The 60,168-nt window shown below is 48.8% G+C and overlaps 3 protein-coding genes across 6 annotated transcripts; 1 reads left to right on the top strand and 2 right to left on the bottom strand.

The window, feature by feature from the left end:
- Nucleotides 1–812: 812 nt before the first annotated feature.
- Rfc5 (replication factor C subunit 5) lies at nucleotides 813–14,217 on the top strand. Its single transcript, XM_048340706.1, has 11 exons — nucleotides 813–1,216; nucleotides 3,571–3,635; nucleotides 4,736–4,872; nucleotides 5,973–6,052; nucleotides 8,101–8,174; nucleotides 9,407–9,566; nucleotides 10,062–10,143; nucleotides 10,950–11,079; nucleotides 11,599–11,676; nucleotides 12,858–12,912; nucleotides 13,764–14,217. Exons 1-11 carry the CDS (start codon nucleotides 813–815, stop codon nucleotides 13,858–13,860), a joined length of 1,362 nt encoding a protein of 453 aa, XP_048196663.1. The 3' UTR covers nucleotides 13,861–14,217.
- Nucleotides 14,218–15,606: 1,389 nt separating this feature from the next.
- Nucleotides 15,607–32,893, bottom strand: Wsb2 (WD repeat and SOCS box containing 2). Of its 3 annotated transcripts, none has more exons than XM_048342875.1 (9): nucleotides 32,771–32,893; nucleotides 26,355–26,523; nucleotides 23,292–23,536; nucleotides 23,014–23,145; nucleotides 19,881–19,981; nucleotides 18,563–18,735; nucleotides 17,965–18,075; nucleotides 17,754–17,861; nucleotides 15,607–16,840 (listed from the first exon to the last, which is right to left on the bottom strand). In XM_048342875.1, the coding sequence occupies exons 1-9, from the start codon at nucleotides 32,781–32,783 to the stop codon at nucleotides 16,678–16,680; spliced, it is 1,215 nt and encodes a 404-aa protein (XP_048198832.1). In that variant the 5' UTR covers nucleotides 32,784–32,893; the 3' UTR covers nucleotides 15,607–16,677. The 3 variants fall into 3 exon arrangements, with proteins under 3 accessions (XP_048198832.1, XP_048198831.1, XP_048198830.1); XM_048342874.1 differs by lacking the exon at nucleotides 32,771–32,893 and having other exon boundaries at nucleotides 15,607–16,053; nucleotides 16,642–16,840; nucleotides 26,355–26,557; XM_048342873.1 differs by lacking the exon at nucleotides 32,771–32,893 and having other exon boundaries at nucleotides 26,355–26,557.
- Nucleotides 32,894–37,800: 4,907 nt separating this feature from the next.
- Nucleotides 37,801–59,946, bottom strand: Vsig10 (V-set and immunoglobulin domain containing 10). Of its 2 annotated transcripts, XM_048342870.1 has the most exons (9): nucleotides 59,617–59,943; nucleotides 54,765–55,046; nucleotides 50,238–50,540; nucleotides 48,270–48,530; nucleotides 47,567–47,860; nucleotides 42,813–42,923; nucleotides 40,638–40,650; nucleotides 39,332–39,543; nucleotides 37,801–38,003 (listed from the first exon to the last, which is right to left on the bottom strand). In XM_048342870.1, the coding sequence occupies exons 1-9, from the start codon at nucleotides 59,693–59,695 to the stop codon at nucleotides 37,951–37,953; spliced, it is 1,608 nt and encodes a 535-aa protein (XP_048198827.1). In that variant the 5' UTR covers nucleotides 59,696–59,943; the 3' UTR covers nucleotides 37,801–37,950. The 2 variants fall into 2 exon arrangements, with proteins under 2 accessions (XP_048198827.1, XP_048198828.1); XM_048342871.1 differs by lacking the exons at nucleotides 37,801–38,003; nucleotides 39,332–39,543; nucleotides 40,638–40,650 and adding an exon at nucleotides 42,411–42,535 and having other exon boundaries at nucleotides 42,771–42,923; nucleotides 59,617–59,946.
- Between the last annotated feature and the right edge of the window lie 222 nt (nucleotides 59,947–60,168).

Below are 60,168 nucleotides of genomic sequence, written 5' to 3'. Positions count from 1 at the left end.
AACAAACCCTGACTTAACTATGTGATATAATATCATTGCTGGAAAATACAGACTAGACCCTGCTAGAAAAATCCCCGCAGCTCAGGAAAACAACATTAAAACTGAATCCCAATTCTCAGTATCTCAGATTGTGGAGATCCTGTCATACCTATGAATTTTTGCCTTTCCAGTGTGCATATATTAACTCCATTGGAAGTTTAATTTTTTTTCTTCTAGTTTGTCTGGACATTAGTCTTGTAAGTTGTGTTGAGTAAGGGACAGTCAGTCAGGAAATAGGCAGGTGGGAGCTGTGTTTGGGCTTTTCACCTTCTTTAGAGCAAAAAGGCAATGAGGGATTCTTTCTGTTGGACATTCAAGAATTCTGTCTTCACATGAATTTTTTTAGTTGTTTTGTTTTTCCTGGAAGTATTGAGTTTGTACTCATGGGCTTTTAAACTTGCTAGGATGGCACTCCACCACTCCAGCAAGACCTCCAACCCTTTACGCTTTGGTTATTTTTTCATATAGGCTATCCCTTTGTTTTTCCCCAGGCCTGCCAGGATCCTTCCATCTAGCGGTGCAGGGTAGGAGAAGATCAAGTGCACCACCGTGCCCAGCCTTTCCTGTTGAGATGTGGGGGTGGCGGGGGTCTTGTGGACATTTGAGGTCAGTTTGATCCTCCTGCACGCCGACTTCACAGGCATGAACCACCAGGCGACCTGGGCCTTTCCCACCCCAGGCCCACACTGCACAGCTCAGCCACATCCCCCAGCGCTTCCTTTGCACGCGAGTGTCTGAAACTTGGAGATGGCTGGCGTTGGCCTTAATTTGTCATGCTGACTGGCGGCGGTCAGGCCTGCAGGTTCGGCTTGGACTCTGGAAGCTTCTCAGCATCCGAGAGAGCTACAGAGCAGGCCGTAGAGGCGGAGCTAGAGGAAGGATGGCGGCTGGCCGCTTCCGGTAACTTAGCAACCGGCGCCTTGGCAACGGACAGGGGGCGGGACCAAGGGAGGAAGTCGGAAGCAGGTCACCAAGTCTCGCGAAGGTCGGATCTACGCGCACGGAAGCTAAGTACTGGGGAGACGAAGTCTCGCGAGATCCGGGTTTGCGCGCGGACTCCGAGTGCCGCGGGGGTCGGTTCGCGGCCGGTGCTAGTGGCGGTGTTCCCGGCCCTCCTTGGTCTTCGCGCTATGGAGCAGCAGCCGCCCGCAGTGGCCAAGATCAGGAACCTGCCCTGGTAGGAAGAAGCATGGCGGCCGCGGCACGAGGATGGGCCCGTGGCCGGTCCCCCGCCCGGCCTCTCCGTCTCCCCGGGTTGGGGACGGAGGGGAACTGCGAGCCACCGAGATGGGTGCCTCGACACCCCCAGGATCCCCTCTTTCCTATTTGTTTTTAATGTGGGGCGTTGAAGTCTGGGGCTTGTGTAAGCTGAGCATGTGCTCTACCACTGAGCTACCCCTCCATTCCCTTCTTGCCTGGACGCCTCCATCCGTGGCCGCGGGAAAGGCGCAGCCCTCCAAATGCCCTTCTTCCTTCCCTCCTCCCTTCTGTGAAACTGCTGGTCAAATGCGGGACGGAAGCCCAAGCTAATTTATCTTCAGTCTTTGTTGCTCAGCTTTCCAAGTAGCAGGCCTTTTTGTTTCCATGTTAGATTCTTACAAAATGACCCTGGGAAGCACTCTTAGTATTTGGATTTTACACAAGAAGAAACTGCATCTTGGAGATGAAATGACTGGTGCAGCCTTAACACGGGCTTGGATTTGAGCCCAGATAACTTCAGAGTTTGTGTCCCACCTACAAATGTGTCATAGTGATGAGACTGATGGGATTCGGCTTGGTGTTAGAGTAACTGCCGAGTTCCTACCTGATACTGTTAATTGTGTTTTGTTTTGTTTTGTTTTGCCAGTCCTGGGGCTTGAACTCAGGGCCTGAGCACTGCCCCATGGCTTCTTTTTTTTTTTTTTTGGCCAGTCCTGGGCCTTGGACTGAGCACTATCCCTGGCTTCCTTTTGCTCAAGGCTAGCACTATGCCACTTGAGCCACAGCGCCACTTCTGGCCGTTTTCTGTATATGTGGTGCTGGGGAATCGAACCCAGGGCCTCATGTATACAAGGCAAGCTCTCTTGCCACTAGGCCATATCCCCAGCCCGTTGTTTTTTTTTTTTTTTTGGCCGGTCCTGGGCCTTGGACTCAGGGCCTGAGCACTGTCCCTGGCTTCTTTTTGCTCAAGGCTAGCACTCTGCCACTTGAGCCACAGCGCCACTTCTGGCCATTTTCTGTATACGTAGTGCTGGGGAATCGAACCTAGGGCTTCATGTATGGGAGGCAAGCACTCTTGCCACTAGGCCATATCCATCCCCCCCCCCCCCCCCCCCCCCCCCGCTTCTTTTTGCTCAAGGCTAGCACTGTGCTACTTGAGCCACAGCACTCAGTCTGGCTTTTTCTGTGTATGTGGTGCTGAGGAATTGAACCCAAGGCTTCATGTATGGGAGGCAAGCACTCTACCACTAGGCCCCAAATTTGTTGTTGTTTTTTGTTATAAGATGCCATTCAGTAGCATTAAGGACATTCAGAATGTTGTGCAGTCATTCCACTGTTTAGTTCCAAAATTCTTCATCATCCCATATGGAAAGCCCATTGTCACTGGCTCATCCCTTCCCAGCAGTATCTAATTTCTATGTATGGATTTGCCTGCTTGGGACATATATAAGCAGAGTCATGCAAAATGTGGCTCTGTGTGTGTGGGTGGGGTGGGCTTTTGCTAAGCATCCTGTTTTCATGGTTCATATACATTATAGCTTGGAGCAGACCTTTGTTCTCTTTTGGTTTTGAGACAATCATTCTGTGTAACCCAGGCTAACCTCAAACTCCTGATCCTCCTGAGGCCTCATCCTCCCATGTGCTGTGTTTATAGACATGTGTCACTGTGCCTATTTTCTTCATCCCTTTTATGGTCAAACCACACTGCATTACATTCATAGATGCTATTTTACTTACTCCATTCCTTTTCCATGGGCATTTGAGTTTGAGTTCACTTTTTTTTTTGGCCAGTTCTGGGGCTTGGACTCAGGGCCTGAGCACTGTCCCTGGCTTCTTTTTGATCAAGGCTAGCACTCTACCACTTGAGCCACAGCGCCACTTCCGGCTTTTTCTGTTTATGTGGTGCTGAGGAATTGAACCCATGGCTTCATGCATGCAAGGCAAGCACTCTACCACCAAGCCATATTTCTAGCCCTTGAGTTCACTTTTAAATTCAGGATGGTAGACAACTAGAGAGGTGAGGTTAGGGCTGGCTTTGTTGCTGTTGACATTTAGAGCCAGATAGTAGGGGGATGCAGGGCACAAGGGAACTGGCCTGTGTAGTGTAGGATGCACCTATCCACGAGATACCTGTAGCATCTTCCCAGCTACCCAGTTTAACAACAATGTCTCCAGATTGTGCCAGGTGTTCCGGATGGGGGACCACTGGTCCAGGTTCAGACTTGAAGGCTTTGTTTCTCTTCCTCTTTTAAATAGGATGTGAAATGACTCTTTATAACTAACTAACATTTTTGTATTTATTTGTGTAACATATCCTAAACTGTGTTTCAGGGTTGAGAAATACAGGCCACAGACACTGAATGATCTCATTTCTCATCAGGACATTTTGAGTACCAGTAAGTGTCATTGGCATCTCTTTTGATCTGTCTCTGCTGAGTAACAACTTGAAAGAATCGGATCGGGAGTTGTAGAAGGCAGCTTTAAGAGGTTTCATTCCACAATAGCTCAAAATCTATGTATGTACGTTCATATAAGACTACTGTCGACATATTGTCTAATATCGACATTGCATTTAAAGCCCTAGGCGAATTTTCTTGGGCACAGCCACGTGGCTACTGTATATGTTCTTGATACATTGTATATTGTATATATGTCTACCTGACCTAGAGAAGGGAAAGAAAAACAGGGCGTAAGATATCACAAGAAATGTACACACTCCCCTACTATGTAACTGTACCCTTTTTGCACAACACCCTCAATTAATAAATAAATTAAAAAAAAAAGACCCTAAACAAAGAAAACAAAAAAAAAAGAGGTTTCATTCCTGACTGGGCATGGTGGTGCATGCCTGTCATCGCAGCTGCATAAGGAGGCAGAGGTAGAAGTATCAGAGCATAATCTAAAACAAAAGCATAATCTAAAACAAAAATAAACAAAAACTGAGGCCATGGCTCAAGTGATACAGCACCTGTCTACTAAACAGGAAGGCCTGAGATCAAATCCCAGTACTACAAAACAAAGGAAGTTGTGTTTTGTAGGGTTTTCTTTTCCAGTCCTGGGGCTTGAATATGCTCAAGGCTAGTACTCTACCACTTGAGCCACAGCGCCACTTCCGGTTTTCTGGTGGTTAATTGGAGAGCAGAGTCTCCTGCCTGGTCTGGCTTTGAACCTCAATCCTCAGATCTCAGGCTTTTGAGTAGCTAGGATTACAGGCGTGAGCCACCAGTGCTGGCTACATTTTTAAAGTAGTTTATTAGAGAAAAAAGTCTCACAGACTTTCCTGCCTGGGCTGGCTTTGAACCACGATCCTCAGATTTCAGCCTCCTGAGTAGCTAGGATTATAGGCGTGAGCACCCAGCCACAAAGGAAGTTTTTATTCTGGCGGTGTGTGTGGTTGGAACTAGGTAGGGCTGAAGTACATTCAGCCCAGTTCAAGGACACACTGTGCGGGTGGCTCCTCAAGACTGGTGCTGTTGTCTTTCTTCCCTGTCTTCAGTTCAGAAGTTTATCAGTGAGGATCGCTTGCCACACCTACTTCTTTACGGCCCTCCGGGGACAGGAAAAACATCCACCATCCTGGCCTGTGCTAAACAGCTGTACAAAGATAAAGAATTCAACTCCATGGTCTTGGAGGTGAGTAGGATTATTCTTGCTCTTCAAATAACTAAGGAAGACTGTTGTGGAAGAAAAAAAAAAAGCCTGGACATAGTGGCATCTCAGATACTTAGAAAATGCAAGCAGAAGAATCACAGTTCAGGCTAGCTCAGGGAACAATTGAGAACCTATCCAGTAAAGCCTATACCTTCCTAGCAAGTGCCAGTCCCTGAGTTCAAACCCCACCACTGCAAAACAGTACAAACAATTCCCATTATCTATATATATTCCCATAATCTAAATATTGTCTAGTACAAGAAAAATATTTGAGTTACTCTTTTTTTTTTCTCATTTCTTCATTGTCAAAGTGATGTACAGAGGGGTTACAGTTTCATATGTAAGGCAGTGAGTACATTTCTTATCCATCTTGTTACCTCCTCCCCTCATTTTTCTCCAGCCTCCCTCCTGTTGAGTTACTCTTTAAATATGGTTGTCAGAACCTTGCCACTACCATCTTGGGTGAATTCAGAATGTAATAAACCTCTTGAGGCTCTGGATTTTAATAGCTAATTAAACACAGCATTGTCTTAGCCAGGCACGGTGAACCATGTCTTTAATCCTGGCTATTCAGAGGCTGAGATCTGAGGATCATGGTTCAAAGTCAGCCTGAGTAGGAAAATCTGTGAGACTCTTATATCCATTAAACTACCAAAAAAGCCAGAAATGGAGCTATGGTTCAAGTGGTAGAGCGCTAGCCTTGAGCACAAAGAAGCTCAAGGACAGCACTTAGGCCCCGAGTTCAAGCCCCAGAGGCAGCACAAAAACAAACGAACAACACAAAACTCCATAGCATTGTCTTGCTCAGGACAGAGGTCTGTTCAAAGGGACCATTATTAAACTTCCAAGTTTGTGTGGAGACATTGTCCTCAAGGAGAAGGGAAGCAGCCATTTGCTTTGCAGATGTAACAGGATGTTTTGGGAGCTTTGAATACTTGTTTTTCTAATGATTATCTCTTAGCTGCCGGTAGTCCTGGAGAAATAGTTGGCAGAGCTGCATTGGTGTGAAGATATGCTGACACTAGAATTCATAGGTAGCAAAGAGCGTGGTTTTCATTATGGCCTCTTCCTCCTGTTTGTAGCTGAATGCTTCAGATGACCGAGGCATAGACATCGTGCGGGGCCCAATCCTGAGCTTTGCCAGCACAAGGACGATATTTAAGTAAGAATGATTTGTGCCATTTTTTTCTCTCAGAGCCCTGATCAGTGAGGCGGTACAGCTTTTGAATCCTCACCATTGGTAAAACATGGCTTTGCATAAAGCAAGCCATGGAAAGATAAAATTCAAGGAGGGTGGTAAGAAATGTTACAATTATCTGGGCTTCAGCCTGTAATTCCAGCTACTTGGGAGGCAGAGATCAGGGGACTTTGCTTCTATTGTGGCCTGGGAATGCAAGTTAGTGAGAGTCCTCTCACTCAGTAGCTGCCCACTACAGGGTAAGCACAATGGCTGGGTACAGAAGCTCATACCACCGCTCTCCAGTGACACAGGGAGGCTCGAGTAGGAGGACTGCAACCCAGGCAGGCCTGGGCATAGAGTGAGACCCTCCCTCAAAAATAACCAAGGCAAGACAGGTGCCAGTGGCTCCTCTATCATCCTAGCTGCTCAGGAGGCTGAGATCTGAGGATCATGGTTTGAAGCCAGCCTGGGCAGGAAAGTCCATGAGACTCTTATCTCTGTGTAAGCACCAGAAAACTGGAAGTGGCACTGTGTGGCTCAAAGTGGTATAGCACTAGCCTTGAGCAAAAGAGCTTAGAGACAGAGCCCAGGCCCTGAGTTCAAGAGCCCCGACCCCCCCCCCCCAAAAAAAAAATTAGAAGCTGGGGACCACTGGCTCATGCCTGTAATCCTAGCTGCTCAGGAGGCTGAGATCTGAGGATCACAGTACAAAGTAGCCAGTCCAGGCAGGAAGTCTATGAAACTCTCCATTTAACCACTTAAGAGGGGGAGGGGGAGAGAACAGAAGTGGAGCTGTGGCTCAAATGGCAGAATGCTAGCCCTGAGCACAGACGCTCAGGAGACAGCACATAGACCCTGAGTTCAAGCCCAAGGACTGGCACCAGAAAAATAAAAAAAGAAAAAGAGGATAATCTATAGCAAAGTTCATTAAAAAAAAATTGGCTGTATTAACCTTTAAAAAAACAATCTCAGGGCTGGGAATATGGCCTAGTGGCAAGAGTGCTTGCCTTGTATACATGAAGCCCTGGGTTCGATTCCCCAGCACCACATATATCGAAAATGGCCAGAAGTGGCGCTGTGGCCCAAGTTGGCAGAGTACTAGCCTTGAGCAAAAAAAGAAGCCAGGGATAGTGCTCAGGCCCTGAGTCCAAGCCCAGGACTGGCAAAAATAAATAAATAAATAAATAAACAAACAAACAATCTCAGAGGCTGGGAATGTGGCTTAGCGGTAGAGTGCTTGCATAGCATATATGAAGCTCTCGGTTTGATTCCTCAGCACCACATAAACAGAAAAAGCTGGAAATGGTGCTGTGGCTCAAGTGGTAGAGTGCTTTGTTTGAGCAAAAAGAAGCCAGGAACAGTGCTCAGGCCCTGAGTTCAAGCCCCAGGACTGGCCCAAAAGAAAAAAAAATTAACTCGGGAAGGATAGCAAAGATGGTGGTTTAAGTAAAAAAGTAAAAAAAAAAAAAAATGGTCAGGTGCTGGTGGCTCATGCCTGTAATCACTTAGGAGACTGAGATCTGAGGATTGTGGTTCAAAACCAGCCTGAACAGGAAAGTTCATGAGACTACTTAAGAGCTGTGGCTCAAGTAGTAGAGGACTAGCCTTGAGCAAAAAGGCTAAGGGACAGTGTCCAGGCCTGAGTTCAAGCCCCAGTATTAGCACTAGAAGAACACCGAAGATCTGAGCATATGGAGGCATGGCATAACAAGTGGTGGAGCTCAAGCTTAGCATTCACGAATGCTGTCCAGCACCGCAGACAGAGCAGGTGGTGGTGGGGTCCTGTGAGAAAGGAAGATGGACACTAGGATGGCATGGGGAGGCACAGAAGACAGGCCTGGCCCTCACTGCCTTAGAGGTGTGATGTGCACTTCCTGTCTGAGACTGCACATGTCAGCTTCTTCCCCCGTCCAGGAAAGATGCCTTTAGGACATGAGCTAGTGGCACAAATGTGAAGGCGTAGCTTGGGCTGCTATTGGCATGAGATGTAAGATATCCTGAGATGGGTCATTTGTCATTTGCTTTCCCAGGAAAGGGTTTAAACTTGTGATCCTGGACGAAGCTGACGCCATGACTCAGGACGCCCAGAATGCCTTGCGCCGAGGTAAAGAAGAGCGGCTGAGCTCAGTGTGTGAGATCGCAGCGTGGCTGGTCCCCCATAGTCATCCTTGGGACACGAGGACTCTAGCCCGGGCTGGTCTCCTATGAGCAGACACTGGCATTCCACGGAGCTATGGGGACATTTTCCTTCCTAAACTGTTGGACATAGGCCCTGTCGCTGGTGCCTTTAGGTACTGAACAGCAGGGAAAAGACTGTGTATGCGGCTCCACTCTGGCACGACCCCACCATATGCTAAGTGAGTGGCTGGTAGGGAGAGATGAGAGCCCTGTGGTCTGCCTGTGACCTGGGGGTAAGGACATTTCCCGTCTGCTTTTAAAGGGCCTGGCCTCTCTCACAGGACTCTGCAAACCGCCTTCAGGAACTTGGGGCGGGGGCAGGAGTGGATCCCTCGAAGCTCTAGTTGCAGAGGACTTGGGGGTGGGAGGAGGACGTTAGACTGTCATCTGGTCCTGGAGGTATTGGCTGCCTGTCAACACCACGTCTGTCTGGGCAGATTGCCCTGTGGGGACACTGTGTCCCAAGGATATTAGCTCTTTGGTGCTCCCCTAAGTGCTCCAAAGCAACTGGACTGAACAATAGAATCTGCTCACCCCCCCCCACCCCCCCACCCCAGGGGTAGAGCCTTGTCACCTGCCTGCTGGGCAGAGGATGAGGGGTGGTAGGCAGGGACTCAGATCTACAGGGGTGAGGTGTCAGTTCTGCCAGAATTACCGAGCACACAGCAGCAACACACTTATGAGCTTTGAAAGCAGAGTAGCCGGGTCAGGGGTGGTGGTGTGTGCCTATAATCCTGGCTACTCTGGAGACAGAGGCCAGTTCTGGCAGAAATTAACAAGACACCCATAAACAAGCCAGGTGTGGTTACGCACACTTGTAATCCCCACTACTTGGAGGCAGAGGTAGGAGTATCCTAGAGGCCAGCCTGGGCAAAAACAGGACACCCAGCCTGAAAAATAAAAGTAAAAAGGCTAGAGTGTGTGTGTCTAGTGATTCAGTATTAGCCTAGCAAGCAGAAGGACCTGTGTTGACTCCCCAGTCCTAGCAAAAGGAGAAAGAGTGGCTGATCTCAGGTCCTGAACACACCGTCGACAGCCCATTTGTGTGCATTTAAACATGTTCCTGAGCCCTCCGGGGGCCTGCGGAGCTCAGGGTGCTGGGTCCTCCGGGGATGGGGCTGGTCTTTGATGGGACATGGTTTTATTATTTTCCTCCAGTGATTGAGAAGTTCACAGAAAATACCAGATTTTGTCTCATCTGCAACTATCTGTCCAAGATCATCCCTGCCCTGCAGTCCCGCTGCACCAGGTTCCGGTTCGGGCCCCTGACGCCGGAACTCATGGTTCCCCGCCTGGAGCACGTGGTCCAAGAGGAGAAGTGAGTGCGTGGTGAGGCACAAGGAGTGGGGGTGGGGGGCTGGGCAGGGGGCTCCCAGGGGTCTTGGCTGCTGTCACTTCCTCTCCCATCTCACAGAACCTCTCCTTGAAGCCATTGATTTTCTCCCAGTCCCTCCTTGGGCGTTGTCTCGTTTCCTCCTGCTCCATCCTTGCCAAGTGCACGCTGCTGAGTCTCCTCGGCAGATGCTGCCGGCCTCTAAAAGGGAAGCTGTATTCTGGGCCGTGAGATGCCAGGCAAGTAGCTCCTCCTAAACATCACGCCCAGGCTCCGTCTCCGTCCTCCCCAGACTGTTGCTTGCAGCCAGAGCTGCTTTGTAGGACTGCCTGTAAATCAGGACAGCATTGTTCTGTTCTTATTCTCTGTGAGTATTTTAGAGCCATGATCTTGAAGGCCACCCCGTTTCCTGTGGCAATTCTTGTGCTCTGGAGGCGGGGGTGGGGGTGGGCTGACTCCCTCGTGCCCATTCCCTTGCAGAGTTGACATAAGTGAAGATGGAATGAAAGCACTTGTGACTCTGTCCACTGGAGATATGCGCAGGGCTCTGAACATTCTGCAGGTGAGTTCCATCATCACTCTGAAATCACTTCCCAAGAATGATGAGCTGCAAGTGGTTCACAGTGGTAGAATGCTAGCCTTAAGCACAAAAGCTCAGGGAGAGTGCTCAGGCCCTGAGTTCAAGCCCCAGGACCAAGCAAGAACAAATCCCCAAAGTGGAGCTGTGGCTCAAACACCTAGGGACCTGAGTTCAAGACCCTGTACCAACACACACACACACACACACACACACACACACACACGCGCGCGCGCGATGGGCTGAGAGCACAGCTCAAGTGGTAGAGCTCCTGCCTAGCAAACATGGGAGCCTGAATGCAAACCCCACTAACTACAAAACAAAAGATAGACTGATGGCAAGACAACCAATGCAAAGTTAGAAAGCTAGAACATGCTCTGTTTTTTTTTTTTTTTTTTTTTTGCCAGTCCTGGGCCTTGGACTCAGGGCCTGAGCACTGTCCCTGGCTTCTCTTTGCTCAAGGCTAGCACTCTACCACTTGAGCCACAGTGCCACTTCTGACCGTTTTCTGTATATGTGGTGCTGGGGAATTGAACCCAGGGCTTCATGTATATGAGGCAAGCACTCTTGCCACTAGGCCATATTCCCAGCCCAACATGCTCTGTTTTGATTAAGCAAAAGGCTCTTTGTGAGACAGGCCAGGTTAGGGAAGGATTGTGCGGTTTAGCAGCCAGGCAACTTCCTGTGTGGAAAACAGGTCATAGTGTCCTGGCCCGCCATGTCACTGATGTGGCAGCCACCTTCAATTCATTGGCAGCTGACACACACTGCGTCTCCCCTTGTGTGCACAGAGCACCAACATGGCCTTTGGGAAGGTGACAGAGGAGACTGTGTATACCTGCACAGGACACCCGCTGAAGTCAGACATTGCTAACATTTTGGACTGGATGTTGAACCTGGACTTCACCACTGCCTACAGAAGTATCCTTTCTCATGAGTGCTGCCTTGTGGATGGGGGCTGTAGGGCAGGTGGGAGCTCAGGCTGCAGCCTGCATCTCCCCTTACTGTTGGGACCTGCATCTGTGGCAGAGCTGAGCCCTTCCTGAATGGCCCTAGCCCATGTGAAGCTTAAGGCAACTTTGCCCTTGGATGGGAGGAAATAGCTAGGCCTCAGGGTGGAAGATGTACTAATTATAAAGTGGTTAGTGTTAATTCTCTTGGCTTTGCTGTGAAAGTCAAAGCTACGAGTAATGATAAGCCCTTTGAGAATCTCTTTTGCTTTGTTTTGCAATATAGGGAGATTTACCTGTGGTTTCTAGAAAGCTCTGTGTTTTGGGTGTAGCCTTAGGTAGAGGTGTGAGATCATTATTGAAGGTAAAGAGCGGGAAAAGTTAGAACTGGGACCAGATGTGTACAGATTGAGACTGGAAGAGCTGCTGGAATGGAGTCTGTGGCATGTGCGTTCTAGAACCTCCTTCTATCTCCTTAGCTCCTCCCCAGATATAATGGAGCTGAAAACACTGAAGGGCTTGGCATTACACGACATCCTGACAGAGATTCACCTGTTTGTGCACAGAGGTAGCCTGCTACTCCCCAGCTGAAAGCTGTGGAGGATGTTTGAGAGCATGCCCATTCATTCATTCATCATGGTACTAGGGATGGAGCCCTAGCCCTCAAGCATGCTAGGCAAGCAAGCACTCTACCACTTTAGCCATGGCCGCAACCCAGGCTTTTTTCTACAAGTACAGAAATGGGTATGAGATATCTCATCTTTTATTTTTTAGCACTTCTGTCTTGCTGCTTAAAACTTTGTTCCAAAACCTTTTTAATAATCTGGAACTGAGGGTAAGTAGAAATTGCTGAAAATATCTCCAGGAGTTTGTTTTATTTCATATGGTTTTTATTTTGGTGCTGGGGATCAAACCCAGGGCAAAGTGCATTCTATACATACTGCCATGGAGCTGACACCCACCCCCACTCCCTAATTCTCGGAGAAGGGAGGGAGGGGCAGGCATAGGAAGCCCTGCCTCTAAGTCTCACCCTAGCTTCTGCAACACAGCCTGGGTAGCACCTGTCCCCGGGACCACCCTGTCAGCCCTGGGCAGGGGGCCTGGCATCAACAGCCTGCAACTGAGAGGCTTCATCAGCCAGTAGTGAACCCATTCCTTGGGTTTGTTTTCAAAAGTGGCCAGGCGCCAGTGGCTACTCAGGAGGCTGAGATCTAAGGATCGGGGTTCAAAGCCAGCCCAGGCAGAAAAGCTCTGTGAAACTCTTTATCTCCAAATATCACTCAAACTGGAAGAGGCACTGTGGCTCAAAGTGGTAGAGTGCTAGCCTTGAGCAAAAAATCTCAGGGATAGCGACCAGGCCAAGTTCAAGCCCCACAACTGACAAAAATCAATTAAAAATAAAATAGATAGGAAGAATCTAGCTTTCAAGTTGTATAGTTGCCCATGAGCCTTTACTCCTGACTGTTCTGGGTTCTTAGGGCCATTGTGGGATCAGTGGAACGACACACGTGTGTGTGTGTGTGTGTGAACTACACTGCCAAGGGCAGCCTCCATTTGTATTTCCTCAAGAGATCTGCAGCTTGTGATCGGTGAGGACTGAGCTTAGACACCAGCTAGTCACTCACTTCTGTCGCAAGAAGTTCAGTGTATCTATTTGATGTGTAAACTCTTTCATTTTTCCTGTTTTTTGTTGTTTGTAGTGTGACAGACCTTCAGTAGTGTGATACTGTGATTTTGCTTTTTCCCCAGTTGACTTTCCATCTTCAGTTCGAATACATTTACTGACCAAAATGGCAGACATTGAGTGAGTATTTTCCCAATGTGAAGCCCCCTTCCTCCCCAGTGATGAGTGTACTGGCTTGGTTTGGGCTATGTGGTTACAGTGTGAGGTGCAGGTGGAGAGGGTGAAGGCAGGGTTGCTTGTTGGGCAGGAGTAAGGGCAGTGAGAGGTTTTCTCCTCTCCCGGGCCCAGCCCCTGACTATGCAGATGCTCTTGTAATTCCCCAGGTCTGCTTCAGTTCAGACCCAAGGTCATCTTGGGACGGCTAGCCACCCAGCTGTTATTAAGGCATTTTGGCATCCAGGGGCATACGAGGGGAAAGGCAAACACAAACTCAAGTTTCCACTTTGCCTGGCTCAGTCAACACTGCATTAGCCCCCAGTGAGGCTGGCAGCTGTTTGAAGCACAGGGTGCTGGGTTTGGAGCAGACGTCAGCAAGGGCTGGCTCCAGTTGGCCTTTGATGTACATAAATTAGGCCACTCTGCCCACCCTTTGTGAGGGCGATTTCACTTTCCATGGCTGGGCGAGTGAACTGCCAGTGCTCTCACTGACCACAGACCCCCAGATACTCAGCCCTGCTCCCCAGTGCGATGTCTTCATGAGGAGGCGCTTGTCTATGTTAGTCCTGTCTCCCAACATGAGCCCGTCACTTGTCTGTCCAGTTAAACTCTGCTGTTGGTAAGCTCTTAAAAGATGTCAACAGTTTGAAATTTGAAATCCACGTATAGCACAAGAGAACATTGGGGACACACAGGAGACTGCTTTCCAGAATGGGCTTTGAGTAACTCCCCCAGGTCATCAGCCCCCCCTTGTGTTCCTACCCAAAGGCAAGGCCAGGATAGTCTGTCCTGACCTTGGCTTTGGTTTCTTTTAGGTACAGACTCTCTGTTGGCACCAACGAGAAGATTCAGCTGAGTTCCCTCATTGCTGCCTTTCAAGTCACCCGAGACCTGATTGTCGCAGAGGCGTAGGTGCCCGGGGCCACTGTAACTGCAGGGCGAGGGTACGCCCAGGGAGAGAGACGGAGCTGTGATGATGCCCCACGGCTCGGACAACCATCCGGCCTGCTTGGCAGTTACTGGGACAGTACCGTCTGGCCCTGTAGAGCAGGGATTCCGCTGTCATCCCACTGCCCATCTCCCTTTTATTGGGAGAAAACTTTTCTGGCCCTAAGGCCTTGACCCTTCAGTTTCTTGAGTAACAGGAAGTTGACCTGCCCCATTCTGGGGAACAAAATGTTTTTAAGTATAGTATGGTTGGTCTCCCAACCCAGAGTAAGATCTCCAGAGTTAAGCTTAGGAGTCTTTTTTTTTTCTTTCTTTCTTCCTGTTTTTGGTGCTGGTCCTGGGGCTTGAACTTGGGGCCTGAGTGCCTGACCTTTTTCGCTCAAGGCTAGTTAGTGCTCTACCACTTGAGTCACAGCTCCACTTCTGGCTTTTTGTGGTTAATTGGAGGTAAGAGTCTCATCTTGCCATCCTGAGCTCAGACTCCTGAATAGCTAGGATTACAGGTTTGAGCCACCGGCGCCTTTCAGTCTGTATCTACTTCAAATGACTGCTAATAGACTTCCAACCAAAGCTATTATATTCTTATAAAATGAATTTTCTTTGCTAGCATGGTGTTACGTGCCTATAAATCCCAGCACTCAGGACATAGAGGTAAGATCTCTAGTTCAAGACCAGCCTGGGCTGTACAGCGAGTCCAGGTTAGCCTAGTTGACATAGCAAGACATTCCCCTCCCCCCCAAAGCCTCCAAAGCAGAAACCACCCTTGTCTCTCTTTTGCCTTAGGGAGTACAAGTTAGTGTGTGTGGATACTAGGAAAAACTCATATAGCTGGGTTAGCTTTTAAACGTTGCCACCGTGGGCCAGTGTCTGCAGGTCTCACTTCCTCAGAACAGACCAGAATGGACAGGGTGGGTACAAGCACCCTGGACAAGTCAGTCTGAAAGCATCTTGCCATTTAGCTCCTCACAGGAAGAATGTGGCAGCCTGTCTGCTGGCCAACTTGCATTTGCATGAATGCCTCTTTCCACCACAGAAGAAATCTGAGGCTGTTTCTGATAAAGGTGTCCAATTCTTACAGCACGGGCTTCACCTTGCCACTGGCCTGATTACAACTTTTGGTGGTGTGTGGTAAGAAGGCAACACGCATTCAGCAGGGTAATTTGTGATAGGGTAGGGTTGTCTGCCACACAGTTGTGATGGAAAGCCCATGGCTCTACTGCTGCCGCACCATGGTGCTCAGTGGGGCCTGTGTGCTTGGGCCAGACCTGAATTCTCAGCTGGAGAAGCAGCTCCATTGTAAGGCTGAGGTACTGGAATTTGAACTGGCTTCACCCAGGCTAGGCAGGTGCTTGACTGCTTGAGCCACACTTCCACTACCGTGTATAACAATGCACCCGAATCCCCATCCATGAACTAGCTCCCACCTAATTTTATTTTATTTTTTGTTTGTTTGTTTTTTTGCCAGTCCTGGGCCTTAGACTCAGGGTCTGAGCACTGTCCCTGGCTTCTTTTTGCTCAAGGCTAGCACTCTGCCACTTGAGCCACAGCGCCACTTCTGGCCTTCTCTATATATGTGGTGCTGGGGAATCAAACCCAGGGATTCATGTATAGGAGGCAAGCACTCTTGCCACTAGGCCATATTCCCAGCCCCCACCTAATTTTATAAGATGTTTTTTTCCCTAATAGAAGAAAATGAACCAAGCCATAAACTTCTTTCAATAAAAGCTTCATTCTGAAATGTTTTTCTTCAAGCAACAAAGGAGGTGGATTCCTGTATTCCCCACAAGTTGTACAATGTTGATACTGCCTCCATAGAAAGTATCAATTAAGAAAGCCAAAGAATAAGATGGTACGTTTCTCTTAAAATAATTTAAAATATATTACATTTCCTAAGGCAGATTTCTGTCTGAGGTGTTTGGTCAGGGAACTACAGGCCACTGGCTGGAGAGCAGGACTTGGAGAGTTGTGTTTCCAGGTGGTAGAGCTTGGCTGATGAGTCAGATGAGGTCAAGCAGCAAAGACGTCGTACACACGAAGATGGGCAGGAGAGGTGACCGACCACATAACTCGTCACAGTTAAACATGTCCTCACAAGTGGTCCCTTAAGTATCTGGATTTTTAGATGCCAGTGGGAAAAATGCAGTTGTACCTTAACATCTGTTGAGAAATACAAATAAATACAATGCTCACAAGTGGCCAGCAGCTGACAACTCAGTAGCTGTTTCAATAGTCATGCAGTTTAGAAACACATCCCTTTATAATCCAACGCACAAATGTGTCATCTGCACGTGCATATCACTGCTTAAAAAAAAAAAATAGTGTCAACATCAGTCGGGACAGGCCTCTGGTCTCTAGCTCAGTTAACATCTTAGACCAAATGGCTCCATGGGAAGTTGGTCATACTGGCTGGAGGCACAGCTGGAGCTCAAACCTTGTTAATAACCATGTGACAGGTGCTCTGCCATGACAGGCAGCTACCGTCTCCAGCCGAGGATGAGTATGGCCATCAATCTCTGGGGATCTGTTTGCTTTTATTACCAAAACACCAAGAACTGCACTTTAAACAAAATGGCTAGGACTGATATTGCCGTTGGTGAGTGGACTGTGTCGCGGCAGGAGTGGTGCGTCCACCAGACCTGTGTGAGCCTTGGGTAGAAGCTCGCTGGTTCACTGGGATCTGGCAAGACCCTGTTCATAATCCCAGAGAAGTTCTACTCCAACCAGACCCAGCGTCTGGCCCCTTACACCAGCGGGTTTGTGCCAAGAAGGTGGGTTTGTGGCTCAGAAAGTCCTGTATGTGAGGAACTCCTTCATCTTCTTGGGGATCGGCAGTGCCAGGACTTGGTAAGTGGTCAGGAAGCTCCGCAGGGCTTTCCGGCATAAGTGTTTCAGTGAGGACAAGACTCTAGGAGCGGTCCAGAACTGGACATGGCCATCTCGTGTCCTGAAATGATAAGGACCTGCATCATGGTGGTGTTTCACTACCGGGGATGTGTATTTGACACTTGACCGAGGGAGAGGGCCCCACAGGGGACGGCATCTCTGCCTGGGACATGTGCAAGTGGACTTGACCTGACAGGGTTATGAAAAGCCAAGATGTCCCTGCCCATGGTCCCATGACCTCAGAAAGGCTGAGGGAAGAGGATCACTGAACCCCAGGAATTCAAGACCAGCCTAAGAACACAGCAAGGCTCCCTGTCCCCGTTGCCCCCCCCCCCCCCCTTGGAAATCAAGTGAATCTCGGTTAGCACTACATGACACTGACCAAATGCTCTAAATTAAATGTAACCTTGGTGTTCCTTTTCCAGAGTTCTTTTGTAGATAAGAAAATTCTAGATGTTTTCTTCATTTAAAAACTGCATTATACCGCCAAGGGCTGGTGGCTCATCCCTGTAATCCTAGCTACTCAGGAGAGGTTTAGATCTGAGGATTGTAGTTCAAAGCCAGCTCAGGCAGTGAAGTCTGTGAGACTCTTATCTTCAATTAACCACCAGAAAACTGGAAGTGGCGCTGTGGCTCAAGTGGTAAGAGTGCTAGCCTTGGGGCTGGGAATATGGCCTAGTGGCAAGAGTGCTTGCCCTGTATACATGAAGCCCTGGGTTCGATTCCCCAGCACCACATATATAGAAAATGGCCAGAAGTGGCGCTGTGGATCAAGTGGCAGAGTGCTAGCCTTGAGCAAAAAGAAGCCAGGGACAGTGCTCAGGCCCTGAGTCCAAGGCCCAGGGCTGGCAAAAAAAAAAAAAAAAGTACTAGCCTTGAGCTCAGGGACAGTGCCCAGGCCCGGAGTTCAAGCCCCAAGATCACACACACACAAAAAAGCATGGTACAGGCAGCAGAGGCCAACAGATACATACCCTGTGGCAATAACTCCACCATGTGGGAAAAATGTGCAGCAGAGCCCGTTGGTCATGGGGGCAAATGCAACTGGAGCTTTCAGCTCCAGTGCCCAGATCCTGAGGAGCCTGGAAAGGAGGGGTGGCAGTTAGCTGACAGAGGTTGCAAAGGTGCAGAGGTGGAGGGGGCTGCTGGCGAGCAGCAGCAGGGCGCCTCCTAGAGCGCTCTCACCTGTCATCTGCCACAGTGGCAAGGTACAAGCCTTCAGGAGAGAAGCACACAGATCTCAGGGAGCTCATGTGGACGTCGCTGTCGTCCATGGCAGGGTCCAGCTGGGTGTGGCTGCAGAAGAGGAACCATGTCCACCCCCAGGTGCTGTAACCCGTACCCCTCTGAACTAGGCTGGAGGAGTCCTAGCACCTCCCCATGCTCCCTTCCTATGCAAAGGAGGTCAGCCCTTACTTCAGTGCCACATTACACATGCAGCCTTTTCTAGGGTGAGACACATAATTATAGAGCTACCTAGTATTTGCTGTGCAAGGCAACAGGGACAGAAGAGAGACTGTAAGAACATGGAAGTCCATACTAGAAGTGAGCTTACGTCAGGAGCATTCTGAGTGTGTTACTACAGCTATCTGCAATGGAAATTGCCGCATTGAGCTTTCACGGTGCCAAGTTCAAAGATGTACAGATGGAATGACGGACCATGTTCTCCACCCACTGTCTCCAACCCTGATACCCAGACCAGAGTGCAGGGTCTCAACCCAGGCAGGCCACTGTCACTCCCCGGCCCCCAGAGGTCTCAGCCCAGGCCAGCTTCCGTCCTTACTGCAGGGACCTCAGCCTCTCGCCAGTGTAGGGGTCCCACATAATGACGTTGGTATCATAAGAGGCCGTGACCAACAAGGCTGAGTCAGGGGAGAAGTCGCAGGAGACCACGCTGCTCTGGTGGCCCTCTAGCTTCCGGATTAACGTGTAAGACCGCATGCTCCACAGAAAGACCTGTGAAGAGCAACAGGGGCGATGAGGAAGCTGGGACAGCAGGGAGGGGCCCACACACCGCCCTACAGGTCCCACAGCCAGGCCAAGGCCAGCTTGCAGCTCTCTACCCCCTCCCAGAACCCATCATACAGGTTCCCAGAGAGCAGCAGCCCAGTGTTCTTCAGCCCCACGAGGTCTGGGGCTGAGAACCCCAGGTGCTTCTCAGGTATTAGGCTTGGGGCAGCACCTAAGCCAAGGGCTATCCAAATAGGGCAGCAGCAAGCTCTGGGCCACCTCACAAAGCAGTGGCCCTCTGCTGAGACATGTGACATCCCACCCCACCTTGCTTACAGACCCGATACCGCAGCTGACCAAGCTCACCACTGGCAGAGCTTCCTGCAGTCACTGCGCTTAGTGGGCTTGGTTTTCTTTCCTATGAAAACTCTCAGTTCACACAGCTCTCTCAAAGACCTTCTATACTCAGCCAACAGTTCAAGCAAAGGCAAATGCTGAATGAAACCAACACTCCTCAACTGTTTGTTTTTGAATTTCCAATACATTTTTTTAAAAACAGGATTTCAGGACAAAGTTAAACTATTAACTGCACATGCCATGTTTGAACTGCAAATCGTAATCAGAGTCAAATTAGATGGTCTGAAGGAAATATGGATCCAGAGATGGGCTGCAACTTTTAAAATCTCAAAACTACCAAAGGGAAGAGAAAGTTGATAAAGCACCCCATTGCTGGGTGCTGATGGCTCACGCCTATAATTCTAGCAGGAAATCCATGAGACTGTTGGTCTCCATTAACCAGCACAAGCTGGAAGTAGAGCTGTGGCTCAAGTGGTAGTGTCTAGGTCCTAAGTTCAAGCTCCAGCACCAGCACATACACAAAAGCTCCAAACATATTTCCCCCATTTTGTACAGGGAAAAACAGAACAGGCAGCCATATACTCTCTTAGTTCATGTTAAATGCCAACTATGATGGCGTTGTGCTGAAGGGCAGGGTGTATTCACACATAGTCAGATCCCCCTATACACTCAGGCACGCGCATGCGCATGCACACACACATACACACACACACACACACCTCTTAGACTCCTCAGACCTCTGTGTGTCTGCAAACTAACACAACAGAAGGCACAGGGCCTGGTGTGGGGCTTACCGACTTCTCTCCAGCCGCAGAGCACAGCATGCTGCAGTCTGGGGAGATGGAGCAGCAGTAAACCCACTGCAGGTGGCCTGACAGCACCTGAATCTGCTTCCCTGCCAGAGACAAGCAGATGGTGAGCCACCCCAGCCAGCATAGCAGCAACGGCCCAGCACCAGCACGTCACTCGTTTCGCGGCCAGGCCCAAAGGCGGAGAAAGAACTACAACAAGACTTGTCATTTAAACACTTGTTAACTCAAATAAAAACACCCGCATCCTAGCATATAATATTCCTGTGGAAAGTGCAGGGAAATCATTACCTATAGCCTCGTAAGACCTTCAAGGGGGAGGGTCTTCACTTCTCCCTCCTTCACCTCTGTCGTGGGCCCATGGCCCCTACTCAGGCAGGCAGGACTATGTGAAATCATTAAGAGGTACAAGCTCTGGGTCACATGACTGGCTTTCAGTGCTGGTCCACTGCCTGCTCGGTGAATAAGCCGAGTGACACATGTCATCTGTCCGTGCCTAGCTTCTGTCCACCCATAGAGGGAGAGGCAAATAAATGGGGTAAATCCAGCCTATCAATGCAGATGGAATTAGAAACACAGGGTACTGTTTAATTATTTCTAAAAAAGCAACATACAGAAAAAATGTGAATACAAGTCCATTGTGAATCAACGATCCCCAAAATCCATGAATGTGAGCTGTGTGTGCTTAGAATCCTGAAAGTAGTCTGCAAGTCCACAAGACTTCGTCTCAACGGAAGCAGCTGGCCCCGGTGGCACTTGGCTGTCATTCAAGCTACAACGAGAACCCTAAAATAGGTGGCTCGTGGTTGGTCTAGGTACATACCACACAACAAGTGAATACCCTAGTCTCAAAAATAGTCATTGTCAAAAGGGACTGGAGCCATGACTCAAGTAGAATAGCACCTGCCAGCAAGCTTAAGTTCAAACCCAGCAACACACACAAAGAGAAAAAGTGTAACTACTCCATTCTACCTACTCTCTCATCACTCTTGTCTAGTCCTCTTTGTCCAGCAGCTAATGATTGCTCCCCAAAGCCCCTCCAGGGACGTTCTGAGGTGGGAAGCTGACTGCTGGAAAGCAGTGAGAAAGGCACCACCAGTGCTGGGCATATATATAGCTCAGTAGGGAAAGCATGCATAGCCGGAGTGGGACTCCAAGTTTCACTCTCAGTGCTGCACAAAACCACGAAAGCAAAGCAAAAACAGTGTCTCTGAGAAGCCTGCCTTGTCAGCAGGCCCAATGGGATGGTGTGACTGCAAGTACAGCCACAGGTAGGAATGACTGGACTCTTTGAGGACATGAGCTCAGAGGCGGCAGCTCCAGGAGCATAACCTGCTCCACCTGACAATGCTGACTGGAAAATCCTAGCTCACATCTAGGAGGGCATCACTGAAAGGCCTGTGGTACGGGGACCAGGACCACTCCTGCTCAGGTGAGGGCCTCAGCCTCCTCCACACCTGTGGCTTCATCTCTCCTCTCATTCAGCCCCTTCCCTCAGCTGTAGGGAGCTGCACAGGGAGGACTTCCTCGACTTCATGTCACCAGTTAAGGACCAATACCAGAGGTGCCAGGAGTACCGTCCTGCCACTCCTGAATACACAATTCTTACTCAAGGCAGCACTGCAGAAAAGCCTGAGAGTCACTCTAGGCCTAGGTCCTGCTTCCAGAAGAGGCCCCCTAATTCTTTCAAGGCACCCAAGAGGGAGGACTCTGGATCAGTAGTTCTCAGCTGAGAAATTCGACCCTCTAGAGCACTGTGCACAGTGTCTAGACATTTCATCACAAGCTCACAGGGAGTGAATGCTTCTCAGGAGAAGACACTAGGGATGCCACTCAATGTCCTAGAACATAGAGGCAGCACCAACACCAGCCGTGCTAAGGAAGACAGCTCCACCTCACAGATGTGGAGAAGAATGACATCCCCCAAAGGGGTGGAAATTCTTTACACACACACACATATCTTATGTGTTTCCATACATGTGTTCAGAGCCTAAGTGTGCCTGCAGCCCTCCATATTCTCCACATGACTCTAAGTGACCAGGAGTCAAGTTTTTAAATTGCATGTGGCCAGGTACCAGTGACTCATGCCTTATAATCCTGGCCAAGGAGGCTGAGATTAGAGGATCAAGGTTTGAAAGCCAGCTCAGGCAGGAAAGTCCATGAGACTCTACCTCCAATTAACCAGCAAAAAGCTAGGCTGGGGCTGGGAATATGGCCTAGTGGCAAGAGTGCTTGCCTCTTATACATGAAGCCCTGGGTTCAATTCTTCAGCACCACATACATAGAAAAGGCCAGAGGTGGCACTGTGGCTCAAGTGGCAGAGTGCTAGCCTTGAGCAAAGAGAAGCCAGGGACAGTGCTCAGGCCCTGAGTTCAAGCCCCAATACTGGCCAAAAAAAAAAAAAAAAAAAAGCTAGGCTGGAGGAATGAGTCAAATGGTAAAGTGGAAGCTCTGAATTCAAGCCACAGTAACAGCACCAAAAAAGACAGAAACAAAAGCTCACACACATAAAATACCCAGTCCAGGTGCCAGTGGCTCATGTCTATAATCCTAAATACCCAAGAGGTTGAGACCTGAGGATCATAGTTTGAAGCCAGCGTGGGCAGAAAAGCCTATGAGACTCATCTCCAGTTTACCAACAAAAAGAAGTAGTGCTGTGGCTCAAATGGTAGATGTGCCATCCTTAAGTGAAAAGTCAAGCAGTACAGGCACATAAAAAGGAAGAATTTGGTATGTCTTGGATCATGCACACATTTCCCCCCATCATTCTCTAAACAACATAGTGTAACACCTATCTCCACAGCACTCACACACTGGAAGGAGGTGCGTTGGTCCTATGTAGGTACCGTGCCATCTCACATATACCTGCAGAATCGACCTTTCACGCAGTCCTGGAACCTACTGGCTTAGGGACCACTGCACAGTGTATCTTTGTAACTAAAATCTCTCTGGCTCAGTGCACCTTTGGGGACAGAGGGTGGTTGTAAAACTACCTAAAAAGTCTCACTAGTGGGCCATAACAAAAAAGGCAGAGAAACACCATTCTGGATAAAGGTAACACGAACAAAGAGGCAGTTACAGGCCTTCGGGGATGGCCACGCAGTTCATTCCTCCATACCGTGTTTATTTAGGTCCCAGATTCGAAGAGTCTTATCCCGTGAGGCAGAGACCAAAATCAAGCTGCCACTGGGTGTGAAGCTCAGATCTCTCACGACGTCTTGGTGGCCAGAGAGATTCAAAAGCAGGAGCCCTGGAAAGAGAGCAGAGGCCTTAGGTTAGTGGGAGAAGTGGACCCAGGCTGTTGGCCAACCAGGGTCACTGTGCTCCTGCAGGGCCTGATCAGCACAGGGCAGAGGGTTCAGGTATGTCTAGCCACACGTGTGCCAGAAGACCTACCTGTCTGCACCTCCCAGATCTTGATCTGACCATCGTTGAGCCCTGTAGCAAGGATCAGGCAAGAGACATCTGGTGCTTGGGAATGGTGCCGCGCCCAGAGCTTCCTGCTGGGCGCAGAAGGCCAGGGGCTGAAGGCCAACCCCCACACAATCTGCCCACAGTCCAGGGTCTTCTCCTTTGGGCTGCCTCGTCCTTTTGTGTCATTTTTGCTGCTTCGGCTTTTGGCTTCAAACCCTTTGGGGATGCTGGGCAAAGCAGAGGTTTCTTTATGAGTCTGAAACTGCTAACATGCCTACTAACTTGTTCTCAAGTTCTAGAAACAACTCTAGGGGTTTGATGGCTCCTGCTTTGACTTTTTTTTTAAGCTTTAGAATTTATGAAATAGAGTCTTCCCTGGCCTTGACCTAACCCTGCAATGGGTGACCACAGGGTTCCAGAGACTCATGCTTGCTCAAAAGGTTCTCTAGAGGGCTGGTGCATGGAGAAGAAGCATGCTCACACTACAGGTTTGGATCCAGGGCAGACAGAATGAGAGCCTGAATACACACCAGTGATCCGGCCTGACCAGCACCATCGTCAGCTCAGACCGCGCCAGGAGCTAAGAAATCATAAACCCGTCCCATCACTTGCCCCCACAGATAAGGCTTCATCACTCACTTCGCGACAGTGCAGGTGGGACAGGAACCCACTGGCAGGGTGGCCAAAAGACACAAAGAACCACGCGTGGCAGCCTTCTCCTGGTGTGAGGGCACTGCCAGGGCTACTGGCCCAGAAGACAGTCGGGGCACAGCAGGGTTTCCAGCCTGCAGACTCTGTGTTAGATAGCAGACCTACTTTTCCAGATTTTCCAGGAGCCCAGGTATATCAGCAGAAGAGCATGAGGATAGAATGCCAGGTATGAGCACAAGCTCCAATTTGGTTCCCGAGAACCTTTTACCACTGAATGAGCATTTGGACCTCCTGATTCGCCAGTTTTAAACTCATGCTCCAGTCTGAAAAAACGATAGGAGTTCAGAACATACAAAGTGCTCACACAGGTACACAACTGAAGTGGTCAAGCACGCTAATTATCATCTCCCTCCACTCTTCTGGGGAGGCCAGTAAATATTATCATTGTGCCCATGTTTACAGTGCATCTCCACAACACATCCTGAGCATACAGGACAAACAACACACGGAGCCCAGCCCATCTTCAGTCTAAAACCCACATCCTTTGCCCTGGTCCTCCATCCACAGCCCTAGAGCAACCGCCTGACTCCTGATCCCCAGACACTGCTAGCTACTGTTCTCCTCACAGAAGATGGCTAGGTACTTTGTCTTCCTGTCCCTAACCTACTTCCCTTGGCATACTGAGCACTAGGTTTGCGACCCTGAGGAAAAAGAGGGCCAGGGATGGCTCAAGTAATGAAGTACTTGCCTAGCAAAGGGCAAGGTTCAACTCCCAGGAAAAGGAAAAACATTAGTCAGAACCCAATACCACTATAGCTATAAAAATTCCACCGTTAATCTATGTGTATAGTACATGTCTTTAAGATAGGGATAGCATTGCACACAGGTTAATTTACAGCCTGCTTTTCACCCATCCTACAGTGTACGTCTTCCAGACATGACTTGCCTAACCAAACTAACATGTTTCTCACAATAATGACCGCCAAGAGGGCTAATATTCAAACATCTTTTCCCATTTTCCTTAATTTTGAAAAGATATAATTACCTCAAGTGATGTATGTATTTGAGAATAAGAGTGACTGGGCAAATAACAGATTTTACATTCTGTTTCTTAAGAGCATCTCTCATATTTAGAGCAAAGATATGGATAACCCACCAGTTTGGCATCACCACTAGCGATCAGAAAGGAAATGGGGGGCCACAGCCCTTTCATCCAGGCCAGGCTGGGAGTGACCAGCCCCACCCAGAAGCCCCATCAGCCACATCAAGCCACTTCTAGAGCTACAGAAAGACCTTGGCAATCCAAACAAGATCCAAACAAGACCTTGGCAGAATCCAAGGATTCTTAGGAGCCGGGTACCAGGAAATGGAGAGTAGAGGTCACTGCATACTCACCCTCCACCCAGCCCTGAGCACTACCATCAGAGCAAACTGTCAGCATCACCAAGCTACAACTTCAGCTGGAATCTACAAAATCCTTCTATCCAACTGGGCTTTATAAGAAATAACCTAAGGCAAACCAAACAAGATCCTCCAGAACAGGGGCCACATTTGCCTCTAGCTCAGTATCAGTGTACCAGGATCTGCAATCCATGCTGGCCCAGTTACACGGGGAACAATGCAAAGGTACAGACGCTGGGCCACTGGGGAGCTCACAGTGGACACTGGACATGTCGTCTCAAATGAAGATGAGCCTGAGCACCAGAAACCAAACTAGGTCAACAAAAGAATGAAGACTCAACTTTAAAGGGCAAAAGAGCTGAACAGAAGGATATGCAAAGTATTCACAGAGCCAGTAAACACACAAAAAGGTACTCAAAGACAGACACTTTCCTATGAGGAGGATGTCAACCAGACCCACAGACTGAGCGTCACCTGTGCCAGGTCAGCTCTGCGGAATGGCAGAGGGCTCCAGTGCGTGCTGCGCAGCATGTGGGGAACCAGGAGCTGAAGGTACGGCAGTGCCGGCAGAAAAAGTCAGTGATGCCACCGCTGGGGCAAACTCCACCTGGACTAGACCCCAAGCAGAACTGTGTGGCAATAAATGGAGCTACCACACAGACGAGCTGCAAGATGCTGCCAGAAAGCATCAGGCGGGGGAGGCGGGGAGGGGATGCTGGCCAAGGGATCCAGGTTAACAGCATTGAAACCTGACTAGTAACAGATACACACCCCTTTTAAAAGCCTTTGTATCACACACTTAAAGTGGGCCAATGGGACAAGATGTCAACTGCACCCCAATAAATGCAGGACTACCACATCTTGGTCTATCTGACATTCCTATGTACCCAGGAATACAGTCAATTCATTTTCATTCCTTTGCTCTGATACCTGTCTTTGGGACAGACCCTTCCCCCCAAATATGATCAGGGGTCATCTGGGAAGAGTACTCACAACTGCTCCTCCAACGGCCAGGGGATGAGCTTGACAATGCAGTGTCCTTGAGACCAGGCAAACCAGGAGCCGTCAGGGGAGAAGGCCACGCTCCAGGTCTCACAGCTCGACTTCCAATCAAATTGGTGGGGGCGCCCAGGCTTGAGTTCAGCCAGCAGCAGCGGTTCTTCTGAGGCAGGAGACAGCATGCTTCATAAACACACCCTTGTCCTCAGGTTAGAAGACCACCAGGCGGAGAAGTTGTCTTGGCCCAGAGGCTAAACAGGCCACACCGGATTTCCCTTTCCCAGAGGGAGTGGCCATTTAAATGACCTGGTTATTAACTGCAGTCACAGGCCACATTCCTGAGGTTACTCAGTCCTACCCTCCCAGAGTCAGAGTGACCTTTGGGTGGGTGGGCCTCATTTTCCAATGTAAGCCTGGGCAGGAAGAAGTGGAAAGGCCAAGAGGCAGGCTTACAGGAGAAGACTCAGGCCAAGGATAGACTCTCTAGACTAGACCTACAAATTAGGTAGCTGGGTCAGACACTTCAGACACTTCAGGCTTGGACAGTGAGGCCAACAGGTACTTGCAACTCAAAGTCCCCGCCCTTCCCTCCACCACCCCTCCCTTCCAGTAAGACCTTCTGACCAGGCTGCCCACCTCCTCCAGTCACCTTGTCCAGATCTTCTGCAAGCATCTGATTCCTATACCTCCCCTAGAAGAGGCGGAACACTCAAAGATAGGGTGGGGTGGAGTAGGAGGACCACAATCCCAGGCAGCCCTAGCAAAAGAGGTTAGGGGAAAGGCTCAAGTGGTAAAATACCTGCCTAGCAAGAGAAAAACCCTGAGTTCAAATACATACACAAAGCCAAAAACCTGTCAAGTCACATTCCTTCCAAACACATCCCAAAGTTGCAGTCTGCCTGTGCACCTGAGCCAGCCTTTCTGCAGCTCACTTTTTCACACCACCTAAGCAGAAAGGCACCCTGCTCTGCTTCTGGCAGTCTGTGGTGAGAATCAGCCTTGGAACACTCTCTTCCCAGCATCCCACTGACTCCATCTTGTTTTTCCCAGGGCCCAGCAAGCATCATGTGGAAGCAGCAATGAGGGCCACCCCACCAAGCCAACTACAGCTCCGACTGCAGTTCTTCATGCACAGAAGATTGATGGCTGACTTGCAGGCACTGAAGAGTCTTCAGAATGCAGTTCTATTCTACACACTATGGCTGGCACTAATATCAAAGCTGGCTTCCGTCCTGAATAAGGTCACTTCCTCCTATGGAGTCCACAGAGCAGTCCCAATATTGACAGATTTCACTCACTAGGGAGATGTTAATTTAAACAAGATGCATCTTCACATGTCTTACATCTTGACATCAGTGAAATGAAGGGGAATCCTGAACCTCTGACTTCCTGAATAGGCAGCAGCTTTTCTGGGTGACACAACCCATGGTACATCGTGGGAGTCAAGGAAATGGGAGGGTTAGATGCATGTATGAAATAACTAGAAGGATTTTCTGCTGTGCTTACTAGTAAAATTACATAGATGCATCATTTCCACGAAACAGGAGTTCAGACTTTTAATACATCATGCCTTTTTTAAAAGAGAATATCCATTCCTTGATGTTCTTTGTGGTAATCCAAATTTTAACATATTGGGTCTAAATTGGTGCTTGTATAGGCCAGATAATTCCCCTGGAAATGCCTAAGTCCACAATCTCATCTATAGGAATACACACCACCCTTGATGGGCAGGTTCACGTGGTAAGCAGTCACCATATATTTTAAGTCAGGTGCCTCAGAGTGATGCAGAAAACTGGCCACATTTTCTCCTACCTCATTATTATTTTTGATATTTCAAGGGTGCTGTCAACTTTAATGCTGTCTTCCCGTTGCCCAGTTCTTAGGGTGTGTGTGTGGCGGGGGGGGGGGGGGATGTTTGCCCTGAGACTGGCAACAATATGTGGAGATGTATGTCTATACATCTCCACATAAAGGCATATAAGTACAGGGCTGGTGGGAGCAAGTGGCACCACAGACTTTTCTGGCCCAAAATGTCAACAGCGCTAAAGTTGAGAAAGCTGATGTCATAAAATATTAATGATATCCACCGATCTGCAGGACACCTTCAGATGAGCTGGTGAAATTTTTATTCCATCTTGGGGTAAGAATTGCTTCACTTCCTCTATCACACACACAGCACCCCTCTTTTGGATACTATGGGGTCCTGTACAACACAAAACAGGCACGCATTGATTTCTCTGCCTCCCAAATTAAATCCAATAACAAGTGCATTCAAGTCTCCAAGACTTGTCAGAGCTATTCTGTATCCAACACCAGGGCTACTATTTGCTTGTATGTGTTGGGTTTTGCTCAAGGCTAGCACTCTTCCACTTCTGTCTGGTTAACTGGCTGGCGGTCAGTCTCAAACTTCCCTTCCCAGGCTGGCTTCAAACTGCTCTCCTCTGATCTCAGCCTCCTCATGGAGCTGGATCACAGGCTCCCTAGCCCACTGGGCAGCCTTCATGTGCTCTTCTCCTCTGGGGCTTTGGCTCCGGCCTTCCATTCTCCTCACTTCCCTGAGTGCCCACTCTCAGAATGAAACCCAACTCTGGTTTTACCTATCCTCAGCCTGTTTCCCAGCTGGGCTTGTACTACTCAAAAGGACTCTGGGCCACCTACCTTTGGACTGAGCTCAATAAGCTCAGTTGGTTCTGACCTCAGGGTTTTTGCACCAGTGATCCCTTAAAAAAATGCCTCCCCCTTGGCTCAAAAGGCTCCATGAGCCTTTCTGACCCCAGCCTAGCTCCTTCACATAACTCCCACTGAGTGTCAGGTGTCTCCTCCAACTATGAGGCCCATTCTACAGCAGGGACCTCATATTTTTGCCTGATAATGGCAGTGGGCCAGCAAAGGTTTGGCAAGTCCAGGCACATGGAATACCTCTTCAAACAGGGGGAAAATGAAGCCTTTTGACCTATGACAGTGCTTCTATAATGCCAGTTATTTTCTCCGAATTTTTGCTCAAACCAGTCCTACCCAGAATCCATACTCTATTGCTAGGACTTTAAACTTTTGGCTATTTCAAGTTTAAGAACCTAGGAATTAAAAGGAAAACAAAACAAACAAACAAGTGACTTGGGAGTCTGGGCCCAAACGAAATATGACTACTGGAATAGAAAGCCATACTCAGTGCAAATTCAAGATAAAGCACACCTCTGGCGCCACCCCAGAAAGAACCTGTGCTGTCCCTTCTGGGTTCCTAATGCCAGATGGGAGGGTGGGGATTTTTTTTTTACTGTTATTTGGTGTTACTAGGGTTTGAACTCCAGACCTTAAGCTTGTTTGGCAGGTGTTCCATCCATCTTGAACTCAGGATCATGAGCCAAGCCCCCAGTCCTTTCTGCTTTATTTTTCAGGGAGAGTCAGGTATATCTTGCCCCAAAGGAGACAGGCCACCAAATATCCTAAATATCTAAGTGAGTCAGCAGTGCTTCTTTTTAACCAAGATTTCATGTTTATAGTGACCCATTATGAATGGCTCAAACTAACATACACAGTACTTCACATACTTAGCATTCTTTTGTGGTGAGGACACTTGAAAATATACTCTTGGCAATTTTCAAGTAATATGTTATTAACTACAGTCACCATCATGTACAATAGCTATCTTGAACTGTTGCTAGCTGGAGTTTTGTAAACTTGGACTAACATTTCCCTACTCCTCACCCTTTTAAGCAATAGGATATGTGTGGACAACCAGGCTAAATGGAAGGACATTTTACTGAGCAGTCTCCAGGGAACATGCCTAGCCTTCACAGAGAAAGAAGCTTAAGATTCCAGCTGGCAGGCAGCTTCAGTGGCTTCTCCTGTCGAAGGACCTTGGCATGACTGTTCTACCAGCCTGTTCTACTCACCATGTCAAGCAGGATCCTAGGCTTTGTCATGAGGACCTTCCAGCCTCACAGTTGCTTTCTTTTAACACTTAAGTTTCTTTATAATTATCACCCAAACTTCTTCTTGATTCATTTTTTTTTTTTTTGCCAGTCCTGGGCCTTGGACTCAGGGCCTGAGCACTGTCCCTGGCTTCTTCCCGCTCAAGGCTAGCACTCTGCCACTTGAGCCACAGCGCCGCTTCTGGCCGTTTTCTGTATATGTGGTGCTGGGGAATCGAACCTAGGGCCTCGTGTATCCGAGGCAGGCACTCTTGCCACTAGGCTATATCCCCAGCCCATTCTTGATTCATTTTTATGCAAGGCACCCGAACTTTCCTCTCTTCTCTGCCCCAGGTACAGTAACTACCAGCCCTTTGCACCAGATCCAGGCAGAGACAGTCTGTGAAATATAAAATGCACCCCAGACTTTGGGAAGACTTGATACAGAAGTTTTTAAATACACACCAGATTGTGAAGACTTGGAACAAGACTACAGTATCCCAATAGTCTATTTACTTGGCTACATAAATGAAGCCAATAGAAAAGACAATGGTGTTGAAATACACCTTTTAGATGGAGTTCTTTTTCCCATGAGGCTTATTCCAATATTTCAAATTACAGTTGTTCGATTATATTTCTTGCTATCCAGCATTGGCCTAGAGGATACCCAGCACACAGTAAACCCTCAGTAAACATTTGTTGAATGAATAAAATGAATTCTGACTGCTGCAGTAAGGATTTCCACTTGTCCATTGTATTCCTTTACAATAGGCTTTATTTATTCAATTTGGAAAGAACATCAAACTCCAGCCTACTCTTTGGAGTTTTCTTTTTAAAACTAAGACTGGCAGCTCTCAGTATCTGTGCCCACATCCCTAAAATGATGTCAGGAGGCATCAAGAAAAAGCCAGCTCGGTACTAAGACTCCTGCTGAAAGCAGAGGCCAGCTATAGCCTGTCACAGAAAGCATTCAATAAGCTATCAGGAACCTATAAAAAGCCTTACCTAAGATCCTAGAACACAGTAGGGACTATTAAAAAAATTCTCTGGGTAATGTTATGTGATTTGAGGGAGATGATCCCCCGTCCATCCAAGAAACCACCACTCAGAGACAGTCTCAAGCAAAAAGATGAAAAAAAATGGATTTATTAGGGGAAGTACCAGCTGGACGGATCCCAGGTTTCAGAAAAACTATATATAAACAAAACAGGACAGCGGCACAGAGACTTACTTCCGGAAGATTTATCAACAAACCAATTCAGCTCCGATGGAGAGCTGAATTCGGATGCTATGGGGACGACACAGTACCGGCCGTGGAGACACATGGCATGGCTTAATGGCGCCAGGGCAGGCCAGACCCTATTAGGGTCAGGTCAGGAGGCTGGGTCACAGGAAACTCCAAGTCCCAAGCACTTGACTGATAGGTTCAGTAACCTATAGGCCAAGTGCCCACTCCTGTCTCTTGGGATTCAGGAACACCCGTTACCTGGGGATGGGACTTCCCTTCCTGTAGGAATCCAGGCACACCCATCAAGACATGATGCTAGTTAGCATAACTTGCCTTGTGGCCAATGACGGCGCTGGCCAGATCTGACCTCTATATTACAGGTAACACACACTTAAAAGTAAAGCCTTTCTCTAGCTGGGAACGAGAAACAGCTACCTCCACACACCCAAAGCTTGACTCCAGCAAACAAAGAAACGGTCCTTTTCTGAATTAAAAAAAAGCAACCCCTCGGCAGGGAATATCCGATTTCCACCCACCCCCGGCAGCCGTAAATGAGCGGGCGACCAGAGCCCCCCAGGTCGGGCGGAGACTCGAACCCCTGGTGAGGAGGTGGGGGATGGATCCCGAGTCCTGGGCCTTGGCCTCCGCGGGGCGTTCCTAAGGAAACTCCCTGGAAGCCCGGGCACTCGGAGCAACGCGGCCTCTCCCCGGAGGCCCCGGCCCCACGCGCCGCCCGGGGGCGGGGAAGGGAGGAGGGGTCCTCGGGGGGATGGGACGCGGACTGGGCGGGCGGGAAGCGCTCGCCCCGGTCTTCCCTCCCCGGCTTCCTATGGTGACAGCTGTGAGGGCCGGGGAGTGGCCTCCAGGGGACCCCACCCGCCACCCGGGGGAGGCTTCCACGGAGACCCCGTGCCTAGGGACCAGCCAGGCGGGGCGGCGCCCATCCCCCGAGGCGACCACGGTGTCGTCCCTCTGGCGGGGACACAGCCGAGACGCGGGTGGGGTGGCCAGAGGCTGGGCCCCGGCCCGGCGCCGCTCCCATCCCCGACCTCGCGTCCCCCTCCTGGTCTCCCCGGGAGGCCTCCCGGCCTCGGCGGCGCATCCCTTCCCGGTTCCCGAGGCCCGGTTTCCCTCGGAGCCCTCCCAGCCACGGCGGGATCCCCGCGGCGCCGGCGGGTGTCGGGGCGGCGCCGCGGACAGCGAAAGTGAAACAAAGCGGCGCCCGCACACACCCTGTCGCCGTCCCCGCCCGCCCGGGGAACCGCACTCACCTCCGGCCTCCATGGAGGACGCGCGCGGCCCGCCGCAGCGGCGGGCGCCTCAGCCCCCCGGGCCGCCCGCCCTCATGCCGCCCCCGCGCCCCCCGCCCGCGCCCGGGCCCCGCCGCCGCCGCCCGCAGGAGAGGCCATCAGCTGCTTCCCGTCACATGACGCGAGGGCGGGGCCTTGGGCGAGGAGGGGCGGAGCCCTAAGACGATGCGGGGCGGGGCCTTCGAGGTCAGAGCCGAGAAGAGGGCGGGCCTGGGCGATGCGGGGCGTGTCAAGTTTTGTGTGGGCGTGGCCTTTGGAGGTGGGGGGTGGAGCGTGGGAACCGGCGAGGGAAGAGGCCGAGATAAAGGTGGAGCTGGCGGGGGCCTGTGGAAGTGGCAGTTCTCAGGGCCCTGGGAAACGAGCGGGGCGAGGACTGAGGAGGAAGGGGATGGGGTTGGAGAGGGCTCCGAGGCGGGGAGGAAACCCGTGGGGGCCCGCCAAGCCGTGGAGCCCGAAGGAAGGAGTGAAAACGGGGTGTCCCAAGGGGAGGTTGTGCCTTCCCAGCAACTGGAGGGTGGGTAGCGAGTTGAGGAACCGGGGAGATGAGAGCATAGGTGAGTCGGGGGCAGGGCCTGAGGCACCCCACCTGTCTGTCCCATGCCTGTCCCTCCCCACCTGCCGGTGCTCTGGGCGCTCCGTCCGGGCCTCCGGGAGAGCCGGGTTTGGTAGTTACTGGTGGGTCTCCGGGGCTGCTCCACGGCACGGGGCCTCGCTAATCGCAGTGTGGGCAGGGTCTGTGTCCTTTTCCTGCATTCCTTAGTGATGTCTGCGATCAGCCTCTTCATCCCCCTGCCCTCATTGCAATCCCGGCCCTTCACAGGAGTTACTTCTCACAGGTCTTAAACTTACTTTTACCAAACCTGTTTCCCAGGTCCCTCCATCTTAGTGTTTCATCTAGCTGTCCATTTGGGGACCTCTCCATCCTCCTCCTCTGTCTGCTCCTCCTCCTCCCCCTACCCCCTTTACTAACCTCCACTTTCTGTGGGGCATTTATTAGATTTATTGTGAACCTCACTTTCATCTTCAACCTCTATAATGGTCTCCTTCACTTAGGTTCCCATTTCATTTTTTATTATCTGCTCTCCTTAGATTCCAATTTTATTCCCAGCTGTATTATTTCCACATTTTTTAACTCTGCTCGTTTCCCCCACCACCCACCGTTTTGCTGGTTTTTTTCCCCCCAAAATTTCTCCTGTCCCAAATTCTCATCCTTAGTGACTTCAGGCCCTATTTCCATGGTTTGTTTTGTAGTGTTGGAGACAGATCCTAGGGCATTGGTAGGCAAGCACACTACCACTTAATATACACCAGCTCCTTAATATACATCTCTATACATGAAGTGGTAACAACAGTAGTCTCAGGGCTACTGAGACAACGGTAGAGTGCTTGCCTAGCATGCATGAAGTCCTAGGTTTGATTCCTCAGCACCACATAAACAGAAAAAGCCAGAAGTGGTGCTGCGGCTCAAGTGGTAGAGTGCTAGCCTTGAGCAAAAACAAGCTCAGGGGCACTGCCCAGGCCCTGAGTTCAAGCCCAGAACTGGCAAAAAAAAAAAAAATAAAAAATAGTATTCTTCCTAATAGGAAAGACAGTTTGAAAAAAAAAGCGCATTTTTTCTGGCACACTTGTTTTTGTAAACCATTTACTAATCAGGTCCAAATCATCATCACTGAAACATATTTAAAAATAATTTTATTCTGTAATTTAAAAATTCATAACCTTGGAACTAATTTCTATCAACCTTTCCCTAGCAAACATTAAAATGTAAATAACAGAGCCATCTGCTTCTTTTTTCCTTCCAGCAGTTTATAGCCAGCCCCAGGTGACAATATGAGTTGGCACTTGACTACATCAGAAGCAATTCTTACCCAGCAAGAATGATTCCCCTCCCTCCAGATTTCAGTGTTCAAAGTATGGAAATTTTCCATGGTGTCTTTTCCTGCTGAAATTGTAGGTCCTGTTTGGACTTGTAAGTAATAGAGCTAATATCTAGGCCACAGGATTTCATAGCCCCCACCCAGGGTACTCCAGGTTTTAAAGAAAAGCAACACAATTGTAATTGACCTGATGTGTTTATCTTCCTACTTCTGATAAGTAGACCCTGAAGTCCCAGAGTTATTAAAAATACACACAGATTAAGGTCTTTTTTTTAATACAATGTTGCAATTTGGACATTGTCCCACTAAGACTGTAAGCCATAGCCACCATGATAGTGGATTTGGCTTGGATCTTATTAAGGAAAAGAGAAGAGAAAAACCAAGCTCTTGATTCTTTATAAATTCTTTAAGACATGAACTCTTGAGTCTCAACTGCCCCCCACCTATCAATGTGCCACCTGGGGCTGACAGGAGTGACAGCAGTCACAGAGGGTCAGGGCCTCCTGGCATTTGGCACCAAGCCCTGGAGTCTCTCATTTGCCAGTGGAAAAACCCTCAAATATTTCCCATCATGAGGTGTGTGTGCATGCAAGGGAAGGGGAAGAAGCTGTGGATGGTGTCCCGGCTACCTGGCAAATGTGTTCTCCATTTCCAGATGACCATCCTCCACTCCCTACCCCCGCTCCTACTTTCTTTTTCTAACTTCTTGTCTCTGAATAGTAGGTTCTCAAATTCAAGAATTCATCATCAAAACTCTCACAGCCATTGCTGCAACTGGGGCTCTCTTCTAGAATGGTGCCCACAGCCAGCCTGTTTAGAGTGACCCAGTACCTGAGGTCCCATTCAACAAGTCTGAATCAGGAGATTTGCCATTTACAGGTGTTCCTGGGTGGTGAGCAGTGCAGCCGGTCCCTGACTCCCCAGCATCCTGAACTGGGGACAGGGCACACCTCTAGTGATTCGTTAAGTTCCTTCATAGAAGAAAAGAGACCTTCCCAACCACACCTGTAGCTTACCTTTGCATCTCCAGTACCTAACCCCCGCCACTGGAGAAAGCGGGCTCTCCCGGGCTCCCTAGACTCACCTGAGCAGATATAGGCAATGTCAGAGTGAAAATTCAGGTCTAATGTTTTTGTTTCCGCCTCTGTAAAGTCCTGACTTTTTTTTTGGCCAGTCCTGGGCCTTGGACTCAGGGCCTGAGCACTGTCCCTGGCTTCTTTTTGCACAAGGCTAGCACTCTGCCACTTGAGCCACAGCGCCGCTTCTGGCCGTTTTCTGTATATGTGGTGCTGGGGAATCGAACCTAGGGCCTTGTGTATCCGAGGCAGGCACTCTTGCCACTAGGCCATATCCCCAGCCCTGTTTTGTTTTTTGCCAGTCCTGGAGCTTGAACACAGGGCCTAAGCACTGTTCCTGGCTTCTTTGTGCTCAAGGCTAGTACTCGACCATTTGAGCCACAGTGCCACTATGGCTTTTTCTATATATGTGGTGCTGAGGAATTGAACCCAGGGCTTCAAGTATATGAGGTGAGCACTTTACCACTAGGCCATATTCCCAGCCTCCCCCACCTGCCATGTTGTTTTCATTTGGAATCTACAGAGGTGATCAATGTATGCTCATAACATCTTTTTTTTTGGGGGGGGGGGGCCAGTCCTGGGGTGCTTGAACTCAGGGCCTGGGCACTGTCCCTGAGCTTCTTTTGCTCAAGGCTAGAAGTCTACCACTTGAACCACAACGCCACTTCTATCCTCTTCTGTGTATGTGGTACTGAGGAATTGAACCCAGGGCTTCATGCTTGCTAGGCAAGCACTCTACCACTAAGCCACATTCCCAGCTCTGCTCATAACATCTTTAAGAAATTGGAAGGAAACAAGTTTTCTATTTCTGAAACAGACAAACTGAGGCCAGATGGACTATCTGTGGCATGGAATTCTTCCTCCTTCCAAAGCAACAGAAGAAATGAATGGAAAGTGCTGGAAGCCGATGTTGGGCCATCCATCACTTAGGCAGCTTTCCTACCTAAAAAGACTGTGAGGAACCCTTCCAGCCTCTCATCAGAGCCTCCTGAGAAAGGAACTCTGTCTCCAGGGGAAAATAGTCCCCAGGAAAATGCCTCAGCCTTCCAGGAGACTGTTCAGTGAAGACTCAAAGGCCCGGGATTGGTGGAGTGGCTAGCCAGTGAGTAAAAGCATCAGGTATCAAGTTCAAATCCCGACCTCAGACAAAAAAAAAAAGACAGGCCCAAGGCCCCAAAGCAGCTCTGAACTTACAGTGGATGTGTATTTTTTTCCTGAAGAGAAGGCAAAGAAGGTAACTAACAATGGCTATGGAGCACCTCCTAGGACTATTATGTCCTTCCAAATGACTTCTATTAATCCTCACCCATGAACAAACAGGGCTGGAAGGCAGCGATGTTGCCCATTTTACAGATGAGGAAATAGAGGCCCAGACAGAGACAAAGCAATGAAGGGGCAGGGCCCAGATTCAAGAGTGTCCTGATTGTAAAGCCTTAGGAGCCAAACTGCCTTCTTCCAACTTGTCCTGGCACCTGACACCCTGCCTTTCCCAGGGGGAGACCCCTACCTGCTCCTCACCGGAACAGTGATAAAGGAAGTCTCATTGTCTGACTAGATTGTCCTTTTTTGCTGGGACAAGCTGTTACAAATCATTATTTTCCCCTCAATAGTGGGGCTTGAACTCAAGGCCTTGTGCTCTCACTTGACTTTTTTCACTCAAGGCGGGCATGCTACCACTTGACCTTCAATTCCAGCTTCTTTTCGGTTAATTGGTGATAAAACTCTCATGGATTTTCCTGCCTGGGCTGGCTTTTGAACCCCAATCCTCAGAACTCAGGTTCCTGAGTAGCTTACAGGCGTGAGCCACCAGGGCCAGGCCCCAAATCTTTAATAGTGGTATACAGCACCAAGACCAGTGCTCCCTCTTGCATATCAATGTCTAGTCACAGCCAACCTGCACGGAGCCAGGTGACACAGCCAAAATGGCACCTCTGTTACTACTTGCAACTCCCCCCCACCGCCCCCCAATGTTGCTCCTTCCCAGAATGTCTTATCATACCGAAAACTTCCAGCAAATCAAAGCAATGATGAAAGATGGAAAGAAAGATGGAAGTATGTTTCTGCTTGGCTGCTGTTGCGAATGCAAGCTCCCAGGCAGTGATGGGGGTCAGGTGTCTGAGCAAGGAGCTTGTTTTTCAAATGGAGCTTTCCCAGCTTTCAAGACGAGATGACAATGGGCAGGTCCTCTTCATGATGGCTCCTCGTCTTGAACACTGTCACTCTGCTGTGCACTGTTGTCATCTGTTCAGAGAGGTGGGGGGTGGGGGAGACTCAGTGATCTCAGTGCAATGGCAAGGCGTTGTTTCCTCTGCCAGGCTACAGTGGTGTCAGGGATTTGTAACTCCTGCTGAAGCCACAGAGTTAGGCTTCATGTTGGAGCTGGGGCAGGGTGTGCCACTGCCTGTCTTAATTCAGAATCCTCTAGAAATGCTTGATGCTTGCTATCTATCGTGCCCCTGGCTCTCACACCCTTACTGCTCTTATTCTTCCTTATTCAAACTCAACAGTCCTCACAGACTGGTCTCATATTTGCCTCTTCTTAGAAAGCTGGGCCTGTCCAATGCTCTCATCATTCTCAGAGGTCCTGTAATACACACACGTGTACACGTCAGTCCTGGGATTTGAACTTAGGGCCTGGGCATTGAACCTGTTTTTTTTGTTTTTGTTTTCTTGCTCAAGACTAGTGTTGTACCACTTGAGTCCTAATTCCACTTTCAACAAAAAAGTAGTTAATTAGAGGTAAGAGTCTCCCAGACTTTCCTGCCAGGTTTGTCTTCAAATTGGGATCCTCAGATCTTCGCTTCCTAAGTAGCTAGGATTACAAGTGTGAGGCACTAGCACCTGGCTGGAATTTTTAAATCTATCAGCCATCAATCAGGTAATTTAATCACAGTCCTCTTTGAGAAAGTCCTATTGTTACGTCCAAATGTTAGGAGGATGGGGGGGGGGGGGCTCCCCTGTGTCTTATCGATTCATGACTGTCCTAAAGGTACCTGCATGTGAATTTTCATCAGTGCTATTCAATAGTGCCCATTGTGTGCTTTACACAGCGAGTAAGCGTCTTGATAAACGTTTGTCAGTTCTTTTACCAGCAGTTATACTTGTCAACGTCAACTATCTTACCCCAAATGCTTAGGATCCAAACTGTTTCAGATCTCAGAATATTTGCACATGCAGATTGAGAGAACCTTGGAAGGGATAGGTCCCATGTTTAAACATGAAATCCACTTTAAAAGGCCAAGCTCAGGCTGGGTGCCAGTGGCTCACACCTGTATGTAATCCTAGCTACTCAGTGGGCTGGGATCTGAGGATCAGGGTTTGAAGCCAGCCTTAACAGGAAAGTCCCCGAGATGGTTATTTCCAGTGAATCACCAGAAAACCCAATGTGGTGCTATAGCTCAAAGTGGTAGCATGCTAGCCTTGAGCGAAAAAGCTCACAGACAGTGCCCAGGCCCAGAGTTTAAGCCCCACAACTGACAAAAAAAGATAAATAAGCCAAGCTTACACACTGCAGATCTAGTAGATGCTCAGTGCACAGATCTGAATGTTAGCATGGAAGGAGGGCTCACCTTGGAGATCTTGGAGTCCGTTCTTCAACTGCTCTAGGTTTCCATTCACCAGCGCGGTCACTCTGTGAATATGGCCATGCTTGTGGACTTCTTTTGTCAACTCCTCTCTTGTCTCATCTTCCTCCTCATCTGCATCCTCCTTCTCCACTCCCTCTGCTTCCTCTTCCTCTTCTGAATCCACCAAAACCATCACATCCCCCATGTCCTGGCCCCTATTTTTCAAAAGGAGGGAAAATAAAATAACATCTTGTTTTTCTTCTTACTGAACAGTGAAGACTAGATCTTTCCAGACTTACAGGGAACAATGGTGTGACACAGGATAGTAAAAGATGGTCCCACAACACTTTGTAAGTATCCCATCATCATGAATGAGAAAGAGGAATTTTTTGTCCATAGACCATAGAAAAGAAGTTAATTCTTTGACCCCACTCAGGTTCTTAAAAAACAAAATATACAGCAAGGCATCAGTGGCTCACGCCTGTAATTCCAGTTATTCAGGAGGCTGAGACTTGAGGACTGCCATCCGAAGCTAACCTGGGCCACAAAAAATTGTTAACTCTGCCTCAACTGGAGTTTGCTTTGAAGGGTAGAGGATTCTGAGCATGTTCAAAGTCATCTTCTAAAGCATCCTGTTAGATTTTGGATTATCTTTTTGTCTCATGTTAGGAAATGTAATAAACAAAAGCACAAATGACTAAGCTACCATGTATGCAATCTCTTCATGTATCAATGGCAGGCCCACAAAGTGCCTTTGCCCTGAGGTTTGAAATAACAACAACAACAACAACAACAACAACAACAACAACAACAACAACAGGGCTGGGAATGTGGCTTAGTGGTAGAGTGCTTGCCTAGCATGCCTGAAGCCCTGGGTTCGATTCTTCAGTATCACATAAACAGAAAAAGCCAGAAATGGTGCTATGGCTCAAGTGGTTGAGTGCTACCTTGAGCAAAAGAAGCTCAGGGACAGTGCTCAGGCCCTGAGTTCAAGGCCCAGGACTGGCAAAACAAAAACAAAACAGATTTTGGCATTGATCAGACCTGAGTCAGGAAGTGGGGCCAGCCATCTCTTCCTGGATGAGCTTTCAGGGATACCTTCACTGGGCGTCCTCCCCCCAAGGGAAACAGAAATGCCACCCCCACTCTGAGGTGACCAAGGGCTTCTCCGAAGGCCTTAGGAAGCTCTCGGTGTGTTGTGCAGAGATGGGTGCCCACGGGAACTTGCTATTGTGGTTCTTATGAAAGGAAAGCAAACAAGGAAGATGAATGTATGGAAATGAAATCTTTGAATCTTGAGAACACTCACCTCAAAGTGCCTCCTACAGAAGAGAAGAAAACAGAAGTCAGTATCCAGTACCACCACTAAACTCCCACAAGTCAAGTTAAAACAAATTGACCGGTACAAAAGATGGGACAAGCTGGGGGCTGGTAGCTCATGCCTGTAATTCTAGCTATGTAGGAAGCTGAGATCTGAGAATTCTGGTTTGAAGCCAGCCCAGGCAGGAAACGTGAGAGTCATCTCCAATTAATCACAGAAAAAGTCAGAAGTGGCTCAAGTAGAGTGCTAGCCTTGAGCAAAAGAAGCTCAGAGACAGTGCCCAGGCCCTGAGTTCAAGTCCCAGAACTGGTAAATATACATACTTTCTAATAAAATTTCATTATTCTCAGTCCTGACAACATACAGAATCACTTGTTTAAAAGAAATAGCTTAAAGTTTCTCCTTTTATTTCATTGGTCATGTGACGAACTTAGGGCCTTGGTACTGTCCCTGAACTTTTTCACTCAAAGCTAGCTGGAGTGCAGCTAGCTGCACTAGTGCAGGAGCTGCAGTGTCACTTCCAGTTTCATGGTGGTTAGAGATAAGAGTCTCATGGAGCCAGTACTGGTGGCTCACATCTGTAATCCTAGATACTCAAGAAGCTAAGATCTGAGGATAGCAGTTCAAAACCAGCCCAGGCAGGAAAGTCCATGAGACTCTTATCTCCAATTAGCAACCAGCAAACAGGAAGTAGTGCTGTGGCTTCAGTGGTAGAAAACTAGCCTTGAGCTGAAGAGCTCAGGAACATCAGCCAAGCCCAGAGTTCAAGCCCCAGGACCAGAAAAAAGGAAAAATAAAAACCTGGGTGCTGTTGGCTCACTCCTGTAATCTTAGCTACTCAGGAGGCTGAGATTTGACAATTGTGGTTCAAAGCCAGCACAGGAAGAAAAGTCCCCGCGAGACTCTTATTTCCAATGAACCACTCAAACACCAAAAGTGGAGCTATGGCTCAAAGTGGTAGAGTGCTAGCCCTGAGTAAAAGAGCTCAGGGACAGTGCCCAGGCCCTGGGTTCAAGCCCCACAACTGCCAAAAATGAAACAAAACACAAAAGATGGAACAGAGGGGGCTGGGAGTATGGTCTAGTGGTAGAGTGGTTGCCTAGCATCCATGAAGCCCTGGGTTCCAGTCCTTAGCACCACATATATAGAAAAAGCCAGAAGTGGCGCTGTGGCTCAAATGGCAGAGAGCTGGCCTTAAGCAAAAAGAAGCCAGGGACAGTGCTCAGGCCCTGAGTTCCAGCCCCAGTACTGGCCAAAAAAAGATGGAACAGAGAAACACCCAATGTATAAGGTTCTAAAAAGCACAGGGATGGCAGGTAATACTTAAGCACTGTGGCACCTGTTGACCCCATGAAGAAGTCTACAGATGGGATGTCAGGTGGAGCTGAACAATGGCTTCCTTCCCACCAACCACACATTTTGTTTTGTTTTGTTTGCCAGTCCTGGGGCTTGAACTCAGGGCCTGAGCACTGCCCCTGGCTTCTTTTTTTGCTCAAGGCTAGCACTCTGCCACTTGAGCCACAGTGCCACTTCCAGCTTTTTCTACATATGTGATGCTGAAGAATCAAACCCAGGGCTTCATGCTAGGCAAGCACTCTAGTGCTGAGCCACATTCCCAGCCCCAACACATTTTCTTTTTTTCTTCTTTCTGTTGTGCCATGTTAGGGCTTAGGCACTGTTCCTAAGCTTTTTCTGCTCAAGGCTTGTGCTCTATCACTTGAACCACAGCTCCATTTCTGTTTTTTTTTTTTTTGTGGTAAATTAGAGATAAGAGTCTCAGGGACTCTCCTGCTTTGGCTGGCTTCAAACTGACATCCTCATGTCTCATCCTCCTGAGTAGCTAGGATTACAGGCATGATTTACAGGTGCCCAGCCCCTCACACCTTCTTAAGAAGCCTGAAGGGGGGCTGGGGATATAGCCTAGTGGCAAGAGTGCCTGCCTCGGATACACGAGGCCCTAGGTTCGATTCCCCAGCACCACATATACAGAAAACGGCCAGAAGCGGCGCTGTGGCTCAAGTGGCAGAGCGCTAGCCTTGAGCGGGAAGAAGCCAGGGACAGTGCTCAGGCCCTGAGTCCAAGGCCCAGGACTGGCCAAAAAAAAAAAAAAAAAAAAAAAAAAAGAAGCCTGAAGGAGAAGCAAAGGGACCAGGAAGCCTTTACCTTTCCAGCAGAACACAGGGCTGTAATACAACAGAAGCCCAGAAATCGTGGCCACTCCCAACAGGAAGAGGCTGATGATGGTTCCCACCATGCTCCCGACATTGACAGGCTCTGTAAAGACAAATCACAGTGAAGACTCATCCAGCCAAAAGGGCCACACCTGTTCTCTCCCTAAACCCGGCAATTACTGTGGCTTCATGACCTTAAACCCAAACACAAGATCACTTTCCAATGCCAGACCAATAGCTCCTCATCCAGCCTCACGCAGACAGTTTGTGGGAGTCAAAGGGCATGATGGGGATGCATCTTGGAAAGTTAAAAATCTCTGCTGAACATTCAAGTAACTAAAACTAAGTTCAAATAACAAAACATTGCCCTCCCTCTTGGCTCTTTGTTATCCCAATCCTTATTGGCTGTCTTCTAAGGTCATAGTCTAAAGGTTAATTTTGCATCCCCCATCCCCTGCCCCTCACTGCCCCAAGCAGTGCTGAGGATTGAAGCCTGGGTCTTGCGCATGCTAAGCAAGTGCTTGACCTCTGAGCTGAAGTATACTCCCAGCTTGAGTTTGGCCCCTTTTCCAATTTCATGTGAATAAACACATCTTTTTTGTAACATGCTTATCTTGTTCAACATTAGGTTTATGCTTTTAAAATAAATCTCTGTTGACCAGACCTCAAGAAAGTAAGAATAGGGCTGGGAATGTGGCTTAGTGGTAGAGTGCTTGCCTAGCATGCAGGAAGCTCTGGGCTCCATTCCTCAGTACCACAAATAAACAGAAAAGGCTGGACCGTGGCACTGTGGCTGGAGTGCTAGAGTGCTAGCCTTGAGGAAAAGAAGCTTAGGAAGAACAGTGCCCAGGCCCTGAGTTCAAGCCCCAAGACTGGCCAAAAAAAAAAGAATGGAGTTATCTGTGCTTGATAAACAGAGGGATCAATGGACAAAACAAAAAAATTTGTAGGCACACACATTTAGAAACTTGACCTATGACAGATTAGTGGACAAAAAAGAAGTTAATGAATGGCACTGGATCAAATGGGTTATAAAAATTAGGAGAAAAAGAAATTCCACATTAATGAAAGACTTACTTTGTGAAAGTACTAATTCAAAACAAAATTCCTAAGAAAGGCTTAACTGTGCAAAGGAAAATGTTAAAACCTTGAGAGGCAACTTTAAGAAGACTATTTTTGTGACCCTGGTATATGGAAGAATTTTTTTCTTTTTTCATTTTTTTTTTTTTTTTTTTTGCCAGTCCTGGGGCTTGGACTCAGGGCCTGAGCACTGTCCCTGACTTCTTTTTGCTCAAGGCTAGCACTCTGCCACTTGAGTCACAGCACCACTTCTGGCCATTTTCTGTATATGTGGTGCTGGGGAATTGAACCCAGGGCTTCAAGTATACGAGGCAAGTGCTCTTGCCACTAGGCCATATCCCCAGCCCTGGAAGAATTTCTTACATTTGATTTTTTTTTTTTTTTTTTTTTTTTTTTTTTTGCCAGTCCTGGGGCTTGGACTCAGGGCCTGAGTACTGTCCCTGGTTTCTTTTTTGCTCAAGACTAGCACTCTACCTCTTGAGCCACAGCGCCACCTCTGGCTTTTTCTGTGTGTGTGGTGCTGAGGAACTGAACCCAGGGCTTCGTGCGTGCTAGGGAAACACTCTACCACTAAGTCACATTCCCAGCCAAGAATTTCTTCATAAGGCATAAAAATTGCTAATCATACAAGAAAAATTTCATAAGATCAAGTACATTAAGTAACATTTGTATATCACAGGACATCATAAAGTGGATAAGACCAAACTAAAAGATATGTATAACATAAAATCAATGAGGAATTAGCATGAAGAACTTCCAAAGCAAAACACAAAAAAGCAACACCCCTACATATCTGTAAGAAAGCTATGGAACAGGCTCAAAACCTTAGTAATCAGATAAATGAAAATTAGAAACTCAGACTCTGTTTTTGTTTGGCTTGGTTCTGGGGCTTGAATTCAGGGCCTCAGCACTATCCCTGAGTGTTTTTGCTCAAGGCTAGCCCTCAGCCACTTTGAACCACAGCTCTACTTCCCGTTTTTTAGGTGTTTAATTGGAGATAAGGGTCCCACAGACTTTCCTGCACAGGCTGGCTTTGAACCATTACCTTCAGATCTCAGCTTGCTGAGTAGCCAGATTACAGGTGTGAGCCCCCAGAGCTCAGCTGAGATTCTATTTTTTGACATAGAGGATGGACAAAAATGACAAATCCAGTAAAAATGTGAAACAAGCCAATTCTTGTCTATTGCTTTTGAGACTGGAAAGTGGAACACCTTCTTGATAAGATGCGCACAAATATGTATTTTATATAAAAATTTTTTTTTTTTTGGCCAGTCCTAGGCCGTGAACTCAGAGCCTGAGCACTGTCCCTGGCTTCTTTTTTGCTCAAGGCTAGCACTCTGCCACTTGAGCCACAGTGCCCCTTCTGGCCATTTTCTGTATATGTGGTGCTGAGGAATCGAACCCAGGGCCTCATGCATACGAGTCAAGCACTCTTGCCACTAGGCCATATTCCCAGCCCCTATTTTATATAAATATGCATATAACCTTTGTACATATCTAGAGGAATGCTTGTCTGGGGAGGTGTACAAGTATACAAAGGACTGAGTAAACAGATATCCATAGCAACTCTGTTATCATCACGACAAAAATCAGCAACACTCCATCAGCAGGAAAGTGAATAACTGTCTTATGGAATGATGACACAATGGAAAGCCATGCAGTGGTAAAGAGGTGTGAAGTATAATGATATGCATTTGCATGAATAAATCCTAGAAAGAAAATGTAGAGTGAAAGGAGCAAGACACAAAAGACTTGCTTATTTTGCATTCATTCATTCATTCATTCATTCATTTATTTATTTGGCCAGTCCTGGGCCTTGGACTCAGGGCCTGAGCACTGTCCCTGGCTTCTACCCGCTCAAGGCTAGCACTCTGCCACCTGAGCCACAGCGCCCCTTCTGGCTGTTTGGGGAATCGAACCGAGATCTTCATGTGTAGGAGGCAAGCGTTCTTGCCATTAGGCCATATTCCCAGCCCTGCCTTTATTTTTTTTATAGAAGAAAAAAAATTTTAGGAAATGGAAGGACTTGGAAAAAATTATACTAAGTGAAGTGAGCCACCCCAAAGAAACATGGACTCTATGGTCTCCCTCATAGGGAATAATTAGCACAGGTTTAGGCAAGTCACAGCAGAGGATCACAAGAGCCCAATAGCTATACCCTTATGAACACAAAAGATGATGCTAAGTGAAATGAACTCCATATTATGGAAACAACTGTTATATCACTGTTGTAATTACTTTCAATATGCGATGTGAAACAGTAGCTTCTATTATTGATGATCCTCTTGTATGCCCTTCCTGTGGTTGTACCTTCACTATCTCTGTATCTTATCTGAGTACATTGGAAACCGTGTATACAGGTATTAGAACTAGGAAACTGAAAGGGAATACCAAAATCGAGAGATACAGGGTAAAAAGACAAATGATTACAGAAGCAATACTTGCAAAACTGTTTAGTGTAAATCTACTGAACCACTCATGGGGGGAAAAGGATAAGGGGGAGGGGGGGATGAGGGAGGAGGTAACAAACAGTACAAGAAATGTATCCAATGCCTAAAGTATGAAACTGTAACCGCTCTGTATATCAGTTTGACAATAAAAAAAGAAATTTAGAGCAGTTAGGTTTCTAGCAAAACTACACAGCATGTACAGTTCCCCCACATATACACAGGCCCCCCTGCCGTCAAATCCCCTACTAGAGTGACACATCATGCATCTACCCATTCATTGTCACTTGAGGCCATAGCTTGCATCAGGCCTCACTCTTGATGGAGTTTATGAGTTTAGATGATGGCACAAAGACACATATCTATGGTTACAACATCTGGGAGGATTTCCACTGCTGGGAAATCTGAGCTCTGCCTGTTCCACTGCTAGCCTCCCATACCAACTCTAGCAACCTCTGACCCACTTAATATATCCACTGTTTTACACAGTATACAGCCACAGTGACTATTTACAAACTAAAAAAAAAAGAAGCAGCTGAGTGCTGGTGGCTCACACCTGAGGCTGAGATCTGAGGATCATGGTTCAAAGCCAGCTCAGGCAGGAAAGTCTGTGAGACTCTTGTCTCCAATGAACCTCGAGAAAACCAGAAGTGGCTCTGTGGCTCAAGGTGGTAAAGCGCTAGCCTTGATCACAAAAGCTCAGGGACAGTGCCCAGGCCCTGAGTTCAAGCCTCATAACAGAAAAATAATAATAATAAACTGAAATAATCAAGACCTATAAAATTAGCAATATTTACAAAATGATATGTGTACATACAAAATTATGTATCAATACATTCTCATACTTGTATGTTACTGGAAGAATATACGAAAGATATTCAAGTCCTGAGTTCAAACTCCAAGATGAACACTAAATAAGTAAATAAAAATAAATATGGGATGGAGACTTCAAGTGTTTGCCTTCTATTAAGCTTGCAAACTTTTTCATTTTTTTGTTTGTTATATTCTTTAGGATGTAAAATATATAGAGTTATAGTGATATTTTATATATATATATATATGTATCTCGTGTTTTTGATCCCTGTGCACGTATTACTGCGTAATTGTTCCCTAGCCACCTTGAGGAGTGCAGGCACATGCGATGTCTCTGGTGGAGAAGCGGCCCAGGCTGTCTCCATGCAGAAGCTCTTCACAGGCCTCCCCCACCTTTTGGGCTCACCTTTCACACTCAGCCAGATGTCCACCTCCCTCACCCCCACGGGGTTTTCAGCTCGGCAGACATAGTAGCCCTCGTCCAGGTCCCGGGAACAGTTGTGGACAGTGAGGTTGGAGCTCTGGCCGGCCTGGGTGATGAGGTAGTGGTTGCTGGGCTGGAGGACCACCTCGGGCTGGCTGAGGTTCCTCAGCCACAGGATCTTGGCGAGAGGAGAAGCTCCGGACACTTGGCAGGTGAGTGTCACATTGCCCCCCACGAAGCAAGTCTTCATGGGCTCTGAGAGAAGTGAGGGGCTCTCTGGAAATGAGAAGTTAAAGAAAAACACATGTTTAAAGAGATGCAAGCTCTGGGGCTGGGAATATGGCCTAGTGGGGTTTGATTCCCCAGCACCACATATATAGAAAAAGCCAGAAGTGGCACTGTGGCTTAGGAGCTAGAGTGCTAGCCTTGAGCAAAAAGAAGCCAGGGACAGTGCTCAGGCCCTGAGTCCCAAATCCCAGGACTGGCAAAGAAAAAAAAAAAGAGAGATGCAAGCTGTGTCTGGACATCTTCAGGAATATGATTTCTTTCCTGAGAAGGAATTCAGGCCACTCTACCACACTGTGCTTTCAAACAATTCTTCCCCAGAATGATCTTCAAACAATTCTCAGAGAAGAAAAGGAAGGCAGGTGACCCCAAGCCCCAGGACAAAGCAAGCCACACTCACTGATCTGCACCACACAGCTGGCTCCCAATGCAGGTCCCACTATGTGGCTGCCAAGGCATTTGAACGTCTTGCCATCCTCCACCTGGGAGTTGTTCACTGTTTCTACCCCCAGCGTTGAGTTCCCCACAATCATCCCTCCTGGCTCCTCTGTCCACAAGAAGTCGGGCTCAGGGTATCCCCCATCCCAGCGACAGGTGAGCTGCAGCGTGGACGACACCAATGACGTCTCTGCAGAGCACTGAGGTGCTGATGTAGGAGGTGCTGCAAGACACCAGAGAAAAGATGGCCTTAATTACAGATGCTGAGTGTCATGGGCTGGCATTAATGGTTCTGGAATTAGGGTCTCAGAGAAACACCAACTCAACAACTCTAGTCAGTTAGGTGACATGGTTCATGCCTATAATCCTAGCCACTAAGAAGGCTGAGATCTGAGGATCTAATTTGAAACCAGACAGGGTAGGCAATAGCAGGTGACTCTTATCTCCAATTAACCACCAAAAAGCTGAGAAAGTAGAGTTTCGTGATGGTTCAAGTGATAATACCTTAAGCATAAAAAGCCAAGTGAGAACTCAAGGTCCTGAGTTTAAGCACCAGGACTGGCACAAAACAAAAACCACAGCAACAACCAAACACTTTTAGCCACAGTCTACCTTGAAACAGTACCTAGAATCAGCACTTGCCACCAAATTTCCTCTGCTGGTTGTTAAGTCTGCACTTCTCTCTAGCCAAGAGTAGTACTTAAATTTAAGTTAATTACATGAAATTACAAATCTAGCTCCTCCATCGCATAGCCATATTTCAAACATTCAGTAACCACATGTAACAAACAGCTGCTATATTAAGACCACACAGAACATCTCCATCATCCCTGTCCAGAAAGTTCTATGGCACAATGTTGGGTCCTATAAACTAACAGTGATTGTCTTGGCCAAGGGCAAATGGACTATTATTCAGTCATGAAAGGGAAACAAGCATGGCCTGGGTCCTTGTTACAATGTGATCACCTTATAAAAAATGAATTTCTTATCTGATAAGGTCCTATGTTTGTTCCATTTATAACAAATACCTGGAAACTGATAAATTCACAAAGACAGAGCTCAGATTAGAGTTTGTCAGAGGCTGGGGAGCAGAAAAGGGAGAGGAGTAAGTGCTTAAAGGGTTTGAAGTTTTCAATGGAGGTGATGTGGGTATTTTGGAATTTGCAGCAGTCGGGATCTAGAGTAGCTCTGCGACAGACTATGAGTTAAATAATGGTGTGGTCCCACATTTGACTCCACAGGCCGATGGTGGAGCCTTTTAAGAGGTGTGGCCAAGAGGAAGCTCTTGGATCTCGGTGATGTGGCCTTGGAAGGGATCTGGGGAACTCTGCCCCTTCCTCTTCTGGTCCCTCTCACACCAGGCAGTGAGCGAATGGGTTTCCTTTGTCTCTTGTTCTCACCATGGCAGGCTGTGTCATTACAGGCTCAAAGGACAGGACCTAGCCATCGGTCACTGACAGAAAACCTGCAGACTGAGAGCCACAATAAACCCTTTGTCTTCCCACGTTGGTTCTACCAGGGAGTTCTCAGAGGCCATCTGTGATAGCAGGCAGCTTCCGGGAAAGGGGGGGGGGGATTAAGATGATGTCCTGTCTGACCAGTGTACGCATGAGCGCTGCGGGGGGGAGGGCGTGACTTCCTGTCTGACCCAAGTGGATGCATGCGCATTGTGGGAGGGGAGGTAATAATGTACAGCCTGAGTGTGCACATGCGCATCGGAGGGGAAAATAGCTTCCTATGAGTGGACACATGCGCATGGGGGGGGGGGGGATGACTTCCTGTCTGACCGGAATGTGCACATGCATGTGATGCGCGCGCTGTAGAAACACGCTTGGCCTGGCGTCTTGGGCACACTTGAGTGAGTCCTCGGGAAGGCTCCTCGAGGGCGAGGGTGAGTGGACGGGCGGAGAGGGGGTGGCCTCTTACGCACAGTAGACCAGGAGCTCGGCGGTCACCTTTCGCTGCCTCCCGCTGAGCGTGTTCGTGGCCGCGCAGGTGTAGTTCCCTTGGAGACCTGGTGACATCTGCAGCAGCACGAAGCTGGAGAGCGTCCGGTTGCTCCCAAAGAGCTCGGCCCGGCCCGGGGCGGCCTGGAACCACCACTCCACCAGGGGCGGAGGCCGGGCGCTGCTCCTGCAGCTGAACGCCGCCTGGGAGCCCTTGGCCACGAACAGGGTGCCATTGGGAAGGGAGCCTGCGGTGGAGATGTTGACCTCCACCTGGTAGGGGCCATCTAGGAACGACAGAGAGAGGGGCACACGGAAGCGGTCATTTGAGCTCCTCAGCGGCTCTGAACAAGACACATAAAACCATCAGGAAGCAGCAGGCCTGCACATCCACTCTGACCTTACTTACATTGTTTGCTTTGGGGGAGGCAAATTTTTCACTAAATTAAGGACACAGAAACACGGAGATGATCACATGAGGATTTAAATATAACTGAGCATACAAGGAGAGACTGACAGAGACTCTCTGGGTCCACTGAGCTGTGGAATAGTCACAGAATCTTGGTCACCTAAAGCCAAGGGCTTGCCCCTGTAATCCTAGCTACTCAGGAGGCTGAGATCTGTGGGTTGAGGTGCGAAGGCAGCTCAGGAAAGAAAGTCTGTGAGATTCTTATCTCCAATTAACCACCAAAAAGCTGGAAATAGAGCTCTGGTTCAAGTGGTAGAGTGCTAGCCTTGAGCAAGCAAAAAAAAAAAAAAAAAAAAAGGCTCAGGGACAGTGAGTGCCCAGAAGGAGTTCAAGCCCCCATATCAGCATGTACAGGCATGCACAGGGACAAAATTAAAAAAAAAAGGAATAATGAAATAGGCTGTTAGGAACCATTATTTGCGAAGGGCCACACAGTGCCCCTGAATGCAAGTATTGACTTGGCCTGAATTCTGCTCAGCCCTAGCCACTGCATAGCCTATAGAAAGGTGGGTTTCTAAGGTAGAGTCTTGACAATATGCTTGTGAGGTTGGGGTAGCTTCTTCCCAAATGCAGGGGTCAGCTGATTCTTTGCCTTCCACACAGCATCTGGGGGAAATAAAGCTGATGATGGAGAGGTGTTCAGGCCCAGGGTCACTGTTGGTTGGTTGGTTGGTGGGTGGGTATGTGGACAGGCAGGTCTTAGGCATGCCTACACTTGGTACAGGGTGTCTCTGAACTTCTAGTGGCCAACACCCAGGCCACATAGGTAATGTGACTCACATGAGACACATTTGGTCTGCCGGGCCCCAGTGGCCTGGTCTGACCAGTGTAGAACCCCAGAAGGCAGCTGAGAGGGGCTTCTGTCCAGGAGAACTTTCAGTAAGAAATGGGATTGGTTCCTGAGTGTGATGGTACATGCCTGCAATCCCAGGCAGGAGGACAGTGAATTCAGAGCCAGACTGGGATGTTTAGTGAGACTCTGTATCCAAAGTGGAAAAAGAAATGGGGCCCGGTGCTGATGGCTCACTCTTGTAATCCTAGCTACTTAGCAGGCCAAGATCTGAGAATCACAGTTCGAAGCCTCCTCATTACCCACATGTCACCGTTCTCTAGTTTCTAGGCTTCAGAAAAATGGAGCCCAGAAGAGCCTACAGCATGTCCCAGAAAGTGCGGTGAGTGTCTTCCACAGGCTGATCCTGAACCTGATAACTTGGCTCCTCAAATGCACAGGACACAGCAGCATCAAAGAAACATGAAGGCTGGGAAGGTGGCTTAGTAGTAGAGGGCTTGCCTAGCATGCATGAAGCCCTGGGTTTGATTCCACATAAGCCACATAAACAGAAAAAGGCTGAAGTGGCGCTGTGGTCCTGTGGTAGAATGCTAGCCTTAAGCAAAAGAAGCTCAGGGACAGTGCCCAGGTCCTGAGTTCAAGCCTCAGGACTGGCAAAACAACAATAACAAAAAACACATGAAGATCTTAGAAAGTTGTCTTAGAAGTTGTCTTCAGAGCAAGAGGCTCAAATTCAAAGATGGAGGTTCAAAGCCAGCCAAGGCAGCAAAGTCCAAGAGACTCTTATCTCTAAGGAAGTATCAAAAACATGGCCCTGTGACATGGCTCAAGTGGTAGAGTGCTAGCCATGAGCAAGAAAGCTGAGTAAGAGGGGCTGGGGATATGGCCTAGTGGTGAGAGAGCTTGCCTCGTATACATGAGGCCCTGGGTTCGGTTCCCCAGTACCACATATACAGAAAACAGCCAGAAGTGGCGCTGTGGCTCAAGTGGCAGAGTGCTAGCCTTGAGCAAGAAGAAGCCAGGGACAGTGCTCAGGCCCTGAGTTCAAGGCCCAGGACTGGCCAAAAAAAAAAAAAGAAAGAAAAAGAAAAAGAAAATGCCAGAATTAGCTCAAGCAGTAGAGTGCTAGCCTTGAACAAAAAGAAGCCAGAGGGGCTGGGGATATAGCCTAGTGGCAAGAGTGCCTGCCTCGGATACACGAGGCCCTAGGTTCGATTCCCCAGCACCACATATACAGAAAATGGCCAGAAGCGGCGCTGTGGCTCAAGTGGCGGAGTGCTAGCCTTGAGCGGGAAGAAGCCAGGGACAGTGCTCAGGCCCTGAGTCCAAGGCCCCAGGACTGGCCAAAAAAAAAAAAAAAAAAGAAGCCAGAGACAGTGGTCAGACCCTGAGTTCAAGACCAGGACTGGTTAAAAAAAAAAAAAGAGAAAGGAAGGAAGGAAGGGGGGGGGGGAGAAGAAAAGTAGAGAGAAAGGAAGGAAGGAAGGAACAGAAAACAGAAAACTTGACTCTTGAACAGTTGCCAAACACCCCCCGACTGGCAAGCAGAACTCCAGGTCCAAGTGACAGGGAAGATAAAGCTCCTTACACGGCCACCTTTGTGTCTCTTTAGCATCTCTGTTTATTCCCACATTCAAGGCCACTAACAAGATAACTTGTTACATCTTGGAATGTTTTTCCTCTAGTTTCCAAGGCCACATAAAGATATTTTCAAACTTTTCTCATTAAGAGAACAAAGGTATGTGGCCAAATTCTTAACTATGTTCGTCAAGAATATTGGAAAGGTACAGACAGGCGTGTGACCCACCCAGAGTCCTGTTAGGCTCAGGCAGCCGGGAACCAGTAGCTCACACCTGTAATCCTAGCCACTCAGGAGGCTAAGATCTGAGGATCACAGTTTGAAGCCAGACTGAGAAAGAACATCCATTCTCATGGTTCTATTATCTCCAATTAACCACCAAAAAGCCAGAAGAGGAGTTATGGCTCAAGTGGTAGAGCACTAGGACTGGCAAAAAATAAGTACAGGTAAGGACGTGGAGAAGGTAGAACTGTTTAAAAATTCTGGAGGGAACTCAGGACCTGAGCACTGCCCCTGGCTTCTTTTTGCTTAAGACGAGCACTCTGCCACTTGAGCCACAGTGCCACTTCTGGACTTTTCTATGTGGTGCTGAGGAATCGAACCCAGGGCTTCATGTATACAAGGCAAGCACTCTTGCCACTAGGCCATATTTCCAGCCCCTGGAGCACTAGTTTTGAGCAAAAAAAGCTCAAGGCCAGCATCCAGACCTTGAGTTCAAGCCTTAGTACTGGCACAGTAATAATACTAATAGTAACAATAATAATCCATTTATTTTCAGGCGTTGGAATTTGAATTGCATATATTCTTCTGATTTTTTTCCAACTATATAAAACTGTATGGAATATTCATAGCTTGCAGCGACATGAGAAGGCCAGTGCACTGCTGGTGGCTGGCTAGATCCAGCCTGCAGCCTGTGGCCTGCACACACCCACTCTGATGTCATCTGTGTGTACTAGCAGGCAGGAAGAGTGTTGCAGGAAAGGGTGGGAAGAGCGAGGCGAGCCATATCAAGTACTTACCACTGTAGCAAAGCGCATTCATTCTACCTAGCAAAGACTGCAATTTATTATCCCCAAGAACAAAGGAGGAAAACAAACATGGAGATATCTGGATGCTTACTCGAGGTGACAGAGGCTAAGTGGCAGCTTTAGACGGAACACAGGCAGTCTGACTCCATGAAGTATGATAAAATAATATGGACAGTAAGGATGATATGAACAATAACCTAAAAAGTAATAGCTAAGTAATGTGCCTTTGAAGCACCCTATAAACGAGCATCTCTTCTTCACAGAAGTTCTATGGGGGCAGAAATCCTTTCTTGTTTATAGGTGTGCTGCTGTTAGGGTTTGAACTCAGGGCCTCGCCCTTCAACTGGGCTTTTTTGCTCAAGTGATCTACCACTTGAGCCATGCCCCCAGTCTCCAGGCATTTTGCTGATAAGTTGGAGCTATGAGTCTTGCTGATTTGTCTTCCTTGGCTGGTTCCTCAGACCTTAGCCTCCTAAGTAGCTAGAATTAGAGTCACAAGCCACTGGTGCCTGGCTGTGTGGTAGCCCATTTTAGCATCACTCAGCTTGTAGGTGGCAGAGCCTAGACCCATGTGTTGCCAAAGCCAAGCTCCCCCCCTCCTGTCCTGTCCAGGGCACTAGGAGAGGCCTCTGCAGCCCCACTCACCCGCCACCTGCAGCGACACAGGGAAGCAGCGCGTGTTATTCAGGACCTCCTGGCAGGTGTAGGTGCCCTCATCCTGCAGGCTCAGAGCCTCAATGTGCAGGGCGCTGGCATTCACCAGAGAGAAGCGAGACACCGCAGGTGGGAGGCTGGAATTGGAGGACAGAAGGAAGACAGGCTCCGAGTCGTTCCGGTACCAGGTCACCAGGCCCCTGGGTGCTGAGGCATTGCCACAGAGCAGGGTGACACTGCCGAGGGCCTCGCCGATGACTACGGCCTCCAGTCCTGTACAAGAAAAGGTCACGCTGTTACTGTTTCTCTTGGAACAAACCTTGCTGTTGGGACAGAACCTTCTGCATTAGCATATCTGAAAAGGGCGTGTGGGTTTTGTTGTGTCTTGGTTTTTTGCTAGTCCTGGTGCTGAATGCAGGGCTTGGGTGCTATCCCTGAGCCTCCTCATGATCAGGGCTGGCAATCTGCCTCTTGACCCATAGTGCCATTTACTGCTTTTTCTGAGTAGTTTATTGTAGATAAGAGTCTCATGGACCTTGCTGCCTGGGTTGTCTTTGAACCACGATCTTCAGCTCTCAGCTTCCTGAGTAGCTGGGATTACAGGTGTGAGCCACTGGCACCCAGCAATCTTTTGAAGAAGCAACACTACAAGAAAGCCTCCCCTGCGTGACACTCTACACAGGTTCTGTGGTTCATGAATGTGGGGTGATGGTACACACAACCCAGCTGCCCACCTACCCCCGATCCATGCTGGCCACTGCTCACCACAGCACCCACCCACTCTTGCCCTGGGCTCAGCTCTGTGTCACCAGGCTTTAGCCAATGGAATACTGGCCAAATAGGATGACAGCAGAGGCTTCAATAGTACTTATGGCTGGGTGCTAGTGGCTCAAACCTGTAATCCTAGCTACTCAGGAGGCTGAGATCTGAGGATTGTGGTTTGAATCCAGCCTGGGCAGGAAAGTCTATGAGATTCTTATCTCCAATTAACCCCTGTGGCTCACAGTGGTAGAGAGCTAGCCTTGAGTAAAAGAGCTGAGAGACAGTGCTCAGGCCCCAAGTTCAAGCCGGATGACTGACGAAAAACAAAAAAAAAGCCAGGCAAGACCAGCAGAGTACCACTTTCCTGAGTCCAGCTGACCAGCTGTGCTGTTCCCTGTGATGGGGTGTCCCACTGCAGAACCCATGTGGTTGCATTTGCCTAGAAGCCCAGCTGGCCTCTGCCTTTCCATCCTAGGGCCAGTGACCCTGTGGTGACAGCTGTCTGGTCAGCTCCATGCAGGAACAGGCTGACAGCAGGGGTCTCTATGCACACCCCATCACATGGACCCTGGGCTGGGCTGTGGGCACCTGCTGGAGGACACATTGGATAGAAACCTCCAGGAACTCACAGCTGGTAGGGAAAACAGACAATAAACTGACCATTTCAGCTCAGCAAATAAACAGTCCAGATGAGAAGTGTGCCAGGCCAGACTTCTTCCAAGAAGCAACCCGGGGCATGGACAGGTATGTGCCTGACACGCAAAGCTGGGGATGAGGCCCATCAGAGGAACAGCCAGCCAAAAGCCTGGACCAGAAGTGGCCGCCATGGTGACAAAGGCAAATTATCAGTGCTTCCAAAATATCGGAAGCCTGCTGGGCGCTGGTGGCTCATGCCTGTAATGCTATGTTGGAGGCTGAGATCTGAGGATGGTGGTTTGAAGCCAGCCCAAGCAGGCAGAGACGTCCGTGAGATTCTTATCTCCAATTAACCAGCAAAAGGCAAAAGTGGAGGTGTGTGATTCAAGTAGTAGAGCACCAGCCTGGAGCAGAAAAGCCAAGCAGGAGCTGGAGGCCCTAAGTTTTAGCCCCAGTACAAGTATGTGTGTACACATGTGTGCGTGCATATGCACATATGCACACACTGCTAAGCCAGAAATGGCTCTTTCCCAGACCCCACAGGTAATTCTGATACTCAAGCAAAGCTGACAGCTGAAAGACAATTATCGATGTGGTATTAAGACATTGTTGGGTGACAAGAAAAAAAATGTCCATTTTGGGGAGAAGAGCCCAATTGTCCAGCCTCTTCAAAAAGAACACCCAACTTGAGAGGTGGGGGGTGTGGGGCTATGGGCTGATGAAGATGTTCTGGAATCAGTTATTGGTGACAGTCATACAGCTGTGTGAATGAACTCTAAACCACAGAACTGCACGCTCTTAACAGAGTGGGTTTCCTGGTATGTAAATTGTGTCTCAGTAAGCTTCAGTGAAACAAGTTGCCACCTACCTCTAGAGACTCAGGCCCATTTGTGAGAGAAAAAGAGAGAGAAAAGAGCCAGATGCTGATGGCCCACACCTGTAATCCTAGCTACTAAGGTGGCTGAGATCTGAGGATTGTGGTTCAAAGTCAGCCCCGGCAGGAAAGTCCATGAGACTCTCATCTCCAATTAAGTACCCAAAAAAGAAGTAAAGCTGTGGCTAAAGTGGTTGTTAACCTTGAGCAAAGGTGGGGGGGAGGGGGAGGGAGACAGAGAGACAGAGGAGAGAGAGAGAGAGAGAGAGAGAGAGAGAGAGAGAGAGAGAGAGAGAGAGAGAGAGAGAGAGAGAGAGAGAGAGAGAGAGAAACTGCCATGTATTTTTTAAAGCCAGAGATTAAGCCATGCCTCCTGCCTTTTTGTTTTTTGAGACAGGGCTGATCACAAACTCCTGATCCTCCTGCCTCTCCTCTCCTCTCCTAAAGCTGGGATTACAGGAATACACCATGGTCTGTTTTGATTAGAAGGGGCTTCTTTTGAAAGGGGATTTTAGTTCTGATTTTCTTTCTATCTTTTGTTATACTATTCCCAAGTCTTTCAAGCCACGATGGGATTGGGAAAAAAAATCTAAGCCACCAACTGAAATGTGGAGAATGAGACCTAATGTTAGAGATTCTCAAACTGCCAAAATATATAAATACATAAATAAACTTGTCAATGAGCACTTTAAAAAGCAGCTGAGGAGGGCTGGAAATGTGGCCTAGTGGTAGAGTGCTTGCCTAGCATGCATGAAGCTCAGCACCACATAAACAGAAAAAACTGGAAGTGGTGGTGTTGAGGCTCAAGAGGTAGAGTGCCAGCCTTGAGCAAGAAGCAGCCAAGGACAGTGCTTAGGCCCTGAGTCTAAGTCTTAGGACTGGCCAAAAAAAAAAAAAAAAAAAAAGCAGGTGAGGATCATTTTCAAACAATCTGGCTGGGAACCCAGGTTCTCAGGTGTCCACCGAGGAAGGGAAGAAAGAACTGTGGAATTGCAGGTGCAATGGGAGTTCTTGAACCCTGAAGGGTTGTCCCTTTCCTTATACCGTACCAAGGAATAAAGGAATGGCTGCTTGGAAAAGCCCTGGTACAATTTTAACTTTGAGGCTTGGACAGATATTTTCTTCTCCAAGGAAGAGTAGAACATGGTCAGAGAAGAAACCTTTGAAGACAGGGCACTTCTCTGGGCTTTACCTGCTTGTTAGTCTAACTACCTTAGAGATTATTTAACCAAGAGATGTAGCTGAAGCTGTGCCTGGCTCAGAAGAGAACAGTCATTGATTAGTGATGTCTTGCACTGGCAGAGGAAAGGTAGCCATCAAACACAAGTTCCATTCATGATGGTCCTAGATCCCCTAGTTTTGCTCTTGGCAAAATTTGAGGTTCAGGAAGTTTAAGTTAAAGTCTCACAGAAGTCACCAGGCCATGTGAGGTTGTCACACACATCTCAAATGCTCCAGGTCCAAATAGTCCAGCCTCTCACACCAGAGTGGGATAATAGGACCCAGAAACATTTTGTGCCAATGGAAGTCATTCTTACCATGTCCAGGGAGCCCCTTGTCCCCAGCCTCGAATTCAGAACATGCAATAAAAGAGGGAGCAATAAATTTTAAAAATACTTTTTTTTTTTGCCATGTTGGGAAGGGATAAAAACTCGGGCCTTACAAATGCACTTAGCTATCCATTATAAGCTGTCTGGAAGCTGTTGCTGTATTAATATTTACAGTTAGCTTTACACCCAAATGTTGTTTTCCTAGCAACTTTTCCCAAGAATACTACGGAGTGTTCCATGCAGATAACAAGGGGGAAATAGCCATGTGACCTGGAGATGAAGGGAGGGGAATCTGTTCTCATGGACTGACCACCCTCCCGGGGGGAACCCCTCCTAATTCCCAGGAAAACTTCACCCCTGAAAGATGGGATAAGCCTTGATGAAAAACAGGGTGACCACGCCTAGTTCCTAGTGGGAAAACAGATCGACCTTCTCATTTTCCCAGATAACTTGGAAATTGAGGTTACAGGAAATTTCATGCATTTTTATATGACTCCTAGGAAGAGAAGCCGTGCAGGCGAAGTCCAGCAACGAAGAACTTCTCTCACTTGCTGCCAGCTAGCTCCCAGCCGAGCCACGGGGAGGACTGCAGCCTGGTGCGCCCCGGCCCCGGGCCCCCGGCCCCCCCCCCACCTGCTCATCGCCTAGGCCCCGCACCGTGGGCGTGCGCTCGCGGGCGAATCAAACTCAAAACATATTTTTCCAATTAAAAGGAAATAGTCTACATATCTTTGCGGGCAACTCTATTTCCTCTTCTGTAACAAAGGCTAGCAGTGGTGATCGGAAACCACTTCCGAATAAAAGTTTGTTAAGATGGGGCGGGTGGGAGCCGGGGCGGCTCGGCTCCGCGGGCTGGCGGGGGACGGCACGGACGCAGGTGTGGGGCCGGCGGAGCGGAGCCGGGCCGGGCCCGGCCGGGGGAGAGTGGGGTTGCGTCTGAGCACCGTCGCCACGGAGGGTGGGGGACAGAAGGGGGAGTCGTAGGAAGGTGGGGAAGGAGGCAGCCCGCCCCGACCCTTACCTGCGGACACCGCGCGGGCCAGCAGCGCCCCGAGGCAGAGCAGGACGCGGGGCTGCGGCGCCCGGGCGCCCGCGGCCATCTCGCTCCTGCCGGGCGCTCGCCAGTCGCAGGCTCGGGCGTCCCGGGGCTGCGATCCCGGGGTACCGAGTGCACCCCTCCGGTCCGGGGAGGCGGAGAGCCAGGTCCGGAGCGGAGCGCACCCCGCCCTTGCGCCCGCCCGCCCGCAGGGCCGGCGGAAAACAACGGGCGCGGCCGCCTCCTCCTCCCGTCCCGGCGGGAGCGCGACTGACTTCCCACCGCGGCCGGCCCGGGCCGGCCCGGCGCGCGCAGAGCCGGGAGAGCGCGGTCCGCCCCCGAGGCCGGGACGGCGAGGCCCCGGACGGCGCCCCGCCCCGCCCCGCGCCCCGGGGTGAACCCCGGACCTCCCAGCCAGGGGGCCCTCGTTGGCCGAAATAAGTCGACGGACACCCCACGATGGAGCCAGGACACCCGCACTGGCCAGGCTCGTGGCTCAGGAGTTGGAGGCTTTAAAAATTCTTCAGGGGGCAGGGA

The sequence above is a fragment of the Perognathus longimembris genome, chromosome 3, assembly GCF_023159225.1.
Source record: "Perognathus longimembris pacificus isolate PPM17 chromosome 3, ASM2315922v1, whole genome shotgun sequence".
NCBI classification, from domain to species: Eukaryota; Metazoa; Chordata; class Mammalia; order Rodentia; family Heteromyidae; genus Perognathus; species Perognathus longimembris.
The sequence above is the reverse complement of the archived record's forward strand: the minus strand, read 5'-3'. Positions and strand labels throughout refer to the sequence as shown.

What these genes read in the sequence shown, in the direction of transcription:
- Rfc5 (XM_048340706.1), top strand. Translation starts at nt 813, where the DNA reads ATGCTGACTGGCGGCGGTCAGGCCTGCAGGTTCGGCTTGGACTCTGGA. An exon ending in AGCACAAGGACGATATTTAA is followed by an intron (nt 6,053 to 8,100) that starts GTAAGAATGATT and finishes TTGCTTTCCCAG; the next exon opens with GAAAGGGTTTAAACTTGTGA. An exon ending in CACGTGGTCCAAGAGGAGAA is followed by an intron (nt 9,567 to 10,061) that starts GTGAGTGCGTGG and finishes ATTCCCTTGCAG; the next exon opens with AGTTGACATAAGTGAAGATG.
- Vsig10 (XM_048342870.1), bottom strand. Translation starts at nt 59,695, where the DNA reads ATGGCCGCGGGCGCCCGGGCGCCGCAGCCCCGCGTCCTGCTCTGCCTC. An exon ending in GGCCCGCGCGGTGTCCGCAG is followed by an intron (nt 55,047 to 59,616) that starts GTAAGGGTCGGG and finishes TTTCTTGTACAG; the next exon opens with GACTGGAGGCCGTAGTCATC. An exon ending in TGTGTCGCTGCAGGTGGCGG is followed by an intron (nt 50,541 to 54,764) that starts GTGAGTGGGGCT and finishes TGTCGTTCCTAG; the next exon opens with ATGGCCCCTACCAGGTGGAG.
- Wsb2 (XM_048342873.1), bottom strand. Translation starts at nt 26,542, where the DNA reads ATGCTGTCTCCTGCCTCAGAAGAACCGCTGCTGCTGGCTGAACTCAAG. An exon ending in TGGCCGTTGGAGGAGCAGTT is followed by an intron (nt 23,537 to 26,354) that starts GTGAGTACTCTT and finishes TGCTTTGCCCAG; the next exon opens with CATCCCCAAAGGGTTTGAAG. An exon ending in GAGAGGCTGAGGTCCCTGCA is followed by an intron (nt 18,076 to 18,562) that starts GTAAGGACGGAA and finishes CCTCTTCTGCAG; the next exon opens with CCACACCCAGCTGGACCCTG.